The sequence below is a fragment of a genome, unplaced genomic scaffold, assembly GCF_019419815.1.
Source record: "Pyrus x bretschneideri cultivar Hongxiangsu unplaced genomic scaffold, Pyrus_bretschneideri_v1 Contig135, whole genome shotgun sequence".
Lineage (NCBI taxonomy): Eukaryota > Viridiplantae > Streptophyta > Magnoliopsida > Rosales > Rosaceae > Pyrus > Pyrus x bretschneideri.
Genome location: NW_025999430.1, coordinates 166,996 through 239,084, shown reverse-complemented (window position 1 = coordinate 239,084; position 72,089 = coordinate 166,996). Strand labels below are relative to the sequence as shown.

The window sequence follows — 72,089 nt, the reverse complement described above, 5'->3', positions numbered from 1 at the left end:
AAACATAAAAAGCCGTAAAGTAAAAAAACACAGATGTTAGTAAGAACAATCTAAATGCAAAACACCCGTTGTGCAATACACATATGGGCGCAAACAAACATTTAAAAGCATGGTATTAGCAACTAGGATCACCTATTAAAAAAACAACACATATCAATTTTAAATGGAAGTTTTATCGAAAAGCCCGTGGTATTGTTCACTTTAACGAAAAATCACATTTTTACATTAAAAAGTCAATCATGGTAGTTTTAACAAAAAGCCAGTGGTACTGTTCACTTTAACGAAAAACCATATTTTTACACTAAAAAGTCAATTCATTTTATCCTTTATTTTGTTTAGTTTTCCTATTTTAAATTTCCTAGCAGCAAGAGTAATGAAGAACGAACACACACATCCCAAGCACGTATCAGCCCAACATGGAAATCGTAAGAAATTACAACACATCAGAGCATCCAACAAATACTGCATCGCAGAACGCCACATAATTCCGCAAGAAAGAAATCAATTGCCTATATCACATACTTATGCAACTTGATATGAGTTGGCATTATAACAACTGGGTCTTGTTGCAAAGTGTATCATATCACAGAGATCCGAAATAAATTGCCATTTTTACTAATCACCCATCCTAATACCATTCAAACACGAGATTGAACCTATTTCAAATTTGAAATTTTGAATCGATCAAACCACAACGCTCTTTTCAATCTGATTTATAATTTCCAAATACCCAGCTAGCTAATAATTTCAAGAAACAAAACATAAAAAATAAAATTTGAATTTCAAAATCAAAATCAAAATCGACGATCTACAATTCTCCGAAAATAAATCAAATTAAAAACGCAAACAACATTTACAACAAGATTCAATGCAAAGATTAGATCCTAAATCAGAAAACACCAGACCCAGATCTGACATAGATGAAGGAATCAAAACATGTAAATAATACGCATAATATAACTGTAAATAATGGGTAGAAAAGAGAGAGAGATCTGAGTCTAACCATCTCCATCCTTGTCGAATAGACTGAAGGCTTCCTTGAACTCAGAGATCTGATCGTCGGTCAGTTGATCCGCCATTGATCCTTGATTTGTTTTTTCTTTGTTTTTCTTGTTCTCTTCGAAATTAGTGAGCAAGGAGAGAGAGAGAGTGTTTCAGACAAACAAGGAAAAGTTGTGGGTTTACGCGTTAGGCTGATATTTTTATATAGGCTTCCAGCGCATCTCGGTTCCAATGCATCCCCTCCCACCCAATCATTTCCTTTGCCATCCCTATTTTACCATTTTACCCTTAGTGCCCTTTATTATCTTACAAGTTGTGCATCTCCAATTACCATATTGTCCATATCATATGACTAGCACAAAAATATATATCTTTCTATACCGTCACATCTCCTTATTAAGTGAGTTTAATAATCTAAACTATTTATCAATAAAACTATGATTGTCAATCAAAATTCTATGAAATTGCTATTTTAATTCCTCATCAAAACTGAGCAAAAATAAAAAAAAAAAATGTTCAATTTACTAATTACATAAACATAAATTTTTACTGTTTTTTACACCAGCCTCACAATCAGGTTAGCATATCATACTCTATTTATAAATAAAAAATACAAAATAAAAAACTGCTCATCATTTTCCCAATTTTCATAACTGATTTTGTTTTTAAAAATTTCACAAACTAATCATACTTAATAATAGAAAAACAAAATGAGATGAGATTGCTCACATGGTGTGTGTGGGCATCTGCTAGTAATTCTAATAAATAAGGGTGAATTGTAATTTCGCACTTGCTTCCAACATCCTATTTTTACTCTTTTTGGTAACTTCAACTACAATAACTTCCCTCACAACCGAGCACTTGCATGGCATGTGCGGAAGTCAAGAGTAATAAAAGAAGAAGAAAAAAAACGCTTACCAAATATGTTATTATTAGTTTGTGTGTCACTACAGATTCACTCGTTTACACCACTTCTGTTAAACCACCCATTAATAATTATTTTTCTTGGAACCAACTAATTAAATTCCTACCATTTAGTTCTGTATATGAGATGTCTTAGGTTTGATTCTCGCCAAAGGGAATTTGAACCACATTATTGCTAGCCCATTGTGAGGTTAAACCTTTTTCTCAATGTAAGTAATATCGTTTGTTCAAAAAAAAATTAATTTTTGTGTTCAAGTGAAAGTGAAGGGATTGAGACAAAGGTTTTAAGAAATGAATTACAAAATCTTATGGGTCACTTCTAATTTATTTAATACATGTTCAGTTCAAGAGCTATCATCTAGGATATTTAAGGTCATCTTCAACCGACGTGGCCAAAGAGTCGTAAGGCTAAAAATAACTCAAAATGACATGAAAACAGTTTCCAACCAAAGGTTAGGCCAAATGGCTTATGGACCCCACCGGCCAAAATCCCCAAATCAGGCTAGTGGGCTGGCTATTTCTAGCCAACCCTCCAATGGCAGAATGTCAAGATTGACTTTGTGGTAGGTGCAAGAATACTGGCCAGCCCTCCAACGCCAGAATGTCAAAATTGACTTTGTGGCAAGTGCTAGAATACCACTCTTTCTTCGTTATTGTGGCAAGTGGCATTCAAAATATGTCTAAAAACCTTATTAATTCAATTAAAATAATAAATTATTGAGGTGATTATGTTTAGCCTATGGCCATTTGGCCCCCTTGGTTGGAGATGAGTTTTTTGTCAAAGGGCGATGCTTGGCCTATGGCCCTTTGGCCCTCTCAATTGGAGATGGTATAAAATATGGCCTGACACTGTTCATTAAAATATAATTTCCTGTTGGGCTATAGGGCTAAACATGGCCTTTGGCTCTCCTTCAATTAAAGATGGCCTAAGTTGGCAAGGTATAAATCAATTTAAAATATGTTGTTTCTTTATTATTATCCTGAAAATTTAAATTTGACACCCTCTTTCAACATGAAAAGTAGTATATTATTTGAGCAAGAGCTAAATCATACTTCAAATAATTTTTTTGTCAATTATGTCAAAAAACTATTAAGGGCGTCTCCAATGGGAGATGCAAAATGCCTTGAAATTGACATTCTACATATTTTCTTTGCCAAAAATTCTCGAATGGTGAAATGTAAGTTATCCATTTTCATCAAAAGATGTAAATAAAAACCTAAATTTTACATTTTTATTTTATATATATATATATATATATATATATATCTTTTGGTGGTGTGTCCCACTAATCAAAAAGAGAAAATTAAATAGAATCTCAAATTTACATCCCACTCATTAGAATAAAACTTTTATCCATATTTGCTAAAAATGTATTTTGCATCTCAAATTTGCATTTTTTCCATTATAAGTGCCCTTAAAAAAAATAAATGTATTTGAAGTTTTAAAATTTGGAGTTATTTCAGTTAAAGTTCATGTCTTATATACCATAAACTTCTCAAGTAGATAGCTATTAAAATCAATTTTGATTTATGAAATCCGACTTTTAACGATATAACATTGAGTTAGTATATTTTTCTTTTTTTTTTTTTTTTTTTTTTTTTTTTTGGGTCAAGGAAGATTTAATCAAAGATACAAATTACATACAAAAGGCCCACAAATAGAGAAACATAAACAAGCAAAAAAAATGGCCAACTTGATAATCCAACAAGAGCGCAGCCAAACAGCTAAGGCCCAATGACAAAAAACACAAAACCGAGAAATTCACTGTAGCCACCTTCACCAAAACAATACATCTTGATCTGCTCAAATCTATTGCCCATCACCGAGCATCACCTCACCAAACTCATCATCCAAACTTGAATAGCTTCTCCAAGCGTAACCACAAAGTAGAGATAACCAACTAAAAGAAATCAAGTGGCTATCAAGAGAAAGAAGCCCATGGAAAATCATGAGCAACATTGCCAAAAGCGGTAAGACAACAGAGATAAGGTGGTGATGTTGGGTATACTCGAGTCGGTTGAAGAATCGGAACTCCACACATATCTCGAGAAAAGTATGGCTAAAAAACGAATCTCAAAAGAAGGAGATCGAAGCCAGGATGAACAAGAGAAAGGGATGTCAGAAAGATAAGAAGAGGAGGACATATCGAAATGCATAGGAGGCGGAAACACGGCAGAATAGGTGAACATAAAAGACAAAAAAAGAAAGGGGATTAAACTTTTGTAATAATCCTTATTTGTAAATATAGATGATTTAATATAAAATAACTTTTGTAACAAAGGAAAATATTAAACTCTTTTAATCTACAGGGAGGCAATAATTGAACTCAGGTGCAAAAAAATGGGCATACTACTATCTAGGAAAAATTACATATAACGTAAATTTTTAATACTTAATTTTATATTAAGACAACATTTTAAGGAGATATAAAAGTTAATTTAAATGGAAGATGATGTCATTGTTTTTTTTCTTTTTTTTTTCTCTTAGTGTAAATTAGAAATTTTATCGAAATCTATTCTCAAGGATTCTAAACAGATAGTAAAACGTAGAACGACGAGATTGGTTAAAAATCTTATCGAAAATCTATCCACAAAATTCTTACAGGAGCATGACACGTGGTGTTACAGAATTGGTTACAAATTCACTCAAAAATCTATCCACAAAAATTGTCCTTTTGAATAATGATACATGGCGTAACGAGATTGGTTAAAAATCCTACTCAAATTAAAAGTCCTATGTGGTTGAGGGCAGGTAGTACTTATGCCATGTATGCAGTTTTACTAAAAATATACAAACTGATTCTACTCAATTTATACAAACTGATTCTACTAAAAAGTATACAAAAGAGATTCCACATACATTTGAAACTGATTTTACAAAAATGGTTGAGGAGGGGGTTAGACTAATTCTAGAAATAAAGGATACAAACTAATTCTACGTATAGTTTTACAAAGTGATCTTGCAAAAATGATCGATGAGAGGTTGAGTTGATGGCACAAATTATTTTTTTTCAAGTTGTGTGAATTGGGTTGTATTAACAAACATAATTTTTAAGGGTAGGCAGGTATTTTAAAAAATTGTTTCCATGTTTTTTGAGCTGGGCTTTAGGTATTTTTGTGTTTTTCTCTCCTTGAAATAAAAAGTAGTGAAATTCCTTGAAATATTGTATATATTTTTGTCTCTATATGCAATGCTCCCTACTGACATACCCCGACCGGAGTCGAGGGATGTTGGCTGTCACTCGAAGGTGACGTAATCAAAAGTATAAGTGATGTAAAAATGTGAATAAATTAAAACCGAAAATAGAACTTATTTAAACTACTAAAGTGAGTGCGCATTAGTGGATAGAACCCATAAAATGCAAATATTCAGAGCATAGATGACAAAGAGCGTGCAATCAAAACTAGTTAAGTACTTAGTACACAACGAGATAAGTTCCTACACTTAAATAGGGATATGTCAAAATTGCTGGCTAATCCTCGTACGCCACGGAGTAATTCTGCTATCTAGGACTTGGAGGGGTGAAAAACAGAAGGGTGAGTGGGAACAAAAACAAAGGTATATAAAACACATTTATTTTTCAGAACATGCTAACCCCTTGCTATAAAACATGTATAGTTTCCTGAAAAATCATACTACGTATAAGTTTGAAAACAACAGTAAATAATAATAATGCCAGAATACACCAAACTACAATATCTTAATAATAATAATGCTAGAAATACGCCAAACTACGATATCACAACAATAGCATAATGAAAACAGGTTGCTCATCAATCTACGCTAGCAATGAGTTCATGTAGATAGTTTCTGACATGAACATGACTGGGGTGTAATGCATAAGTATGCTCTAGTGCTACAATCACGTGAAGACTAGTGATAATCACGGTCACCTACGAGTCGGAGTTGCTTAATGCAACATGTACGACATGACTGACACTTACTTGGATCCAAGGCGAGCGTGCGGTGTAGAGGTGAACATACACGTGAAAGACTAGCCCTCGCCCCGAGTGAGCACTAACACCAGGGTGCAGCAATGATGAGCAGATTACATAAACATAACCATGCCATAACAATTCAATAACTCCTAATCAACATTGTAAGCTTACCTAAGCATCTTGTAGGATTATTTTAGCGTTTCACGGCATTATAACATTTCTTATAACGTATTAAATCATGGCACTATTGTTTTTAGATTGATATTACGTCTATTATGCCATGATTAAACATGTTATAAGAAATTTTATATTGCTATCAAATGCTAAAATATTCCTATGGGATGCACAGGTACATTTGTTAACTAGAATTATTGAATGGTTATGGCATGTTCATATTTATGCATGTAGTCTGCTCATCATTACTGTACCACGATGTTAGTGTTTGCCCAGGGCCAGGGCTAGTCTTTCACGTGTATGTTCACCTCTGCACTGCACAGTGTCAGTCTTGTCATACAGGTTGCATTAGGTAACTCTGACTCGTAGGTGATCGCGATTATTGCTAGTCTTCACGTGATTGTAGCACTAAAGCGTACTTATACATTACACCTTATTCCTGTTCATGTCAGAAACTATCTACGTGAACTCGTGTCTTATCGTAGATTGATGAGTAACCTGTTTTCATTATGTTATTGTTGTGATATCGTAGTTTGGCGTATTTGTAGCATTATTATTATTGAGGTATATAGTTTGGCGCATTTTGGTTGTATTGTTATTTACTGTTGTTTTCATACTTATACGTATTATGATTTTTCTGGAAACTATACATGTTTTACAGCGAAGGGTTAGTATATTCGAAATATAAATGTGTTTTATAAACCTTTGTTTTTGTGCCTATTCACCCTTCTGTTTTTCGACCCTTCAGGTCTTAGATAGCTAAATTCTCTGTGGCATGCAAGGAACTCCGGCAGATTCTAAAATATCTAAATAAATGTAGGGTCTTTTCCCTGTTGTGTATTAAGCACTTTAATTAGTTTAGACTGCACACTATTTTGTCATATGTGCTTTGAATATTTGTACTCTATGGGTTCTACCCACTACTGCGCACTCATTTTATTAGTTTAAATAATTTCTAGTTTTGATTTTAATTTATTCACATTTTTACATCATTTACACTTTTGGTTATGTCACCTTCAGGTGATGGCCAACATGCTTTGACTCCGACTAGAGTGTGTCAGTTTTGTATTAAAGCATAAGATTTTTGGTAGTCATGCATTCCTTGTTTGTGCTCCAGGTCCTAATAATTTTTTATCTCTTATGTCAGAATCATGCCACCTCGTAGAGAACTACATGTCCATTCTGAGACTAATTTTCCCAATTTTAGGCAACTGGGTGCGGCGATTGCCAGCGGCACTCAGTCCACACCTCGTCCTCCCTAAAGGATCACCTTAGAGACTATGTCCCACCTACAGATAAATAATTTCTTCAGTAATAAGGGGCTCGAGAAATCCGAGATTTGGATCGACCATGTTGAGAAGACTTTCCGAGTTATGCAGCGACAAGGGAGTTTTCCAGATGAGAGATAGGTCGAGACAACGACTTGGTTTTTCTGTCTGGGAGTTGGATTGTGGTGGGCTCAGGTGTTATGCCCATTGTCCACTCAAGATGCCACGAATTGGAATGTGTTCAAACTCCTATTTGAGGTGAGATTCACACCTCTGGAGTATAAGGACTAGAAGAGGGAAGAATTCACAGAGTTGAAACAAGTTAAGAAGCCAGCCACATAGTACCATCGAAAGTTCACTGACTTATCCCATTATTGCCCCGAGATTGCTGAGAAATCCTAGGGAGATGCTCCGTTATTTTAAAAAGGGAACTCGTAAGCGGTTGCATTCTTTGGCTACTTCTATTATGTGCTCTACCTACGAAGAATTCTTTGAGGTTCTGCTTCGTGTTGAGGATTCTAAGAATGCTCCTAATGATGACGATGATGATGAGGATAACAATAATGCATAGGGTCATGTCAATAGCAGGCACATGGTCGTGTCAATCACATTACCTTGCAGGATGCTCAGGGTAACCCTGACTTGATTATGGGTATGTTGAATGTTCTTGGCCATTTTGCTAGAATATTAATTGACTCAGGTGCTACTTATTCTGTTATTTCCCATACATTTGCTCAAAAGACTCAACCTCACCACACTCTCCTTGGTTACGAGTTAAAGTTCATAATGCCTAGGGATGAAGTTTGTTATGTTAGTTGGGAGTATCGAGGATGTCGTAATGCCAGCCAATCTTGTTCATTTGGATATTGTTGACTTTGACGTTATCTTGGGCATGGATTGGTTAGATTATAACTGTGCCATGCTAAATTGTCATCAGAAGATTGTTATTGTTAAGGCTACTTAGCTCATGTAGTAATGATTAAGGACACTCCTGCTTGCGTGGAAGACGTTCAAGCAGTCTGACATTTTCCTGATGTTTTTGCCGATGACATACCTGGTCTACCACCGGATCGTGAAGTGGAGTTCACTATCGACCTAATTTGAGGTACCAATCCTATTTCTCTAACTCCTTATCGTACGACTCCTGTAGAGTTAAGGGAATTAAAAACTCAGTTGCAAGAACTTTTTGAAAAGGGTTTATTTAGCCAAGCACTTCCCCTTGGGGAGCTTCAGTCTTGTTTGTAAGCAAGAAAGACGAAACTTTGAGGCTATGTATCGATCACAAGCAGTTGAATCGGGTAATGATTAAAAACTGTTATCCGTTGCCTCGTATCGATGATCTTTTTTATTAGCTTCGTCGTGCTTGTGTGTTCTCGAAAACCGATCTAAGGTCTGGCTATTATCAATTGAAGATCAGAAGTGATGATGTTCTGAAACAGCATTCCGAACTCAATATGGTTTCTTATAATGCCATTCGAGCAAACTAATGCTCCAGCAGCTTTTATGACCTGATTTATCGGATATTCCGTCTGTACCTTGATAGGTTCATAATTATCTTCATCTTCATTCATGACATTCTGGTGTATTCTAAGAGCGAGGCTGACCATGCTAGGAATCTACGTCTAGTTTTAAAGAAGCTAAGGGAGAATCAATTGTACACTAAGTTTAGTAAGTGCCAGTTCACTAAGTTTAGTAAGTGCCAGTTCTGGCTGGATCAGGTGTCATTCTTAGGGCACGTGATATCAGCTCAGGGTGTTCTCGTAGATCCCCAAAAAGTAGTAACAGTGGAAAACTATAAGCAACCTTAGACTATCACTGAAGTTCGCAATTTTCTTGGTCTTGCAGGCTTCTATTGATGCTTTATGAAAGATTTCTCAGCTATAGCCCTGCCTTTGACAAAGTTGACCAGGAAATGAGTTAATGTTGAATGGAGTGATAATGGTGAGCGGAGTTTTCAATAGTTGAAGTATTGTCTCACTCATGCACCTGTTTTGGCATTTCCCGATGACAGTGGGAATTTCTAGATCTATAGTGATGCCACTTTAAATGGTTTGGTTTGCATGCTGACGTAGTATGGAAAGGTGATTGCGTATGCTTCACGCCAATTAAAACCCCATGAGATGAATTATCATACTCATGATCTCAAGTTGGCAACTATTGTTTTCTCTTTGAAAATTTGGCGACACTATCTTTATGGGGAAACATGTTGAATCTTCACATAAGAGCCTTAAGTATATCTTCACTCAGAAAGAACTTAATCTCCGGTAGTGTAGATGGATGGAGTTGATCAACTATTATAACTGCATTATTGAATACCATCCTGGTCGTGTGAATACTATAGCAGATGCTTTTAGTAGGAAATCTCACGGTCGACTTAATGCTCTTTATGCATGTTGTGTTCCTTTTCTGACCGACCTAAGATCCACTAGAGTAGTTTTGGGAACGGATTAACAGGGAGCCTTACTTGCCAACTTTCAAGTTAGACCTATTTTATTGGATCGTGTTCTCGAGGCTCAGATGAATGACTCTGAATCCCAGGAGTTAAAGCAAGCGGTGTTAAGAGATAATAGGGGATGTATGTGCCCAAGGATTTGAATGCCTAATTGTATGCTCATGCAAGGTGATCGGATGTATGTACCTAAGGTGGAAGAACTGAAGAAAGAAATACTCGATGAGGAGCATATTTCAGCTTAAGCAATGCATCCTGGAGGTACTAAGATGTATCATACTGTCCGACATTTCTACTACTAACCAGGAATGAAGAGAGCGTGCTAAATACGTGAGTCGTTGTTCGGTCTGTCAGCAGGTCAAGGTAGAAAGAAAAAAATCGTTTGGGTTGCTACAGCCACTTCTCATACCCCAGTGAAAATGGGAAGATATCACAATGGATTTCGTGTACAAGTTGCCTCGTACACGTAATGGTTATAATGGTATTTGGGTGATACTAGATCGACTTACCAAGTCAAAGCACTTCATACCTGTTCGTGAGAACTATTCGCTAAGTCAGTTGGCCAAACTCTTCGTCTCTGAAATCGTCAAGTATAATGGTGTTCCAGTTAGTATCATCTCTACTCGGGACCCCAAATTTACTTTGAAATTTTGGGTAGCATTTCAAGAAGCTCTCGATTCGAAATTACTCTACAGCACCGACTATCATCCTCAAATCGATGGGCAATCAGAGAGAACTATTCAGACGTTGGGAGACATGCTAAGATCTTTAGTCCTACAGTTCGAAGATGTATGTCACAAACGCTTGCCTTTGATAGAATTTGCCTACAACAATAGCTTTCACTCTAGCTGAGGCGCTTTATGGGAAACCATGTTGTAAACCATTGTGTTGGTTTGAGGTAGGCGAAAGAGTTTTAGTGGGCCCTGAGATTGTGGATGAGACGACGCAGAATATTCAGGTGATAAAGGCTAACTTGAAAGCAGTGCAGGATCGACAAAAAAGTATAGCTGACAGACATTCGACAGACAAAGTATATAAGGTTAGAGATTGGGTATTCTTAAAGTTGTCGCCATGGAAAGGCATTGTACGTTTTGGGAAGAAAGGAAAGTTAAGTCCTCATTACATCAGATCATTAAGCAAGTGTGTGAAATTGCTTACCGACTTGATCTACCTCCAGAGTTGTTAAAGGTGCATAATGTGTTCCACGTGTCAATGCAACAAAGATATGTCTCTGATCTGTCACATGTAATTCCTCCTCATCCGTTAGAGATTAATCCATATTTGATTGATGATGAGGTTCTAGTGACGATTCTTGACAGGAAAGACAAAGTTCTTAGGAACAAGACCGTTCTATGGTGAAAGTCTTATGGAGAAACCACTCTGTTGAGGAAGCCACTTGGGAGACAGAGGAGCGTATGCGAGATCTTTATTCACGCTTGTTCTTTGATTATGATATGTAGTAATGTTGAAATTTCAAGGACGAAATTTTCTTAAGGGGGTAGATTGTGATGACCCGTCCCTAATTTCTATGTAATTTTATCCCCAATTGTGTAAAGTGACGTTTATGTCCTTTTTGGCAAAAATGGAAACTGACGTGGACATACTTATTTGGCTTTTAAATTATTTAGTACTTGTCTTTACGAATGCATGAACGCCAGTTAGACCCGAATCGGATCTATAACGAAAAAGTTATGCTCCATCAAAGTACATTAACAACGGGTAAAAATGTACACACGTGCGCTAATGTATCAGTGTGGGAAACATTGTTTTTGATAAGGAGACGGATTTTTGTGTACGATATATTATACAAAATCTGAAAAACCTTATCATTTTCTTCTTTTAAAATTGTCTCGTGTGCCCTCAAAACCCTAACATTCACTCATTATCCCCTAAAACCCTCACACCCAATCAACACACTCCCTCAAATCCTTCACCCAATCAAAATCACTCCTCACACCTCTCCCTAATCGGAAACTGCTTCATCACTCTCTCTTTCTCTCTTTCTCTCTTTCTCTCTCTCTTCTCATTCTCTCTCACCGAAACTTTCCCTTTCCCTGCAAACTTCTAGAACAACATCAAAACTTCACAAATCGAGCTCACAAACTCCACCATTGTACTCCTCTCGAACCCACGAACTCAGCCATACTAGCCGATGGTGAAATGATCGAGTTTGGCCTCACCAACTCGAAAGGTCCAACTTGGTGAGTTTTCCTTCGACAAGTTTCAGGCCGAGTTACAAGGTTTTAGGAAGTGGGGAAGTTTCTACACAACTTCCTAGGGTCCTTAGACTAAGTTTGGAGTCAAGTTGACGTCAAAGCAAGCGAGTACGAGGAGTCGAGTTTTAGGCTGAGACTTTTGAGGCATTTTCAGGCCATTTCCCGTCCATTTTTGGACTTTCGAGGCATTTTCAGGCCATTTCCAACCCATTTCATGTGATTGTAGCACTACATCGTACTTATACATTACACCCCAGTCCTATTCATGTTAGAAACTATCAGCATGAACTCGTGTGCTAGCATAGATTGATGAGCAACCTGTTTTCATTATGCTACTGTTGTGATATTGTAGTTTGGCGTATTTCTAGCATTATTATTATTATTGAGATATTGTAGTTTGGCATATTCTGGCATTATTGTTATTTACTGTTGTTTTCATACTTATACGTAGTATGATTTTTCTGGAAACTATACATGTTTTACAGCAAGGAGTTACTATATTCGAAAAATAAATGTGTTTTATAAACCTTTGTTTTTGTGCCCATTCACCCTTCTGTTTTTTGCTCCTCTAGGTCTTAGATAGTTGAATTCTCTGTGGCATACGAGGAAACTCCGGCGGATTCTGACATATCTAAATAAATGTAGGGTCTTTTCTTGATTGTGTACTAAGCACTTTAATTACAAAATACTAAACACTTCATAAACCTCCTTAACTGTTGGTTCCATTTCAAAAGAAATATACTATTAATTGAAATTTTTAAAATTAATGTAGTTAATTTCCAAGAGACGTGTTAATAAAGGCTTATCTGGTTGATATTTGGGCTACGATGCCTTCTAGTTGGTGAAGTTTATCTTCACTCATCGTCAAAGTAATTCTGCAGCCCATTTAATACCTTAGCAAAAGATGTAAATGTTTCTATTCGAATTTAATTGATTAATATAATTCTAATCTTACGAAAATAAAATTAAAATAGTTAATTGTTACAACCATAATAAAGGGTCAAATCTGTTCAAATATCAAATATTGTTAAAAGACAAAATCCCTAGTTGTCAGCGGGTTTGGGGTTCTCTCTAGGTGAGAGATTTTTACTTGCATTTGGGATTCTGGAGCTTATTAGCTGGTTCCCTTGCAAATTTCTGGGGATAATAGCTTGATTACAACCACGCTTTCTCCAAACTTTCCTTTCACAAAGTACATGCTTTATTAATAATCTTTTGACGATCGTAAACACCGTTCCTTTCCCTTCGATTGGTGTTGGAGTTGGAATTGAACTTGTTAGCAATTTTAGGCCACAAGACCTTTTGATTTTGATTTTTAACAACGACACCATCTTTGCGAGTAGAAACCCATACCAAGCACAAAGCAACATCTTCATCATTGGATTAATTAGGTCCTCTAATATGATTTCTTGCCATCTTGAACATTTTGAAAATGGGAAGAATTAGTTTTGGAAGTCAGTAGAAAGAAAAAAAATAGAAGAATTCTAAAAGGAAAGTAAATTATGTGTGGATGTTTGAACAAATACATCGGTAGTTATTGAGTTTTTAGGTGAATTTTGATTTAAATAATTTTTTAATTATTTTTAGCCGGATTTAATTTAGGCCGTTATATCTTTTCTTTTACCATTATATTTGATCATATTCGATCACAGTCATTAGATTTAAGGTATTTATAAATTTTATATTGAAAAAATAAGTTTGAATCTGAACCATTGAATCAACCAAGTGTTCAATCACGTGGTTCGTTGGATCGAAAAATAGTCGTTGGGCTCCGAAATTGGTGGTTGACAAAGCTGTCGACGGTGGGTCCCACCCGCTACAACTTTGCTGCATGTCAAGCTTGAGGTGCGTCAGATCGCCCCATTGGGAGAAAAAGTTGGCACGTCTACGCGCATTGGTGTGACACCGCCAGTTTTTTTGGGCTAAATTTGGCCCAATTTTAAGTTGGGTAAACGTCCTTTTGATCATTTGAATTATTACTCAAGTTAAAATTGACCACCTAAACTATTTTTCCCATTTTCAATAAGCCAATTGACCCCTCACCATCATATTCGAATAAATTTCATTCACTTTATTATCAAATACTAGCACGTGATTACTCTTAAGGATAAAATCGTTCTGATCTGTCATCCCTTTTATCCCCTCCAAAACCTAACGATGAAAGATCGATGTTACATACGTCTTCTGATTTTTCCTAAGATCCACATCAAAGCTTGCGGCCAACCAGGAAGATGTTGCATACTTGGATGTGTGCTCTCTCCCACATATATGTTCTCCTCTGTGTGTCTAAATCCTAACGGTTGGGCCTCTAGCAACAAATGAAGCAAAAAGTTTTCAAGGACAGCCACGATTTGATGCACAATTTACTTGAATATTTACACACACAAGAGTTAATATTGCAATCCTAATTTCATTAAGAGTGAGAATGTTTAAATTCTAATAGATTATGTATAGGATTCTATAAGATCTGGAAGATTTTTCTTGTATAACTTGTACTACTTAAAGAGTAAGTTCTCCCGCTCTCGCTTTTATTAGTATAAATACATGACACAAGACATGAGAAATATAAACCGCATAATTCCTCAAGCCTTTCTCTCTGTTACCCTTGCCGCCAGATCTTTCCCTCTCTATTCGCACAGTAAAATTAGGCCTACAACAACTTGCTTTTTATTGTTACATTGAGGGGCATCTTGGGCAAGGTAATATTTGGTGAAAGGTCAAAACGGTAAGAAAAATGTGAACTACTCGAAAACTGAAATTAGAGACTTGAAATTGGGCTCCACGTAGCATCTAAAGAATACGTGCCAAAATAAAAGCAAATCAGAGAGTGGAGCTCAAGTAGTCCTCATTGTATCCAAGCAGTTCCTCTGGTCAATTTCCGTGCGTGAAGGGATTTTCAGCTTTTATTTTTTTTATTTTTCTTTTTGAATGGTCGAATGATGTGACTGCTCTCACTAGTACTTGTAATTTGACGCGGTTTCGACGCGTACGCGGGATGTGAGCTCATCCTCTCACACGTTGACCGGCCACGTAGCATTCTCCCGTCCCCATCTTGCACTATCTCAGGCAACCTTATCGATAGGCCTGGCAAATGAATCGTGTCTGTCGTGTTCGTATCGTTTCATGTAACATATGTTATCTTAACAGGTCGTGTCATATCACACCAATTATCTTAATGGGTGGGTAAAGTGACTCGACTCGTTATAACCCGCTATGACCCGTTAAGAAAAATATATTTTTTTCCTTAAATTTTCACATACCACACATTGCCACATAAATATTACTTAAAAACATTAAAACACATTTTTCGTTTAAGTATTACATCTACACTTGAAAATAAGAGCCTAATAAACAAACATTCATACAATACTAGTCTGTTACAAAATATTAAATGTGCAAGAATATACAAAATGAAAGAGTTTTTGTTTTCAAAGTTGTGAAGCCTTTCTCAAAAGTTTAAACTTTGCCAATAGAACTCAAAGCTGACATGTTATTCCTTTTACAAAATCCTCAATTTTCATCGATCATCATGACATAAGATTTTGTGGTATCCACTAGCGTAAATATTTTAAATTGAAGATCAAATTCATTCATTGTATTCATATACGGTCAAGAAGTGTAGCTGTAAAAAAATCATCAAAATCAAAGTTAAAATAATTGTTAAATCGTGATTTTTCGTTAATAACCGTTGAAAAGTTTTGTTCCGATACTTGATCTCTGAATGTTTGTTTTTTGCAATTTTTGGTGTATGCGATCTTGAAGCATATACAAACAAGTTTGACGGTTTGATCGTTGAAATTATTTTCGTAAAATGCATATCCCATCAAAACGATAGATTCACTAACACTTAGAGTTTATTTATAATTTCATTAAGTATAACATAAGATTTTGTGGTATCCACTAGGGTAAATATTTTAAATTGAAGATCGAATTCATTCATTGTATTCATTTAGAGTCAAGGAGTGTAACTGTAAAAAAATTATCAAAATTAGAGTTAAAATAATCGTTATATTGTGATTTTTCGTTGATAACCGTCGAAAAGTTTTGTCCAATTACTTGATCTCTGAATGTTTGTTTTTTGCAATTTTTGGCATATGCGATCTCAAAGTATATAAAAACATATTTGACGGTTAGATTGTTGAAACTAGTTTTGTAGAATGTATCCCATCAAAACAATATATCCACTAACACTTAAGTGTTTATTCATACTTTCATTAAGTATAACATAAGATTTTGTGGTATCCACTAGAGTAAATATTTTAAATTGAAGATCGAGTTCATTCATTGTATTCATACAGGGTCAATGAGTGTAACTGTAAAAAAATCATCAAAATCGGAAATAACCGTTAAATCGTGATTTTCCCTTGATAATCATCGAAAAGTTTTGTCCCTTTACTTAATCTCTGAATGTTTGTTTTTTGTGATTTTTAGCATTTGCAATCTCGAAGCATATACAAACAAGTTTGACGGTTGGATCATTGAAATTAATTTCGTGGAATGTGTATCCCATCAAAACAATAGATTCACCAACACTTCAGAGTTTATCTATACTTTCATTAAGTATAACATAAGATTTTGTAGTATCCACCAGTGTAAATATTTTAAATTGAAGATCGAGTTCATTTATTGTATTTACATAGGGTCAAAGAGCGTGGCTGTAAAAAATCATTAAAATCGGAGTTAAATAACCGTTAAATTGTGATTTTTCAATGATAACCGTCGAAAACTTTTATCCTGTTACTTAATCTCTGAATGTTGTTTTTTGTAATTTTTGGCATATGCAATCTCAAAGTATATACAAACATGTTTGATGATTGGATCGTTGAAACTAGTTTCGTAGAATACGTATCCCATCAAAACAATAGATTCACTAACACTTAAGAGTTTGTTTATACTTTCATTAAGTATAACATAAGATTTTGTGATATTCATTAATGTAAATATTTTAAATTGAAGATCGAATTCATTCATTGTATTCATATAGTGTGACATCTCACATCGTTCAGGGGAGTGATCCTTATATGTATATTCCCATCCCTACCTAGCACGAGGCCTTTTGGGAGCTCACTAGCTTCGGGTTTCATGGGAACTCCAAAGTTAAGCAAGTAGCGCACGAGAGCATTCCCAGGATGGGTGACCCATCGGGAAGTTCTCATGTGAGTTCCTAGAAACAAAACCGTGAGGGCGTGGTCGGGGCCCAAAGCGGACAATATCGTGCTACGGTGGTGGAGCGGGCCCGGGAAGTGATCCGCCCCAGGCCGGGATGTGACAATTTGGTATTTGTCACATCCCGGCTCGAACGGGACCACTTCCCGGGCCCGGCTCCACGGGAATGTGACATTTGGTATCAAAGCCTAACCCTGGTCGTGGTGTGCCGACGAGGACGTCAGACCCCTAAGGGGGGTGGATTGTGACATCCCACATCGCTCAGGGGAGTGATCCTTATATGTGTATTCCTATCCCTACCTAGCACGAGGCATTTTGGGAGCTCATTGGCTTCGGGTTCCATTAGAACTCCGAAGTAAAGCGAGTAGCGCGCAAGAGCACTCCCAGAATGGGTTACCCATTGGGAAGTTCTCGTGTGAGTTCCTAGAAACAAAACCGTGAGGGCGTGGTCGGGGCCCAAAGCGGACAATATCGTGCTACAGTGGTGAAGGGGCCCGAGAAATGATCCGCCCCTAGGCCGGGATGTGACATATAAGGTCAATGAGTGTAGCTGTAAAAAATTATCAAAATCGGAGTTAAAATAACCATTAAATCGTGATTTTTCGTTGATAATTGTCGAAAAGTTTTGTCCCATTACTTGATCTTTGAATGTTTGTTTTTTGTGATTTTTAGCCTATGCGATCTCGAAGCATATACAAACAAGTTTGACGTTTGGATCGTTGAAATTAGTTTCGTAGGATGCGTATCCCATCAAAACGATAAATTCACTAACACTTAAGAGTTTATTCATACTTTCATTAAGTATAACATAATATTTTGTGATATCCACTGGTGTAAATATTTTAAATTGAAGATTGAGTTCATTCATTGTATTCATATAAGGTCAAGGAATGTAGCTATAAAAAAATCATCAAAATTGGAGTTAAAATAACTGTTAAATCGTGATTTTTTGTTGATAACCGTCGAAAAGTTTTGCACGTTACTTGATATTTGAATGTTTGTTTTTTTCAATTTTTAGCATATGTGATCTTGAAGTATATACAAACAAGTTTGATGGTTGAATCGTTGAAACTAGTTTCGTAGAATGCGTATCCCATCAAAATAATAGATTCACTAACACTTAAGAGTTTATTCATACTTTCATTAAGTATAACAGAAGATTTTGTGGTATCTACTAGTGTAAATATTTTAAATTGAAGATCGAGTTCATTCATTGTATTCGTATAGGGTCAAGGAGTGTAGCTGTAAAAAAATCATCAAAATCAGCGTTAAAATAATCGTTAAATCATGATTTTTCGTTGATAACCGTCGAAAAGTTTTGTCTCATTACTTGATTGTTGAATGTTTGGTTTTTGCGATTTTTTGCTGATGCAATCTCGAAGCATACACAAACAAGTTTGACGATTGAATTATTCAAATTAGTTTCGTAGAATTTGTATCCCATCAAGTTCAATGGTATGTGTATATATATTTATTAAGTAGATTTAAATTTATTTATTTTATACTATAACACTGAAGAAATGGAATGATATGTATATTTAAGCCGATCTAGTGGTCACCAATTTTTAATATTTAATTTAATATATATATATATATATAATTATAGTTTTTAGGGGTATAAAATTGTTAAATTAATATATATAATTATTATAATATTTTTTTTAGGGTTATAAAATTATAAAATTAATATTTTGCTTATCTTTACCCACGTGTATACCCGAACCAACCCGTTATTTTAACAGGTGCTTATCGGGTTACCCGATAATGACCCGATTCGTTATCGTGTCGACCTGAACACCTGTTAATTTCGTGTCGTGTCGTGTCGGGTTATCGGGTCGTGTCAAGAATTGCTAGACCTACTTATTGCATCTATTTCCTTTTCTGTTACTCACATGCCCTTTCCCCATTTGACTGTTCAATTCTTTCCTTTGCTAAATATCTTTAGAATGACTTACGTATGAGAATAACATTTGGCTACTCGAACGATGAATAAGAGTTTTTATTTGAAATTGTTCGTTATTAATTTATAGAATTTTTTGTTTACATTCAAAATCATTTATATTAAAAATAGTGTTCTCTACAAAGATTTTTTTTTTGCAAAAAATTAATTAAAATTAAAGTCATTTAGTCATTGAACTATGTAAAAACAGATGCACGAAATTTATAAAAGCACTACAAACCATCTACAATAGATTGAATAAATGACATTATGACATTAGTTTTAATTGATATTTTTCAAAGATGATATATACACAGTGATTCATAATAGAAAAATTTTATTTGAACCTGTATAACTTTTTTCTACACCAAACTTAAACTTTAAATGTGAATTATCTTTCTTACCATATTGCATAATTACCACCAAATCCATGATAAAATTAACAATGAAACTAAAATTTATCAATAAATTCACAGCCCATATTAAACTCTACCTTCACGCAATGTCTATCCTAGTTATTCCGGCTAAAACCTAAAGAGCTTTTGTAGGAAACAAGCTTTTTTTTTATCAATGGATGGTGATTTTGAAGTTTTGAATCCTCCAACCAAAATATGAATCCTTTTATGCAACTTTTTTTTGTTTGATTTCAATTTTTTTTAGAGTTGAGAAGATTGGTTTTGGGTTTCAACTTACAACCATCAACGTTTGAAGTTGAAAAAAAAAATATATTAGTTCTTTAATTAAAAATTATTCAATTTTATTTTCTAAATGGTGTAAAGATAAGTGTACATGTTTAATTGAGTTTGTGAGGGTAGAATAGGTAGTATATTTGTGTTTAAAGAGATATTAGTTATTTAATTAAAAATAATACGAGTTTAGAGAGTAAGTTGGTGTAGAAAGAAGTTATAAGGGTTCGAATAAAATTTCTCCTCATAATAATGAATAGTTCCGATCATAAGCATAAAACTTTGTAATTATAACACGAAGAGTTTTGAGTAGGAATTCTTAATCATCCTTGAATAGTCAAGCATTATTCTACGTATAATGAATTCATGCTACGTGACATCCTTGTTCACTGATACCTTTTTTATAAAAAAAATTCTTTACATTGTAATACAACATTACCATGGGCAGAACAAAAGGACGAAAAATAGGTAGTGGTGTTTTTGTAAACAAGTTAAAGTTTTGGTGTATTGGTAGTTCATAAATAAGATAAAATTTGTGCCAATATCGTAAATAAGTTGAACTTGGGTGACACTGGTAACAATTTCTTTATTCCTTGAGATCAATTGTTGGAACCAAATTTGTTCATTGTCTTGGACAGAAGAGTCACACAAATCCGACTACTTGTAAGAAAGCAAACGATCGTGGTTAGCTTAGGGTACTGATGGAGAACTGACAAAACGTTCTCCAACAGTCAAGTTAGTAAACAATGTAAGACTCAAGCAGTGGGTAAAAGAATAAGCAAATAGTGTATTATCCGATAATCGTGCTACCAGAGATATGCCCTGGAAGAGGGACCTTTTAGACTATAGACTGAATATTAAATCGGGAGAATCTAAGAGGATATTTAAAGATAGATATTGTTTCCTCTTAGGAGTGTGATTGCTTGTGGCGCACATCAATCCCTAAATTGTAAGAATCTCTAAGAATATAAGAAACCTGTCTGATTCCCAAATCGAATCAGGTTTTCGTGTCTTGTAGAGCAAGAATGGTCAATCTCAACAAAGCTGGTGGACTTCGCCTACCTTTCGGAGTACAAGAAGATGCGGTGGCATCGCTGGTCTGTTTGAGTAGCTTAATCCGATAGGAACTGTTGAGTCCATGATCAGACTTATGAAGTACACGTATTTCGATCCGTCTTACTCTGGCCCTGAAAAATCATGGTCCTACGATCAACTGTTTCTTAATTTTAAATGTTTAGCCAACTATTTCTTAACCTTTAGAAAATTTTAAGATTATGAAACAGTTGTCGGTGCCAAAAAAAAAAAAAATTAACTTATTTACGATACTGTCACTGCACTCAAACTTTAACTTATTTACGAAAATGTAACCACACTCAAACTTCAACTTATTTATGAAAGTGCCACCTCCTATTTTTTTTTATTTTCTTATTATTAATAAAAGTCTATTGCCATTTTTTCATTAAACTTTTGTTATGTTAATCCCTTTTCATTAAACGCCCTTCACCATTGACTGTTAGGCCGAGATATCACCGTGACGATAAACTACCTATTTCACGTATGTTACTTTCAATTACTACAAGTAGGTATTCAACGATAAGACCACCTTTCCAAGGAGACATAGCATGCCAATGTGAAGATTCAGTAGCCCATGCAAAGTCATCCTTCCTAACGTTAGGCTCAATTTCTCCAAGTACAAACACTCAATGGATAATGTGATATGGAACTATGTGGCTAAAACTTTTGCTATAGTTATGAATTTTTCTAGTGTGTGTAAAACGACATCACTTGACTAGTACATAACATATTCTACTCACTGGGCGATAGAGGTTACTCATCCCTCACCTTTTCATTGTTTCAGATGAATTATTTAGTATGACAAAGCTAGACGAGTTGAGGTTGTGTTAGATGACGGAGATAGAGTTGTATTTATTTTTGTACACTTGTAGGGTTTCTAGATTATTTGTATAAGATGATTTATTTTTCAACTTTGTATTTTGTTTATTTCATTATTTTATTATTTCTATTCGTGCATTAGGCGCAGAGTTACCTTGGAGGGCGTGACATAATCTCATCTGCCTTTCAATCGCAGCAGACCTCCAGCCATGGCCATATGCACAAAGCAAGTCCAATAGCTCTCAGTCTACCTCATTGTCGCTTCCCTTAATAGCAATTTTGGAGAGATTAACTTCGCTAGTTTTTGTGAAATGTTTTGGGTTTCGTGCCTACCTTAGTACGTCAATCACTGTGCCTACGGGCCTTGCAGACAACATGCCAGCGCACTACCTAGACATGCCACAGAAGCAGACCTACCCACCTTGCTGACCAAGAAAGAAGAAGGCGGGTCTATGATCGAAATGGCTCACTGACCAGGCACATCCCATTGCACCAAACACTCATTAACCAACCTACTATTGAAAAGCTGAAGCCACAGGAGATCTAAAATGGATGAGATCTTCCTCTTCCTTGATTTATCGCATGATAAATCGCAGGAATAATCTTCGACCTACTTTACGCACAGGCCGCAACATTGCCGGCTAACCATTTCTCGAAAGCCTTCATCGTCTTCAACCTCGGCATACTTGGTGAAAATCTTCCTTCCTCGAGAAAGGAGCTCCCTGCTCATATAAAGGTACCTTGACACAAAATTCATGTTAAAGACAAATAAAGATGAATAGAAGGGCACACAAGACTATTCATACATTGATATTTTTTTACCTTAAAAACTACTTAGTCTACGTGGCGCGCAAGTCGAATAGCTAATAAGCTAACTACGTCATGCGGTTGAATGTGGGGTGTGCCAACTTAGTCAGGGGTGTAAAATGAATGTAGATGTGGCATTGGGTGCGCTACTGACTTCTACGTCTTGCGATGGTGGTCAAGGAAGGAACTTGTCTCGGCCTTTGGGTTCTAGAGCCTGAAGATAAGGCTACTTGTTCTTCAAAGTTCACAAATCGTCAAAGCTGGGTTCAACCTCAGTAATTATATTTGTGATAATATAAGTACGCTGAACTGGGACCTCAGACTATACGGACACAAATACTGAAAAGAGATAAGTGTTTTGATCGTAAATGTGGTTCGACCATCTGAATGCTGAATTCTAAAATGTACTTGCGAATATCCAATCATAAAATAAACTCAGCTTTCAATGCGCCGAGCCTGGTAACACCTCACTTTGCCGAGAGACTAATGAGATGACCTCTTCCAACAAGGACTCGGAAATTCTCGTTGACCGAGACTTTGATAGATAATTAGTCGGTCTCGAAGCAGTGCTGTTTATCCAAACTAAAGGTGCTCCTCGGCTGGTTGATTCTACGGCTCTAATGTTATTTATCCAAATTGTAGATGTTGTCGGTTGCCTTCATAGTACTATCTATCCAAACCGAAGATTTGTTGGCAGAAAAAAGAGAATAAAAATCTCAAGGTGTTTGAGAGATTGTTTGCACATGGCAATTGTGCGTTGAAATGGAAGGGGTTTGAATGATGCACCCCCTCTCTATTTATAGCAGTGATTTCCCCAATAACCGAACTAGAATTTTACTCGGACTAGAATTCTCCATCCCAATCTGATATGGCCTCGACCAATCCTAACTCCTATAGGATTCTAAACCAAGCGCTTTAATCATTCAAATTCAACCCTTGACTTTTGGCATCTTTTCTAATTTAGAAGCTTTTAGCCTCTAAATAATCCCTATTGTATTAGGATTCGACCATTTCACCTTTAATTTATCCAGGCAGAAAATCACATTTTAATAGGACTCGACCGAACTCTATTGAGCTTGGCCCATGGCAGAGAATATTCTTGATACTCATTGGACCGAAAGCAACTCCAGGCTCGGGCCAAAGTGTTATCTTGGGCCCAAACAATATTAGATTCATTTAGAACAAGAGAAAAAAAATTCAAGTAGCTGAACTAGTAGCCACTTAGTGAGAATTTGAATTGCATTATTGCTAGCTCATTATGAGGCCTAGTCCTCCCTCACCCTCTTAATGTAGATAAATAACGTTTGTTCAAAAAAAAAAAAAAAAAAAGAACTAGTTTCCCCTAGAACGGCCTAGTCGAGCCAGTACCCTTACGCTAATTTACGCACATCCATGCGCGCCATTTTCCACACCAATGCCGAGAGGAATAAGAAAGGGTATGACCATCCCAAACACGTAGTCATGCAGAGAAGAAGGAAGAGGGATGGAAAATTTCCATACTTGGAAACTTTTCTCACTATGAATTCTCCATGCAATCCTGAATAATTCAAAAGTAAAGGTTTGTGAAACTTTCTACAAGGGTTATCTTTTATCCATCTAAAAGCCTTGTGAGGAACAAAAAAGAGTTACTCTCCCACCGAGACTTGAAATCCTACCTTGTCTTGAAAGAAATTGTCCTAATAAAAAAGGAAATACATCTCATTTTATTTCCTACTTAAACACAAGCAAATGTAAGGGCATTTTGGAGAATAAATTAAACACATAGTGAGAGAATGAAACGTGGATGTTAGGTTGAGATTTTACATATATTTCATACCTCTTTTGCCTATTATTTATTCATGGTTTTATAGTAGTTTGTTGAGTTTAATGCGTTTTGTGCAAATTTTATAAAAAAATATGATTTGGGAGCAAAACATGGATTTGACAATTAAAATACCAAGAAACCTGAAGGGTTGAGGTGGGCTGCTGGGCATACTATATTTGTGCTATTCAAAATTGGGCTAGTGCACTACTTAATAATTTGGGCCATTGAAGTCGGCCTAATTAATGGGTTCCCCTAATTCAATTATTTATCAAATAACTGACCAGTATTTATGTGAAGAACTAAATTATGACCGACATGTTGAGTTTAGTAAGTAGCTTCTCATAATAGTTACCATGAATTGCATAGTCGAGTAGACATACTGGTTATGATTTGTGCAATTCTTATAATTGTCCATTAAGCGTCAAGGGTTTCGAATATCTAAATCTATAATTAGCCATAGCTTGGATTGATACGTACTATATTATGACAAGAAATGTTGGCGAATTAAGGGATAATTGCTAGCAACATGAGCATAATTTAATGTTAATATAAATAACAGGGTTAGATGAGATTGAGAAAGAAGAACCTAATGTCTTAGTGTTAGCAATATTAGTTGTTTAGTCCTTTGCATATCAAGTTCAGCCATAATAATTCTTGTGTTGTTTATTTTTAATTTACATTCAGCGCAATACTAAATTTAGGTTAATCTGATCCATGATGGAACATCACTTTACTTATCATTATATTACCTGAATGATATTGTATACTTGCAATTATGTGAGAACTTGTATTTAAATATATTATTATTATTATTTTGAACAAACAGTATTATTTACATTAAGAGCGAGGGAGTGGGCTTAGCCTCATAATGGGCTAGCAATAATGTGGTTCAAATTCACCTTTGGCGAGATTTGAACCTAAGACCTCTTCCTTACAAATGAAGAGGAATACCATTAGACCATAGTACTAAGTGGCTACCCCCACTTCAAGCGCATCTTTGTATCAACTAAATCACTCTAAGAGTCCAGTCGGTGGAACCGGTGAACCACGCGAGCTGGTTAGATGCATGGGGCAGAGGGCTCGTAGTAACCCTTTTTCTTGATCTAGCATTTTCTTCACTTCGATAGTGAATCACCTACTAAAAAAAGAGGAAGGCCTACGGCAATGGGTTTCTTTTATATGATTTATATATATATATATATCTGTGTGTGTGTGTGTGTGGGTGTGTGTCTATATGTGTTATGTAGATGTTATTAATCTGGATTTTCATATGTTGGTCTAAAGGTGATGGCCAAAAGAAAGAATGATCTTTTTGTAATATTTGAACAGATGAATGAGTTATCTGACTACTTTTAAAAGATTTAAGATCAGAGGAATTTTTTTCACCCCCATCTCATTTTTCTTACTCTTTATTTAAATTTCATCTTGCGCACTGGATTCGGGATTCTTCACCGACTCTAGGTCCGCAACATGACAAATTATCACAAGTATTTGACACCATTGCCTTAAGTCTAGTTTAATTTAATTTACTTTTGTGATTTTTTATTTTCTTCTTTTATTTTGTTTTTTTAATTTTGTTAATTTTTTTTTCGGTGCATTTTCACTGTTTTTCATTGTTTCTTGAAGTGTATGTTTGGTACGCATTTGTTGGGTTGTGTTGTACTTGAGTTTGAACCTGAAATTGAGAAGAAAAAAAACTGTGAAATACGTAAGGAACAAAGAGAAGTTAGTGAGAAAGAAAATTGGCAAGAGGAGAAGATGAGGTTTGAACAAAATGAGACGATGGGAGACCTTGATATTCCAACTATTCTAACGTCACCTTCAAGCATTGTTCTCCTTGCTGTTGCCCGAAATTACAAGTGATGTGATATAAACTAACACACTAATTAAACCCTCTTTTTGATAGTTGTAGTATGTGAAAGTAGGGTTCGTTCTAGGCCGGGGATTAGAAGGGATGCTAATCTACACTAATTAGATTCAAAAATATAAAACTAAGCTAAACTGACTCAAAACAAGCTAAACTGACTCAAATAACTCAAAACAAGCACTAAGGGGTGATTTGGACTAAAATCTAACTAAATTGACTCAAAACATGAAAAGGGGGGTTTATTTGGACGAAAATTGACTTAAAACTAAGTAACTTGCAAAAACCAAACTAATTGATACTAAATTAAGATGAATGAAGGGTGAAATGCTAGCTAGAGGGTCATTCTCTACACATGACACATACACATACAAATCGATTTCCAATTATTATTCCTATAAACCATGAATGACAATGCCCCAAATTAATTGTGAACTGCACAAATTAACTCTCAGATTTTCCTAATTTCATTGAATTGAACTCAGCGACGCAATCAAATTATTCTTATCAATTTCCCTACATGAACTGCATGATAGAGATACATATCAAAGATCATTAAGTTCTATAAAAATCATAAGTATTGACAAGGCATTCGTAACTATGAACTGCATGATACTCTGCCATGGATTTACTTAAAACAATCATGACTAGTGATTTTCATTACTTATAAATATAAGTTCATAACGATTAGGTGAAATTCCCTTATATTTTAGCATCAGATTCATGCATGCAAACTAATTGTGCACCATTAATCAACATACAAGAATAGTTATCAATCAAACAGATAAGTAAATCGCATTCATATTTTACGAAACAATAACTGGAGGAAATCAATTCACATCACATATATGTTCATGACTTCGAATTCACCTCTAGCTAAAAAGAAATTAGTTCCACATATCCATCATAATTGAAACCCAATTTAAAAACAAACATTGAACTAAAACTAAGGATAGAATACACCTAAAAACGCTCCAATGGCCTTGGATGGCAAGTCGCGGCACAAGTCCTTCTTCTCCTTCCTTCCTTGCAAAGCTACGACACTCTTTGTATTTTTCTCTTTGAAATTCTCTCTAAAGCTCTCTATATCTCCTCTGAAAATTGCGGCACAAAGTCTGTATTTATAGGGTTCACGACACCAATCCTTGGATGACAAGGATTGGGCACGGCACAATTCTAAGAGAAGGATTAGGTTATTTGCATGATTTCAAGACTTCTAGAATCAGATATGCATTGTAAAACATGACAAGGACTCCTAAATTCAGATGGAAAGGATTTAGAATAAGATAAGGACTCCTATTGCAGCTGGAGATGAGTTTAGATAATGTTGGATTAAATAAGATAATGTTTGAATAATATGGGATAAGATAAGATAAGATTGGATAAGATCTCCTTGTTTTCAGCTGATTCCTTATTTTCCAAGCCTTAATCTAATTCTTCCAGATTTGTAACACATTTTTAGCATCATTTAAACACCAAAAACGTCCATCCATTATGCTCCATTCACATGCTATCCAATCCAAGTCCAAAACTAGTCCAAATTGTTCATTTTGGCCATTTATTGTCATCTTCACCAATTGAACCTACAATAATACAAAATAAACTAAATCACTATAATAAATGGAAATTAACTAAGTAAATGCAACGAAATAAGATAATAAAATCGCATAAATATGCTTCTATCAACGAGTTGAAGAATATTCATTTTAATATGATGCCCTCCTTTATGTACATTGTGAAAGACAAAACAAAGACATGGTTGAATTCCTTGAGGCTTGGAACCCAGACGAGCTCGAACATATTTAGAATAAACTAGAATTTGTATCCGCACGTTGCTGCAGGATTGAAAACCATATGAATATTCATAAACATTTTATTTCCTTGCAACTAATACAACAATATATAAAACACACTACATTCAATTTGGAATGTGAAAACAATTCATGCTAAATTCTAATTCCTTTCTACCACATGAAAAATCCAATTACTCTGACTCAAAACAAAAGCATTATACTTAATCATATTTCATCCAAAAATTGTCCACAAAATAAATTTTTCACTGACTCATAAAGAACTCCGAAATATTATACGAAAAGAAGGTAATGCATCTCAAATTTCTAATGGTATTCAATGTCTTCTAGTTTCTAGTTTCTTGATAGACAATAAATTAAATGCCATTAAATGTGTTCTAGTATCTTGCTAGGTAATAATATATGCATGCATTCATAATATATGTTATCGTTTAGGAATTTCTATCTTTAATTGAAGAGGAAATAATATATGCATGCATTCATGTCAGCATATATATCCTCTATAAAACCATGAGCTCCAAATAATGTCAAATGGTTATAAGTAATGTAAGCAAGTGTTAGAATAAGGGACTAAAACCATTGTGCATAAATATGTAAAAACTATAAACCTAAAACACGTACAAAGTATTTACATAAAATATATAGTAGTTGTTCACTAACTCCATTATACATATAAAGAGTCGTTGATCCTATCTTACCGATGTACTTCAAAAATGTAGTGCTTTGACTACTGAATAGTGGTTGGCAGCTCAATCCTTCCAACCCATCTCATCAGGAAGAAATATGTGAACAATGTTACAATGCTGCATCATTTTGTTTGTGTAATCATAATCTGAGTTGATAAGCGCAAAATCCTTTCACCAACCTAATGTAAAAATAAGTCCAAGTAAATTCCCCAAATTCTAATTATTGAAAAAATGAGATCCATTAGGAGTTAAATAATAGCGACATGCTGTGCAAAGATAAGATGCTATACAACATACATCATTTGATCCAAAAGCAAAAGTGGCAATTCTGGATGAGGCGCCACAAATAGGTCAAGCTTAAACATTATCTCATTCTGTATATATGCCCAAATCATTTTGTGTCCATGAACCATTATCTAATTCTTATTCAATGCACAAATAATAAATATACAAATCTGTTAACCTTTAGTTGACTCTTGACATGTGCTCGGAAGAGGGCTCTTCCAACATCCTGAAATCATGTCAAGAGTTAAAAAGGAGCATGAAAAAACTAATGTAAGAGCTCTGTAAGTCAATTCAGAGCACATAAAAATTTAAATTCTTCAATAAAAAACCCAAAGAGAAAAGCTACCTCAAGCACAAACAGCTTGGAAGCCTACACACAATAGCCCCAAAAAATGAAGACCACCGTTTCTTGAAAATAAAAAGAGAACCAAATCATAAAACAATAAATTTCAATTCATTTACAAATCCCAAACTACAAAAGCCCCAGATTTAAACAAAAGAAAACCACCCATTTCACATCTCGAAGAACTCACCAATGAACCCTAGAAATTCCTTCAAATCAAATCCAAAAACTGAACATGAGTACCTGGATTGAATAAAAATTAAAATACAACCAATTAACTGTTAACCATTTTTTCCCCAATAAAAAAATAAAAAAGAAACTTCAAAACACCCCAAACCATCCCAAATTCTCAAATCCGTTCAAAGAAACTTACCATGAAATCACAGCAACTTCACAAATACTCTTCATATCTGCACCAAAAATAATGAAAAAGAAGTGCAATCAGCCCAAGAAACAAAAGATCAGTAGAAACAAACCAAGAAAATCAAATATCGGAGAAAAATTAACCATCTTCATTTCTCCTTTTTTTAATTTTCATGCAAAAAATTGAACCAAAAACGAAAGAGCACCCAAACATAACAATTCCTTTATTGCAAAAAGCTGATAACTCATACAACTATCAGACTAAGGCACGAAATTAGTATTAAAACTAACGATTGAATTACAAAGTCAAGAGAGGAGGTAAGTTCTCCTGAGTTGTAAGAATGAAGTAGCCATTATCCAGTACCAAAAATTCTCATGTCCACCTTTATTCACATCATAGAAAATAATTGATTGGCAACGGTTGATAGAGTAATGGCGTAACTAAATCAATAAAGACCTAAAATTTTGGAAATACCCGCCATAGAATCCCCCAGTATCAATCCTTTTGTCTCCACATTTCAAAGTCAACAACTTTTCTCTCCTTCCCATCTCGGTATATCCTATATAACAACAATTTCTTGTTTCATTTCAGAAAATTTTGAATTTTTCTCCGTGAACACACAACTATAAAGCTCAAACCAATACAAATATTCTCATTTTATTTGCGGTACCGCTTCGAAACCAATATCTAAACACAATTCAATCAAATGCCCCCCCCCCCCCACCCCCAATAAAAAGAAGCATAATTCAATGAACAAAACTCAAAGCTTAACAGATTAGAGCTCGAATTTCAAAATTTACCTAAAATTGCAACAAAGCTCGAGGACGCTCATCTTGTGCTGCAAATTGGACCTGGGCTGCTTGAGCCTGATGCAGAAGACGGCAGCGGAGTTGACTACGTCTTCCTCCATGGGATTATCGGGCCCGTCCACCGGCTCTTCCACTTCGTCTTCTTCTCCTCCAATGCTCTCAATACTCCCCGTTTCGGGCTTGTCACTCTCAAGGGAATGAGCCACAGGCTCGTCGTCAGAGCAAAACTGACCTGGAAATGCTGGATTAGATCGGTTCCAACCAAATCCCAATCGAATCCAAAATAGGTACAAATCTCTGAAATCCAATACCAAAGCACATCATATATCAACAAAAAAAAAAAAAAAAAAAAAAAAAAAAAAAGAAAGAAAAACTTAAAACCTCGTCGTCAGAAACATGCAAAACTTACTTGTAAAGGACTGACAGAATGAGCGAAAAAATATTTCGAACCCAACCCAAAAGAAGCATAAATTAACGATGATCGAAGAACAGCAAAGCAAAAGACTCAAGCTTTTGAACAACAAAACCAACGAAGAAAGATGACAGAAAACAGAACGGCAGACGTGGAACCCGAGGTATGTGAGAGAGGAAAGAGGAAAGGCAAAGAAATGTCTAGAACGATTCTGATCTCCGTTTGACAGCAAAGCAAAAGTGGTAAAGTTGAAATAACAACAAAAAAAGCGGGGCAAAAATTGAAGCACACTGTTAATGAACATTAACTTTTTGTGTTGAGTTTTAGCATATGTATAATTTTTTGAGAAATTCCTTTTGACCATAAGACTAATACACTTATAGCGCGTTTACTAATCCGTAATCGGAATGAGAATAAAGAATCCAATTCCGATTATGGATTATACCTGTATTTACTAAAATTGGGAGGAATCAAAAGTAGACCTGGCAATTTCTTACACGACCCGTTAACACGACACGTAAACGACACGAAAATAACGGGTTTCGGGTCAACACGATAACTAATCGGGTCATTATCGGGTCACACGATAATAACCCGTTAATAACGGATCCTTAACAGGTTTACACGAGAGTGACACGCGGGTAACCTGTTTCGACACGATAAGAAAAATGCTATTTTGATGATTTTAATTTTTTAAACTACTAAAAAAAACTTACTATAAAATGCAATAGATATAATGAATATGTATATATTGTTTATTAATTATTATTTTATATAAACTTTAAATTTTAAGTTTTATTTATTTATTTATTTTTATAGTATATTATAGGCAAAGATTGAGATTAAAAATCATAAAACACATTAAAAATAAAAATATCAAGTAATATAAAAATACCAAACACATAAAAAAAATTATAATAATTAATTTCCCGTCTAATATTTCAAGAGTTCCATCCATTTCCCGCCTAATGTTTGGGAAATTTTGCAACCTATATCCATTCATTTCCCGCCTAATATTTAACCTAAAGAAACTCTAAGTGTTAGTTAATGTATCGTTTTGATGGGATACGCATCCTATGAAACAAATTTCAATGATCCAACCGTCAAACTTGTTTATATATGCTTCGAGATCGCATACGCCAAAATTTGCAAGAAAAAAAATATTCAGAGATCAAGAACCGAGACAAAACTTTTCAACGGTTATAAACGAAAAATCACTATTTAACGGTTTTTAACTCTGATTTTAATGATTTTTTACAGCTATACTCCTTGACCCTATATGAATATACTGAATGAATTGGATCTTCAATTTAAAATATTTACATTGGTGGATATCACAAAATCTTATGTTATACTTGATAAAAGTATAAATAAACTCTCAAGTGTTAGTGAATTTATCATTTTGATGGGATACGCATCTTACAAAACTAATTTCAACGATCCAACCGTCAAACTTGTTTATATATGCTTCGATATCGCATACACCAAAAATTGCAAAAAACAAACATTCAGAGATCAAGTAACGAGACAAAAAATTTTGACGGTTATAAACGAAAAATCACGATTTAACGGTTATTTTAACTCTGATTTTGATGATTTTTTACAGCTACACTCCTTGACCCTGTATGAATATAATGAATGAATTCGATCTTCAATTTAAAATATTTATACTAGTGGACACCACAAAATCTTATGTTATACTTAATGAAAGTATAAATAAACTCTTAAGTGTTAGTGAATCTATCGTTTTGATGGGATACGCATCCTACGAAACTAATTTCAACGATCTAACCGTCAAACTTGTTTATATATGCTTCGAGATCGCATACGCCAAAAATTGCAAAAAACAAACATTTAGAGATCAAGTAACGAGACAAAACTTTTCAACGGTTATAAACGAAAAAATCATGATTTAACGGTTATTTTAACTCTAATTTTGATGATTTTTTACAACTACACTCCTTGACCCTATATGAATACAATGAATGAATTCGATCTTCAATTTAAAATATTTACACTAGTGGATACCACAAAATCTTATGTTATACTTGATGAAAATATAAATAAACTCTCAAGTGTTAGTGAATCTATCGTTTTTATGGGATACACTTCCTACGAAACTAATGTCAACGATCCAACCGTCAAACTTGTTTATATATGCTTCAAGATCGCATACACCAAAAATTGAAAAAAACAAACATTCAGAGATTAAGTAATGAGACAAAACTTTTCGACGGTTATAAATGAAAAATCACGACTTAACGGTTATTTTAACTCCGATTTTGATGATTTTTTATAGCTACACTCCTTGACCCTATATGAATACAATGAATGAATTCGATCTTCAATTTAAAATATTTACACTAGTGGATACCACAAAATCTTATGTTATAATTGATGAAAGTATAAATAAACTCTTAAGTATTAGTGAATCTATTGTTTTGATGGGATACGCGTCCTACGAAACTAATTTCAACGATCCAACCATCAAACTTGTTTATATATGCTTCGAGATCGCATACGTCAAAAATTGCAAAAAACAAACATTCAGAGATCAAGTAAAGAGACAAAACTTTTCAACGGTTATAAACGAAAAATCATGATTTAACGGTTATTTTAACTTCGATTTTGATGATTTTTTACAGCTACACTTCTTGACCCTATATGAATACAATGAATGAATTCGATCTTCAATTTGAAATATTTACACTAGTGGATACCACAAAATCTTATGTTATACTTGATGAAAGTATAAATAAACTCTTAAATGTTAGTGAATTTATCGTTTTGATGGGATACGCATCCTACAAAACTAATTTCAACGATCCAACCGTCAAACTTATTTATATATGCTTCGAGATCGCATACGCCAAAAATTGCAAAAAACAAACATTCAGAGATCAAGTAATGAGACAAAATGTTTCGACGGTTATAAACGAAAAATCACGATTTAACGGTTATTTTAACTCTGATTTTGATGATTTTTTACAACTACACTCCTTGATCCTATATGAATACAATGAACTAATTTGATTGTCAATTTAAAATATTTACAGAAGTGGATATATACCACAAAATCTTATGTCATGATGATCTATGAAAATTGAGGATTTTGTAAAAGGAATAACATGTAAGCTTTGAGTTCCATTGGCAAGGTTACATGGTCGTTTAGATTTTTAAAACCCTCCAAATCTCATGAACAATGTTATTTATTTTAGTGAAAAATTAATAAAATTAATAATAATTATTGTAGAAGTGTGAAAAATGTAATCACTCGTAATAAAAAGCTTTACAACTTTCATTAAGGGGTCAACTCCGAAATTTAGTATGCATATACTGATTTAGTATTATGTTTTAATTTTTTTTGGGTCAAATTATGTTTTTCATTTTCATTTTTATTGATTTAAAATATATTTTTCTTAACGGGTAACGGGTCGGGTCATATTACCTGAAAATATTAACGGGTTGATTTCGGGTCGGGTCATATTACCCGTTTACTTTAACGGGTATTACACGACACGACACGACCCGTTAAGCTATCGGGTATGACACGAAAACGACACGAACACGAGAAACACGACACGAATGCCAGGTCTAATCAAAAGTGTGACACACCCCAACCCAGAAAGTCCACTTGGACCCTGAATCGAGCTGTGCTGGCCGACACCTGGAAGGTGACGAAGCCATAAAATGTGATAGTGCATAAAAAGTGATTAAATTTGAAACTAAAAGTGTCTAAATACCAGAGTGCGCTACGAGTGGGAGCGAACCCATTTCACGCGCGATGTCAGAGCATAAGTAAGGTACAGTAATGTGAGTAAGAATCATACCCTCAAAAATATCCATCAATACTAAGATTCGCCACAGATTTTTGTCGATACAAACTCAGCAGCTAAAACCTGGAGGGCACCAAAGAGAAGGTGTGAGTAAGCAATAAAACCAAGCTTCCCAAAGTTACTACCTCTCTAAAAGTAATGCCCCTAAATGTACAACCCGTATCGTTTTCCGTAAGACAGTACAACATATATACATATATCCAAACCATACTCGGAAATGACCAAAACCACGGTTCGCCATCAACTCCACCATACATCAATAAGTAGGCCAAATGAACTAAATCAATACAAAATGATATATCAATCAGAGTCAGCTAAAATGACATGTACAACTTATCTGTATCTCATCAATCATGGCTAGTATATAAGTCGGAGTCGCCTATAGTGACCTGTACGACTTATCCACATCTCGTCAATCCTGGCTAGCATATAAGTCGGAGTCACCTATAGTGACCTGTACGACTTATCCACATCTCGTCAATCTTGGCTAGCATGTAAGTCGGAGTCACCTATAGTGACCTGTACGACTTATCCATATCTCATCAATCATGGCTAGCATATAAGTCGGAGTCACCTATAGTGACCTATACGACTTATCCATATCTCATCAATCCTGGCTAGCATATAAGTCGGAGTCACCTATAGTGACCTGTACGACTTATCCATATCTCGTCAATCATGGCTAGCATATAAGTCGGAGTCACCTATAGTGACCTATACGACTTATCCATATCTCATCAATCCTGGCTAGCATATAAGTCGGAGTCACCTATAGTGACCTATACGACTTATCCATATCTCATCAATCCTGGCTAGCATATAAGTCGGAGTCACCTATAGTGACCTGTACGACTTATCCATATCTCGTCAATCATGGCTAGCATATAAGTCGGAGTCACCTATAGTGACCTATACGACTTATCCATATCTCATCAATCCTGGCTAGCATATAAGTCGGAGTCACCTATAGTGACCTGTACGACTTATCCATATCTCATCAATCATGTGCAGCACATGGCAACCAGTACGACAGTATCGAAGTTGCCTAACTCATAACTGTAGTCATGCTATAACTCAATCGATTCAATTAATACCATAAACTCACCTGAACTTACCTGGGTGTCCTGAGTTCACCTTTGCACTTGAAAGCATTCCCAATAATTATAAGCAAGTAATATACATATGGATATATCATGATGCAATCTACTACTCAACCATGTCGTAGCATTTTCAATTATAAACAATATGGTGTGAAGTGTACAATCAATAACGCCATACTCCCAAACTACTTATTTTCAGGGATACTTATCCATAACAATCCAATTAACTCTAATTTAACTAACTAATTCACAAAACTAAAACTTGTCTTTACCAATTTCCTTCGCATTACACAATTTCCCAAGCAAGGCTTTTGTCTCAAATATTTTATGGCTGCATCTAACGTCTCGTTAGACTGCCTACGTACCCTAAACAGGGATCAAGCCATTCGTAGTTCACATTGTACGTCAAGCATTCACAATAATTATATATGAAAGTAATATGCCTAATCAATTTAAAGGTGTCGATAGAACTCTCAATAATATGCACAATAAAAAGGAAAAGATCCACTCACCTGGAGTCCACGCTATACTACTCTAGCACGCGCATCGAGGCGTCCTGAATGATCGGTCCCTGTGGCCAATTATCAAATCACATCTCAGAACTCTTATCTGAAGAATATGCAATTCACATAAAACACAACCTCGACGACTTTCTAAAATAGGTTGAGACCTATTGACCACAAGTCAACCGTCGATCAAAGATCGACGGTAGGGTTTACAACCCTGTATAACCTGACCCGGAAGATCCGCATATCAGATTTCCAATCTGCAACTTCCAATGATCCACAATATGTTTCTAGAATAACATCTTAAAATTTCATTACGATCCAACGGTCAGATCTTCGCCAATTGCCTAAAACAAGTGGCCGTGAACATTTATTTTACTAACTTACAAATCCAATTCAGGAAGATCCGTAAGTCGGATTCCCGATCCGTAAATTCCTATGATCTTTAAATATTACGTATTATAATGTATCCAATTTTGGTGACGATCCAACGGTCGGATCATCGATTCACATTTTTATCAAGTAGCGTTTTATAACGAATTTAGGTTCCAACGATCAACCTACGTCATTCAAATGACAAAACTGAATTCAAAACATTCGACATAGCCTAAAAATAGCATTGGCGGCTCACCGGCCACGCGCCGCCGCACGCGCCGCCGCGGGTGGCGGTCGGCCGCCCCGACTCGCCGGAAAATCCAACTAATTCCAAAAATTATCAAACTTCACAGAAATGAAGATCTCAGTGAGTGGAGCAACTTTCATACCTGCCACGAAGTCCAAAAGTGGACGGAAGATGGTCAATTTTGCCCACGAAGCCGGCGGGTGCCTAAAACTTCCCGACGTCGATTCGTCGTCTACGGTGGTCCAACGGGGTCAAGGTTGGTTGGGTTTTGCTCCTGGGATGATGGGCTACAAAGCCCAAGTGGTGGCATCGGCCATCGCTTTGCCGATTTGCCGGAAAATGGAGAAGGGTGGCCGGAGCACCATTGATTTTCGTCAACTTTTGTGGCCTCAAACCTCCACATCCCGTGGTCAATCAAGGTGGTTCTTGGGTGGGTTTTGTAGAGGGGAATGAGAGCTTCAAAATGGTGGTGGTGGCATCGAAAAACTCCACCGGAGTTGGCCGGAATCGGCCTTGGAATATGGCCTCGCGGTGGTGCGGGTATGGGTGCACGGGAAGCCTTTTTCCCTTTTTTTTTTTTTTTTTTTTTTTTTTTTTTTTTTTTTCTTTTCTTCTTTCTTTCTGATTGGGCTTCCATTAATTTAAATAAACACTCACCTTGAATAACCAATTTCGAACGTCCGTAACTATACCGTTATAATTCGGACTCGCAAACGGTTTTCGCCTATACGTTCGTACCAATGAGTACTACGAGGATATGCTAAAAGAATAAGTCCCACATCTCTCAAGTCAATGGTCAACAGAAGTCAAAGTCCGTGCCTCTAGGGCAATTTCGTAAACTCACGCTTTTAAAATAAATTAAAAATGTAAAATTTGGAACGGGTTGTCACAATCTACCCACCTTAAGAAAATTTCGTCCTCGAAATTTAAAATCATTAGTCCAATGTAGAATACTCAAAATTAAAGAGATATACCTGTAAATACATACACAAGGAAGACATCAAGTTATAGCGACTACATAAAAGAGGATGACATTCCGTCATTATCGGAGTGTTATGACTCTTCTTTCATGCCTCCAAACCTATTTTCCTTCTCTTTTACATAAACGTGTTCAAAGCGTAACGCACTTCGAAATTTAGCATGTAGTATTTTTTGGGTCAAGCCCAAGCAACCATTAACGAATCAAATAAGTAAATACAAATATTAACGTAAAATAATCTACTTGTTTACTTGCTTAACAACCCAACGAATAAGTTATTAATATTATGGTCTGTACACCACAAAACCGACAATTCACTGATGTCTTGATAAGCAAGTAACAATTCCCGAGGGTGCAATATTACCATCTTGCCCCTCAATGGGAAATATACATACCAACCTCGATCGTACTCATTCACTACCTTATGAGGCAACATCGTCAATAACATAAATTTTCTACATCACCATCTCAATTAAATATTCGTTCGCAATAATCTGCTGTAAATCACAAGCTGCACATACAATATTTGTATTATATTTCGAAGGATACCATACTCTTAAACAGGAATGTAACCGTAGTTACCCATAATTCTAACAAAAGTATGCGTGCATTAAATATGCGCTGTGCGTAAAATCTCCATACATCAACCCCAATGATACCATAGCTAACTCGAAATTGTAACCGTGTTTACAAGTAACTAGAATGGAGATAAGGATATACTGTAGCCATGTTACTGGTGGGACAAACAAGATGCAACTCGTCCACAAAGGTCTGAGTAACTCATTTCAAACTAATCAATCTAGGGTTAGAAATGTGATACTTAACAACTTCTAATACTCAAAACCTTCATAACGACTTCCAAAGGCTTGGAAGTGAAACATATAACACGATGAAATATAAATACACCAAGATGATAATCTTGTCAGGTTTCTGTTTGCTGAATTTGTATAGAAGTCTACAAGTAGTTTTCTCAAAAAGTCATCGTCCTCTGGATGCAATTAGAAAATTGTAGTTGCCCAAGGAAGTTTGAACTCTATATCCTCAACATCCTCACAACATTAATCAAAAGCAGGGTACATCTAGAGTGAGGATTCATTTAGAACACATCAACGGGAGCCTCGATTTTATCTCTTTCCTACTTCCACATTTGATCACGTCACAAAGATAATTTCTAGATCACATCCCCCGAAGAGGTTGACTACATCCCACTTCTATCTTAGTGGTCTTCACAAGTGTCTAGTTGTTGAAATTTCAACACCCATTTTTTTTTTTTTTTTTTTTTTTTTTTACGAAACAATTATTGCCAATACTTCAATTTTTAGAGCAAGAAAAATATTGTTTTCTACTTAAGTAAACCACCACCAATTGGAACATCATATAAGCGTATCATTGGTTTAGCATCACGATTAATGAATTTCACATTCTTCACATATACAACATCTCTCGAACTGAACATATAAAAAGATACTTTCTAACTCCATTCATACAAAATGATTAAAATCATTTGAACCATTTCTTGGTAGATTAAAGGTAAATCTATATCGATACTCATACTTCCCAATCAAATAGAAAAGGACATGCTGGAAGTGTGTGAGAGTAGGTACACCATAGTGCACTCATAGATGCCAATTTAATTCTACTATTGCTTCCGACAAAACTTAGCTTGTTCCAAAAAGTAAATGTAATAAAAAGTTCGAAGATCAATGAAGATTTGGACACACTTCTACATAAAAGTCCCAATCAATAATCCAATAAAATTAGAAATTGTTAATTCTAGGTCATAAGTATGATGGTTCATCTTTAGCGGTTCTACCACCGAGAAACATAAGCGTTAACCTACTAAGAAAGTCTGAATCCGAATTAACTTGTCACATCAATCGACAATCACTATGCATCATCAAAATCTCCACCGAGAAGTGTCATCTAGCCTTGAAATAAGGTGATGACTGTTGACTTTAGGTCAATAAATAAGATGGTTCGTTTCAAACGGTTCTAATCGTGAAAATAAAAGCAATACTCCGTCATGTTGCCATACCGACTTAACAATGTGGTGGTATCCGCGGTAAGATTTTTGAGATATGACGCCAAAAGTATACGTCCTTGAAATTTACAGTACTACTAACCAACTCTACGACACGAACAAAAAGGTCTTCACAGTTTCCTCGACACTCATAACAATCTAACAGTGAGCTACCATCCCGCATTTCGATTCTAATGTCTACCTATGGAAGTGATCGAGAGGTGGTTAGTCAAAGGGTTTTCGTTTACCTATATAAGTGATAGGGTAAAAACAACAATCATGAGTTTACCGTTCTATTACAAAGCTTATTTCTAAGCTTCCACGATCCTAAGGCTCAAGCGAAGTAGTTCATTGATCCTAGGAGGATTTAATGATTGCTTTTCGGATTTCTACAACTCCCAGGATATGACAACTTACATTCGCAAGCCTATTCTCACCCATTTAATAAGTATAACTACGAAAGCAAAAATTTGGAATAGCGTTGATTGAAAAATCTCAATGCTAGAAAAAGACCTTGCCTAAGATCTACTTTCAAAAAGACTTCATCGACAGTCGATCTTCCTCCTAAAGATCCAACATGAACCCAAGTATGCTTGAAGATATTAGTGCTAATAGGGACCGAACAATAATTATCCCTCAGATGATCTTCCGCGAAATGTTACTAAGAAATTAAGACTAACTAAGATTTCCATTCTTTAAAGAATCAATACTAACGGCGGTAGGAAAATGATAGAATTATTTGGTAATATCTCTGGCGATACATAATTATCAAAACATTTACTTAGGCCATCAACTTGCCTCACTTTTATACCTTTCCTCCACGAGGAAAATCTTCGTTTCAATTCTAAGGACAACCGCCAAAATGATTTTATAAAATGTCGTCAAGACCACAAAATTGTCCAAAACTGAAGAAAAGTTAACCTATTTTTCCATATTCGACGAGGCGATAAAGTTCGAACGTCAAACACAAAAACCAAGAGTGCTCACATCACGCGTGTGATGAACACAATACTGCCCAACATATGCTCTGATACCAAACTGACACACCCCAACCCAGAAAGTCCACTTGGACCCTGAATCGAGCTGTGCTGGCCGACACCTGGAAGGTGACGAAGCCATAAAATGTGATAGTGCATAAAAAGTGATTAAATTTGAAACTAAAAGTGTCTAAATACCAGAGTGCGCTACGAGTGGGAGCGAACCCATTTCACGCGCGATGTCAGAGCATAAGTAAGGTACAGTAATGTGAGTAAGAATCATACCCTCAAAAATATCCATCAATACTAAGATTCGCCACAGATTTTTGTCGATACAAACTCAGCAGCTAAAACCTGGAGGGCACCAAAGAGAAGGTGTGAGTAAGCAATAAAACCAAGCTTCCCAAAGTTACTACCTCTCTAAAAGTAATGCCCCTAAATGTACAACCCGTATCGTTTTCCGTAAGACAGTACAACATATATACATATATCCAAACCATACTCGGAAATGACCAAAACCACGGTTCGCCATCAACTCCACCATACATCAATAAGTAGGCCAAATGAACTAAATCAATACAAATGATATATCAATCAGAGTCAGCTAAAATGACATGTACAACTTATCTGTATCTCATCAATCATGGCTAGTATATAAGTCGGAGTCGCCTATAGTGACCTGTACGACTTATCCACATCTCGTCAATCCTGGCTAGCATATAAGTCGGAGTCACCTATAGTGACCTGTACGACTTATCCACATCTCGTCAATCTTGGCTAGCATGTAAGTCGGAGTCACCTATAGTGACCTGTACGACTTATCCATATCTCATCAATCATGGCTAGCATATAAGTCGGAGTCACCTATAGTGACCTATACGACTTATCCATATCTCATCAATCCTGGCTAGCATATAAGTCGGAGTCACCTATAGTGACCTGTACGACTTATCCATATCTCGTCAATCATGGCTAGCATATAAGTCGGAGTCACCTATAGTGACCTATACGACTTATCCATATCTCATCAATCCTGGCTAGCATATAAGTCGGAGTCACCTATAGTGACCTATACGACTTATCCATATCTCATCAATCCTGGCTAGCATATAAGTCGGAGTCACCTATAGTGACCTCTACGACTTATCCATATCTCATCAATCCTGGCTAGCATATAAGTCGGAGTCACCTATAGTGACCTGTACGACTTATCCATATCTCGTCAATCATGGCTAGCATATAAGTCGGAGTCACCTATAGTGACCTATACGACTTATCCATATCTCATCAATCCTGGCTAGCATATAAGTCGGAGTCACCTATAGTGACCTGTACGACTTATCCATATCTCATCAATCATGTGCAGCACATGGCAACCAGTACGACAGTATCGAAGTTGCCTAACTCATAACTGTAGTCATGCTATAACTCAATCGATTCAATTAATACCATAAACTCACCTGAACTTACCTGGGTGTCCTGAGTTCACCTTTGCACTTGAAAGCATTCCCAATAATTATAAGCAAGTAATATACATATGGATATATCATGATGCAATCTACTACTCAACCATGTCGTAGCATTTTCAATTATAAACAATATGGTGTGAAGTGTACAATCAATAACGCCATACTCCCAAACTACTTATTTTCAGGGATACTTATCCATAACAATCCAATTAACTCTAATTTAACTAACTAATTCACAAAACTAAAACTTGTCTTTACCAATTTCCTTCGCATTACACAATTTCCCAAGCAAGGCTTTTGTCTCAAATATTTTATGGCTGCATCTAACGTCTCGTTAGACTGCCTACGTACCCTAAACAGGGATCAAGCCATTCGTAGTTCACATTGTACGTCAAGCATTCACAATAATTATATATGAAAGTAATATGCCTAATCAATTTAAAGGTGTCGATAGAACTCTCAATAATATGCACAATAAAAAGGAAAAGATCCACTCACCTGGAGTCCACGCTATACTACTCTAGCACGCGCATCGAGGCGTCCTGAATGATCGGTCCCTGTGGCCAATTATCAAATCACATCTCAGAACTCTTATCTGAAGAATATGCAATTCACATAAAACACAACCTCGACGACTTTCTAAAATAGGTTGAGACCTATTGACCACAAGTCAACCGTCGATCAAAGATCGACGGTAGGGTTTACAACCCTGTATAACCTGACCCGGAAGATCCGCATATCAGATTTCCAATCTGCAACTTCCAATGATCCACAATATGTTTCTAGAATAACATCTTAAAATTTCATTACGATCCAACGGTCAGATCTTCGCCAATTGCCTAAAACAAGTGGCCGTGAACATTTATTTTACTAACTTACAAATCCAATTCAGGAAGATCCGTAAGTCGGATTCCCGATCCGTAAATTCCTATGATCTTTAAATATTACGTATTATAATGTATCCAATTTTGGTGACGATCCAACGGTCGGATCATCGATTCACATTTTTATCAAGTAGCGTTTTATAACGAATTTAGGTTCCAACGATCAACCTACGTCATTCAAATGACAAAACTGAATTCAAAACATTCGACATAGCCTAAAAATAGCATTGGCGGCTCACCGGCCACGCGCCGCCGCACGCGCCGCCGCGGGTGGCGGTCGGCCGCCCCGACTCGCCGGAAAATCCAACTAATTCCAAAAATTATCAAACTTCACAGAAATGAAGATCTCAGTGAGTGGAGCAACTTTCATACCTGCCACGAAGTCCAAAAGTGGACGGAAGATGGTCAATTTTGCCCACGAAGCCGGCGGGTGCCTAAAACTTCCCGACGTCGATTCGTCGTCTACGGTGGTCCAACGGGGTCAAGGTTGGTTGGGTTTTGCTCCTGGGATGATGGGCTACAAAGCCCAAGTGGTGGCATCGGCCATCGCTTTGCCGATTTGCCGGAAAATGGAGAAGGGTGGCCGGAGCACCATTGATTTTCGTCAACTTTCGTGGCCTCAAACCTCCACATCCCGTGGTCAATCAAGGTGGTTCTTGGGTGGGTTTTGTAGAGGGGAATGAGAGCTTCAAAATGGTGGTGGTGGCATCGAAAAACTCCACCGGAGTTGGCCGGAATCGGCCTTGGAATATGGCCTCGCGGTGGTGCGGGTATGGGTGCACGGGAAGCCTTTTTCCCTTTTTTTTTTTTTTTTTTTTTTTTTTTTTTTTTTTTTTTTTTTCTTTTCTTCTTTCTTTCTGATTGGGCTTCCATTAATTTAAATAAACACTCACCTTGAATAACCAATTTCGAACGTCCGTAACTATACCGTTATAATTCGGACTCGCAAACGGTTTTCGCCTATACGTTCGTACCAATGAGTACTACGAGGATATGCTAAAAGAATAAGTCCCACATCTCTCAAGTCAATGGTCAACAAAAGTCAAAGTCCGTGCCTCTAGGGCAATTTCGTAAACTCACGCTTTTAAAATAAATTAAAAATGTAAAATTTGGAACGGGTTGTCACATGTGGGGCCCAAAATGGAATCCAATTCCTGAAATTGAAGGATTTGGATTCCCAACATATACAAGGTATTTGGATTCCGGATTGCCTAAGCAATCGGAATGATAATTTTTTTCCCTTTATGCCCTCACTTACTTTCATTATTTCCAAGATTATCCTTTTAACCCTAGGCTTATTTTTCTGAAAAATGCTCCTAACAACTTCTTTCCATGTCCTTCTAGCTCATTAAGCATAATTCTATGCTCATTCACATTATGCACAACTCCATACATATGCCAAAGAGAAAAAAACTACAACTTGAGCGAGAAAATTTAGATATTAAATTCAATACCTAAATTTATAAAAAAAAATAAACAAAATCATTGTAGTATGTCTATGAAATAAAAAAGCAATTTAATTTTTTCTTACTATTATATACTATATCAAATTTTATTAAAAAAAGTCTATAAAATATTTGATTTGAGACTAGGACATTTTAGTAATCATACTAGTTTATATTCCGATTCTACTAAATTAGTAAACAGCTTTATGAAATTGTATTCCGATTCCGGACAGTTTTAGTAAACAACTTCAACAGGAATTTGATTCTGATTCCACCTCATTTCAATTCCTCCTCAATCCAATTCCTCCTCAATTCAATTCCTCTCAATTTGATTACAGATTAGTAAACACACCATTAAAGATAATACCATGTTGTTCAGTCAACAGACTGATGAATCTTTTTTGAGGTGTGTGAGGTTTTCAATAATTTGTTAATTCATTGTCCATGCTATAGTTTACCTACTCTAGTTCTCATGTGGATACTTTATAAGGCATTAACTATTTCAAGCAAACTGCGGTGAATAACTAACATGGTGAATGCTTATAGACATCCAGGTAATGATCCATACACCAATATTTATCAAGGATGGAGTAATCACCTTAGTCTCTCATGGAACAACAATTAGGGGATGAGCAAAAGCCACCCCCAGGTTTGCAACCTCAAGAGAAGAAGAATAATTTGGAAGATATCATTGCTCAACTTGCCAGTATTGTAAACACTTTTTCCATCAATACAAATTATTGAGCAAAACTGAGATAACTCTTAAAAAGCAAGCTGCTTCAATAAAAAATTTAGAGGTTCAAATAGGCTAGCTAGCTCATGCAGTGGCTGTTGAAGAAAAACGTTCTTTTCTAAGCCAAACTGAAGTTAATCTGGGAAATCAAAAGCAAGTAATGGCAATCACTCACTCTTTGGAAAGGAAAACAAGTGAATACTGTAACAGATTTGGACCCCAATACTGAGGAGGAAGAGGTCGAAAAAGCTGCACAAGAGCAGCATGATGTTTTATAGCCATTAGCCACCACAAGAACCATCGCAAAAGCTTCTCCAAAATTTCCCACTGCAGCCATGCCACACCCCAAGCCGCCTGCCCCTATTGTGAAGTTGTATGCGCCTCTTATTCAATTTTTGCAAAACGGCTCAACAAGAATAAGGATGACAAAAATATTCCAAGTGCTTAGCAATGCTTAAAAAATTGGAGATTAATATTTCTTTTGTTGATGCTCTGGAGCAAATGCCTAAATATGTGAAGCTCATGAAGGACATCATCTCGAAGAAAAGAAAATTTCGTGATCATGAGAAGATTTTGTTGATTGAAGAATGTAGTGCGGTAGTTCAAAGAGAGCTTCAACTCAAACAAAAAGAGGGAGTTTCAAAATTACAAGGCACTATTACAACTAATTTATTTGAAAAAGCATTGTGTGATTTCGATTCTAGTATTAATCTATGGGTAGAGATGTGCTGGCCATCACCAAAATGATGACGAACCATCATCAAAATGATGATGAAGCTATATGTAATAAATTAAAGATATGAAAGAATTTGAATTAAAAAAGCTCAATTTTATTTAACACTAAAATTATCTCACAAATCCTACAGCAACCTTCCAAAGTGGGGACACATTAGGGTTCAATCCTATTATTATCACGTCATGTTCAAGCATATCAGTAGTACATAATCTAAAGTTTGATCATGCATTATTACAACTAGATAGATAAGACTGAAGTAAATCACCCTACAGAGTAAGAAGATTGCACTACTGCCAAGCTTACTCGCCCTCAAACGCTGCCTTAGTCTCACTAGATCCTAAAGGATGAAAAACAAAGTGTGAGTGAATCATAATCCTTTATCTAGTCAAAACATTTCAAAAGTACTAACCCCATTTTGCAAAATTCAATATAGATTGAAAATTATAGACTAATATCTACTACAATATATAGTTAAAAAAAAATAGCACATGAATCACAATTCAAAATTCATACATGTAGAACAGCAATAAATACTAACATCTACTAGTGCGAGTACAAGCATATGGGTGTACACAGGTGTCTACCTATGTATTGATAGAATCTAGTAGCTAAATAATCTACCTCTTAGAGAATGGACTTACATCTTTCTCCACTAGAGACTACGGGAGCTTGCTGCGAATCCTCCTCGGCTGAAGAAGTGAGATCAACGGTCTCTGACGCTATATCTTGGCCACCTCCGGAGCCACTTGCTAACCTGATTTTCTTTTTAGATGTCTTGGCTGGAATCACTTTCGGAGTCACTTCTTCTTATTCCTTTAGCTTCTTCTTGTTCTCTGTCCTAAACGTGCCTATAGTACGTTTCGGCTTAATGTACTTTTTTCCTCTACAATTAGGAGCATTTTTTCGACTATTTTTTCCTACCTAACTAGGTTTTAATGAGACACCTATCATGGGTTGGTCATACCCTTATGAGTGTTTTGTTGCATCCTGAAGACATTTAGTTTTGACTTAATGTAACTTCTCACTTTTTTCCTCAGACTATGGGTTTTTGTCCCACCTTGGGTTTTACCATAGAGAATTTTGTAAGTTTTACTACCTATCCGTTTTTTCGTTTGTTTTAAGACTTTTTTTCGCTCCTTATGCGAACGAGATGAGATGACTTCATCAACTGCTTCTACATTTTCCATGAAGATATGATGCACGATCTGCTTAAGTATTTACACCATCAAGGGGGAGTATTGTGAATATAATTCTAGCGTATCTATGATTAAGTAAATCATTAGTGTATTGTATTTACAACACTAGAAGATCCTTTCTCTTTAGGATTGTATTACTTGCAAGGCAAAGAATCATCCTTGGTTTACTATAAAGACACATGGACTAGACAATAACACACAAAATTCCTTAAAACGATTCTCTAATTTTCTCTTTCTGTCTATGCTGCACCATCTCTTTCTTTTAGATAAAATAGATAATAATAATTTGTATATACATGATTATACAAAAATATGGCGGGACATAGCCTTTCAACCGCGTCAATTAACTTTACTTTTGTGTTGTTTTGTTTAACTGGTGACTGCTTAGGATTATATAAGTAAGAAAAAGTTAGGAATTGACACACCTCGACCTGGAATGTCCACTTGGACTCCGAATCAAGAATGTGTTGGCCGACACCTGAAAGGTGACGAAGCAATAAGGTGTAGTGATGTGGAAAATGTGAATAAATTTAAACCTAAAAGTGCCTAAATATAAGAGTGCTCTATGAGAGGGAATGAACCCATTTCACACGTGATGTCAAAGCATAAGTACAGTACAGTACATTACAGTAAGATAGGGTGAGAATTATACCATCGAAGGTAATCGTCTACACCAAAATTTGCTAAGAATCCTCGTTGATAAGAAGCCCAACTACTAAAACCTGGAAGGGCGAAAAACAAGGATGAGTGGGCCAAAAAATAAAGTTTTATAAAAACCTTTCTGAAAACATCGTAAATCCTAGCCATAAAACAAGTATAGTTTCCTAAATATAATTACTACGTATAGTATAAAAATACTAATCGTAGCTTGCAAAATCTCAAGAATTCATTACGGCACAATATCTCATAAATAAAAGCATGGCATCCATAATCACAAAATCTCAACAGTAATATAAGTAAAATCAGGTGCTCAATCAATTTATGCTAGCACACAAATTGGGGTCGCCTAATGTGACATGTACGACTGAACTGATGCTTATCAATCTATGGTAACACACGAGTTGGAGTTGCCTAATGCAACTTGTACGACAGGACTGGCACCTACTTGGATTCAAATCGAGTGTGCGGTGCGAAGGTGAACATACAACTGAAAGACTCGCCCTGGCCCTGGGTGAACACTAACACCGAGGTGCAGCAATGATGAGCATACTACATAAATATAAGCATGCCATAGTGATTTGATAGTTCTAATCAACATACTAACATTCATAGCCGTAGATATAATTATGGAATCAAAGATTATAAGCATACTTGTGTATCTTGTAGGATGTAGCAAATTTCATAATTTCTAGTCAATATAACATTCATCAAAGCCGTAAATTGGGTTGAGGCATCCCCTAAGATCTGGAATAATTTCATAAATTCCGTGATTTCGCTAATGCTTATAAATTTTAGTCTAATCCAGGCGTACGTGAGAAATTCTTTTTCAAATGAATAAATGGAAACTATCAATCATATATATAAATACATACACTATAAAAAGGAAAAGACCCACTCACTTGAAGTCCGCGCTACAACTCCCTAACACGAATATCGAGGCGTCACGAACGATCGTTGCCTAAAACAAATATCAAATCACGTCTCAGAATTCTTATCTATAGAACACGTAACTTACATAAAACACATTCCCAAGGATGTTCTAGAATGATTTGTAACCCATTGCCCAAAAGTCAACCGTCAGTCAAAGGTCGACGGTAGGGTCCACAACTCTACGTAATTCGATCCGGAAGATCCACACCTCAGCTTTCTGATTTGTAACTTTCCAATAGTTTTCATAAGCTTCTAGAACAACATTCTAAAGTTTCAGAACGATTCAATGATCGAATCTCCGCTAATCGCTAAAATTAAGTGGCGGTCGATGTTTAGATTTACAAACTCAGAAAACCCATCCGAGAGGATCCGTACATCAGATTCCCGATCTGTCAGTTTCTAATTTTCTTAAATATTATGTACTACTACATATTAAAGTTTGGTGATGATCCGATGGTCGGATCGTCGAATCATATAATAACCAAGTGGCGGCCTTTAACAAAATTATAACCAAACAAAGGAATTTCGTCAATCAGATGCCTAATATGGAATTAGGGCATCCAAATTAGCCTAGGAAGATCAGGTAGGGTCTTGGCCCACACGGCGGCCGACCGCCTGGCTCACCGGAAAATTCAACTATTTCCAAAAATTACCAAATTTCACATAAATAAAGATCTCAATGAGTAAAGCAAGTTTTATACCTGTGGCCAAGTCCACTTTGGCCGGGCAAGGCTCTAATTCGTCTCGAACCCGTCGAAAACCCTAAGTTGGGTAGCCTTCGATTCGACTTTTCCGTTGCTCCGCCGCTCCAACCAAGGCTTGGGACTTATTCCTGGGTTCAAGAAGAGTTGACCCATAGTGCTGGTCAACGGAGTTTGCTTCAAGAATGGCGGATCGCCGCCTTGAGACCTTCAGCGCCACTGTGCATGTTTTTCCCAATTTCCTGGCCAAATTAACTCAGGTTTGGTGTTCTAATCAACATACAAACATTCATAGCCGTATATATAATTATGGCATCAAAGATTATAAGCATACCTATGCATCCTGTAGGATGTCATATATTCCATAATTTCTAGTCAATATAACATTCATCAAAGCTATAACTTGGGTTAAGGCATCCCACAGGATCCGGAATAATTTCATAAATTCTGTCATTTTGCTAATGCTTAAAATTTTTAGTCTAATATAGGCGTACGTAAGAAATTCTTTTTCAAATGCATAAATGGAAACTATTAATCATATATATATATATATATATATATATATATATATATATATATATATAGACACACACACACTATAAAAAGGAAAAGACCCACTCACTTGAAGTCTGCGCTACAACTCCCTAGCACGAATATCGAGGCGTCACGAACGATCGTTGCCTAGAACAAATATCAAATTATGTCTCAGAATTCTTATCGATAGAATACATAACTTACATAAAACATATCCCCAAGGACGTTCTAGAATGATTTGTAACACATTGACAAGAAGTCAACCATTAGTCAATGGTCGATGGTAGAGTCCACAACCCTACGTAATTCAATCCGAAAGATCCACACCTCGGATTTTCGATTTGTAACTTCCCAAGAGTTTCAATAAGCTTCTAGAACAACATCCTAAAGTTTTGGTCTGGGAAGATCCGTATGTCAGATTCTAGATCCGTTAGTTCCTAATATCCTTAAATATTATGTACTACTACATATTAAAGTTTGGGGACAATCCAATGGTCGGATCGTCGAATCATATAATAGCCAAGTGGCGGCGCTTAACGGAATTATAACCAAACAATGGAATTTCATCAATCGAATGTCTAATATGGAATTGGGGCATCCAAATTAGCCTAGGAAGGTAAAGTGGGGTCTTGGCCCACACGTCGCCGTACACGACTGCCTGCCACCTCAACACACTGGAAAATTCAAACCAAAAATTACCAAATTTCACAAAAATGAAGATCTCAATAAGTAGAGCAAGTTTTATACATGTGGCCAAATCTAATTTATCCGAGAAAGGCTCCAATTCGTCTCAAACTCGTCGGAAACGTAAGTTAGGTTGCCTTCGATTCGACTTCTCCACTGCTCCGCTGCTCCAACCAAGGCTTGGGACTTGTTCCTAGGTGCAAGAGGAGTCGACCCATGGTGGTGGTCGACGGAGTTTGCTTAAGGAATGGCGGATCGGCGCCATGAGACCCTCGCTGCCACCATGCTTGTTCTTCCCAATTTCTTAGCCAAATTAACTTGGGTTTGGTGGAGAAATGAAGATGGAAGGTCTCTGAGTTGATTCATGGTGGTGGATGGCTGCAATTCGTTGGAAAAACTGACAAAAATCGCCAAAGAAGAAAGCGGAACCGGGTTGGGAAAAAAGAAACAGGCTGGTGGTCTCGTGCCTCACCTCTCCCTCATTTCCCCTCCTTTCCTGCTCTCCCTATGGGTCAGTTTCTCCTCTCCTCCTTCCCGATTGGTCTATCCTCCTTCTCCTTCTCCTTTCCTTTCCGTCTGTCCCTTTTCCTGATTGGGCAATCCCTTCCCCCCATCTCTCTGTTCTTCATTTCTCTCTGCTAATATTAAAAAATAATATAATAACTATGATAGATATACACACACACACACACACACACACATATATATAAACTAATAAATAGTAATCTTTACAAAAGTACTTTTCGAATTTGTAGTTCTATAAAACCCCTATCGTGAGTTCGATTTCAATTCAGATTACGCCTACGTGATCGTCCCGTCGAGAACTTCGAGAGTATGATAAAATAGTAACTTGCACGCGTCACTAAATAACGATCAACGAAAGTCAACAATCTCGCCAATAGAGGCAGTTTTGTCAATTTACGCTTTTAAAAATTAATAAAACCGTAAAAGTAGGGACGGTTGTCATTGGAATTATAGTAGTACCATATGGTTTTAATAGCATTTTCAATGAAAATATGTAAATTTGAGATGTCAAAGCTACACTTGTGTCCTATTTTCATTTTGGTGAGATGTAAACGTGTGTTCAACTATGATAGGATAAAATGTGAATTTACATTTTCCAGCCAAGATAATATTCATATCCCGTTCACTAGAGATTTTCGGCTACTACAAAATGAAATGCCAATTCCATGGCATTTTGCATCTCCTATTGATTATTTGTGCGACATCTTTGCATTAATTTTAACATCCGAACAATCTATCTTTCAAGTCTACATTCATAGAAGAATTTAAAAGTATTAACGAACTTAATTGTGGTGAGGAAAATTGATAAACACATTGCTTCTTGAAAACACTAATGAAGGGAATATGTTTGATCATTTCATAAGTAATTGTTATTCACCTGGCTTAGCTCGGCTTGATGCGACTCTAGTTTATGTTGATTAGACTATGACCATTGTTAAATAGTCCTATGGTTTTTTATTTGGGCCGTTTTTTTTTTTCCAGAAACGAGTTATGATAAGACACCTATAATATTAGACAGTTTGGATCATTAACTTGAGGTAGAGTTGGAATCAAACTGATTTCTACATAATTCTAACCCGACTAGTTAAAATAATAAAAGTTGGATTTGGATTAAGGCCTCGCTTAGTATTGCATTTTTTTTTTTACCTATAATTGCTTCACTTTAAAATTAAGTAATAAACAAAATGTTTGTTAAAAATAAAATATTATGCTTATTTTTAAATCAATGTCCTTCAAACAATAGCTTTTAAAATCAACATGTATGTTGCTTTTAAAAGTCTTAAAAGCCGAATTGGGCCTTTAATGGATAATTTTAATTTCTGTAATATTCTTGTTAATTTTTAAAAAGAAAATTATTTATTCATCTGCATACATTTTCTCTTTTGAAGAACAATGCGACTTGCCGTCATTTACTACTATAACCACTAACCTTACATCAACAATGCAGTTGCCATTACCATCACTATCGTTGTCGTCACTATCGCCAACCACCACCATCACAAGGCCATAACTACAACCACAACCAGAACCATAATCACCACCACTACAACCACAATCACCATTGTCATTGCTAGAAGATTGTAACATCTCCACCCCAACCACCACACGTCACTATTTGCACGACTACCATACCCTTACCATCCCCTACCGCCACCGCCATCACCATCGCCATCACCATGATTGTCGCCGCCACCACTTACAATTGTAACCATCATTCTTACACCATTGCCGCCATCACCACCATTATTGTTTCCACCGTGACTGCCAATAAAGCTGCAATCGCCACTACTGCAGCTGCCAGTGCTACCATAGGCAATCCAACGTCCTACAAAAACCCTCATGATTCATGCAGAGCGTCACCTGGTTTTTTTTTTTTTTTTTTTTTTAAACCTACTTTTAGATTCCGTCCTTTTTAAACGTTGCGCGGATTTATTTTGAATTTTAGTGATATTTAAGAATTTAATTTGAAACTTTAAAAGTAAGTTAGTAAAATTGGAATTATCTGTCGAAATAATAATATAATACATAGTTTCTCCTTCCTCAAAATCAACCCTTTCAATCATTCCAAGGACAAATCGCTCTCTCTTTAAGTCTCATCTGGGTCGGGTAAATTTCTTTCTTTGGTTTCGGTTTTTCTTCAATCTGTCTTTCTGGACGGCCATTTTGGTCAATTTGATGCTTCTTGGCTGGCTGGTGTTCTTTTTCTGAGTTCGATTATCGACTTGTGTGGTTCTGATTTTGTTTCTTGAGTAAATACTTACCGATCTGTAATTTGTATTCTGCCAAATGGGGAAAAATGGTAACTTTGGGCATCAGGGTTTTGGTACTTGACCTTTCTTGTTTGATCTGATTTGGGTTTTCTCGTTTGAGGTGCTTATGTTGCTTTCTGGGCAACTGGGTTGTTGTTTGTATGGATGTTTGCTTGAAAGCTAAAGCTCCCTCTCTCTCTCTCCCACTCCTTATACGAAAGATAAGCCATTTGGGTTTTTGTTGACTTTATCATATTTGTATGGATATTGATTTGAAGTTAGTGTGAGCTGGTTTTGGTAATGCCTTTAGGTGTTAGTGGATTCAGGATGTAGTTGTTCGTCGCTTGTCTTTTAAAGGTTTCAAAATTGGAATATGCTGGCTTTTGCACTTCTCTTTACTTTTTATATTCTTCCTTCGTTGAAAGCGCATTGTGTTTGTCTTAAGTTTTAGCTTAAGGTAATTATGCGTGTAATTGGAATTTGGATTATATTGACTCTAATGATCTTTGTTTTTGTGAGGATCATTTCTTTCAAACATATCTTGTATTCAGAACTTTATTGATTTATATTTTTGTAAATATAGCAATTGGAGAAAAACAGGCCGAATCTCTTTTGCAGCTTTCCAAATCATTGATCCCCTATCTCACGCTCAAACAAACCTTTTAGAGAGCCAAACTGTAGGAGAAACCTGTGTTTTTGATGCTCAAATCAACTCAACTAAGCCTTTATCTGGAAACTAAGCAATCTCCGCTAGTCTCGCAAAAGAAAGTGAGAAAATGAGAATGTGAAAAATGTAGGTTACAAGATGAAAGGATGAGAGGAGAGATTTAATTGTTGCATGTCTTAATTGAAGTCAAACTTGATTGAATTTCAGTGATGTGTGATAACTGTTTAGGTAGTATCAGTGGTAATTCTAAGGGGACAGATACAAGATTGGATTGATAGTCATGAGGATTTGGGAATGTATGTTTCACAATGGTTCTGGGAGGTAATGTTTAGTTCAGTATAATCATATTACTTTGTACCTTTCTATTTTCTGTTTCAAATATCTCTATCAGGGAATCAGAGAAATTCTAATAATACTTTGTACCTTTCTTTTTTCTGTCTGCATTACAGTTTTTATGTTATTGTTGGCAATCAAATACTAATAATACTCTGTTTAATGTTTGAGCAGCAAGGGTTTGTGTCTCATGCTTGTTCATTCTGTCTTTTATTTGTCATTATGAGACATCACTGATCTTACTTCTTCTGTCCTAATTTTTCATTTAAATGTTAATTTGTTATTGCAGGCATATCGGCTTACGGCTTTCCTTATTCTAGCACTCTAATCAGTGCAGTTGGGAATTTTGTGGCGCATAAAAAAGCTGAATTGCTGATTCTCTTCTTGGTAGCCAAAGTTTTCTTGAGGACTTCATTCCTTTTTTTTTCTTATGGTAATGTTGTGTCTCTGTACATAAAAATTAGTTCTTTTGCTTTTCACCATTGCCAAACTATAATAAAATAGAACATGATAGTTATATGGACTAGTACGTCTCCATACACTGGCGCTGGACTAAATCAAAGGCAGATAGATGTTTAATTGCATGCTTATTCATCCAAAACTAATTTGAGATTTTTTTCGTTCTACTTTGAGACTACATGGTGGTTTAACAATTTACAGCAATATGTATGTGCATGAAACTCCATTCCTGGTGTAAATAATTAATCCTTGTTATATTGAAACATCAACATGGGAATATAGTGGTTCAGAGTTTATATGCACACATTCATTGTTTGGTTTATTTGGAGTCTATCTTTCTTCTTTGCAACAAATGGATTGTCATGCTTCTTCTTATTTGCAGTTTGCAACTGATGATTTCTTCGTCCTTTTCCTTTCAAACTCTTCTTACAATTCTTTTGGTCATGTAACATTTCAGGCTACAAATGAAAATCTCCCACCAAATGTAATTAAGCAACTTGCGAAGGAATTGAAGAGTCTTGATGAATCCCCTCCTGAAGGCATTCAAGTTGGGCTTAACGATGATGATTTTTCAATCATATATGCTGATATTGAAGGGCCAGGCACGTTTATTTTTTGGCATAACTGTAATTTAGTCTTTCGCTCCTGCATCGTTTGAATAATTTTGAGATATTTACTGAGCTACGATCTTGGCCTTGCAGCTGGCACTCCTTATGAGAATGGTGTTTTCCGCATGAAGTTGTTATTGTCCAGGGACTTTCCGCACTCTCCTCCTAAAGGTTTGTTTGTTATGATCATAAATGACGTAATTGATAACACTATCATTTAAGTGTACATGTCATATTTCTGTTCTCTCGTTCTGTTTGGAATGCGTGACCATACACAACTGAAGATGTTTTTTTATGATGAAAGGCCTATATATGGTAGAACTCTTTTAGTCCCTATTTGGATTATAATTTCTGGAAAATAATTGTTGTAGGCTACTTCCTGACGAAGATTTTCCATCCAAACATTGCGACTAACGGTGAGATTTGTGTCAACACCTTGAAAAAGGATTGGAATCCAAGTCTAGGATTACGACATGTTCTGATTGTAAGTTCCCTTGATGGTTCAGTTATATTCTTTCATTTCTGCTTATTCATCTGAGAACTTTGTGTTCTCTTACAAACTCAAGGTGTCTTGGCTCCGTGCTTTGCGATAACAGGTAGTTAGATGTCTATTGATTGAACCATTTCCAGAATCAGCGTTGAATGAACAGGCAGGCAAGATGCTCCTTGAAAATTATGAGGAGTATGCAAGACATGCAAGGTGAGCTATAGTAATAATGTCATCTGCTTCGGGTTCAGATAAATGGAGCAGGGGAAGGAACTTATTCACGCCGGCTTTTATCTCAATTGTTATAGAAACCAAAAGATGCATATGCCAACTATAGATAATATTATTACACATGACTATGCAACTTAAGTAGACTTCATTTCTTGCATGTAGGCTTTATACTGGAATCCATGCTAAGCCAAAACACAAGTTTAAAACAGGAGCTATTTCAGAGTCGACAACTGCACTGAACGTTGATCAAACTAACACTTTGACGCTTAATGCTGATCAAAAGAACACAGCACCCGGTGCTGCTTTGCTGGTGATCTCTGCATCCCCATCACTACTGGCACCTAGTACAGTCACCACAAGAGGAAATGGTCAGGATCAGGCACCCGTTGTAGCTCCAATGGAGACGGGAGTAGGTGGGTCTGCTACTACGGTGAGGAAGGAAGGTGGATTGACAAAAGCACAGGCAGAAAAGAAGAAAATAGATGCGAGAAAGAAGAGTTTGAAGAGATTATGAAGTTAAGAGGGATGAATGATTGATTGGAACTTCTGTTATGCAGTTTGTGACTTATTTGTCCTTGATTGATGGAGGAGGAGGAGGAGGAGGAGGGGTTAAAAAAGCCAAAGAGCCGAAATGCATGTAAAGTACATGAATTTGAGAAAAGTGATGGATTAAATTTACCCGCTTGCCGCCCCTTTCGTTTTCGTTGGTCTCTTCTCTTGATATGTTTGTGGTATTTTCTGACAAGGTTACGGTGATCTGATTTAAATTGCTGAAACTTTGACTATGCTTATGTTTGCAAGTACTTATCGTGTTGAGTTGTAAGAGTGGCTCTACTTACCCTCAATCAATAGAATTGAGGGCAGGGCACCCCTAGCTGAAATGTTCAGTTCATTTATCAACTAAAATCACCATCCAAATTTACCGTAGTTACCGTTAAATAGATTACACCACGAAACACCCTTATCCCCTTTAAAGGGAGTGCACTGGAAAAGAATCGGAACTGGGTTGATCTATTTATGGGGAAGCATCCAAAGCATAATTGCACTCACACGATGCTCAATTGTTCGTGCCAGCTATTGAACTTGTATTAAGAGAAAGCAATTAGGTATTTTCGTGATTTTTCAATTTATATATGTGCATAGTTTTCGGTTTATTGCTATTTATTCTAATTGAACATTAGTGGTTTTGGACTTGTGAGACCATCTTCAATCGAAATGTCAAATTATTAGAATTAAATTGCAATTGATAGTTGATGTAACAATCTGAAGTTTTATGTCAAATATTATGCGTCTCCAACCAAGTTGTCAAATATTTTTATTTTTTTATTAATGTAAAGTTTTAAATGGGTTGTATTTATTAAAAAAAAATTGTTGAAACAAAATTTTGTTGGTTAAAGTGTTAGTGGAATAAGGGATATTAAACTAATTAAAAATAAATTTGACATTGACGTCTGGTCCTGGCAATTCCTGACATGACACGACACGAAATTAACAGGTATTCGGATCGACACGATAACGAATCAGGTCATTATCGGGTAACTCGATAAGCACCTGTTAAGATAACGGGTTGATTTGGGTATACACGTGGGTAACACGATACACAATAAGCAGAATATTATTTTTATAATTTTATAACCCTAAAAAAATACTGTAATAATCATATATATTAATTTAACAATTTTATACCCCTAAAAACTATAATAAATATATATATTAAATTAATTATAATAATTATATATGCTATAAAAATTATACCCCCAAAATATTAACTATCTATAATTGTGACATCCCACATCGCCCAGGGGTGATCCTTAAATGTATATTCCCATCCTACCTAGCACGAGGCCTTTTGGGAGCTCACTGGTTTCGGGTTCCATGGGAACTCCGAAGTTAAGCGAGTAGCGCACGAGAGCACTCCCAGGATGGGTGACCCATCGGGAAGTTCTCGTGTGAGTTCCCAGAAACAAAACCGTGAGGGCGTGGTCGGGGCCCAAAGCGGACAATATCGTGCTACGGTGGTGGAGCGGGCTCGGGAAGTGGTGCCACCCGGGCCGGGATGTGACAATTTGGTATCAGAGCCTATCCCTGGCCGGAAATGTGCCGACGAGGACGTCGGGCCCCTAAGGGGGGTGGATTGTGACATCCCACATCGCCTAGGGGTGATCCTTAAATGTATATTCCCATCCTACCTAGCACGAGGCCTTTTGGGAGCTCACTGGTTTCGGGTTCCATGGGAACTCCGAAGTTAAGCGAGTAGCGCACGAGAGCACTCCCAGGATGGGTGACCCATCGGGAAGTTCTCGTGTGAGTTCCCAGAAACAAAACCGTGAGGGCGTGGTCGGGGCCCAAAGCGGACAATATCGTGCTACGGTGGTGGAGCGGGCTCGGGAAGTGGTGCCACCCGGGGCGGGATGTGACAATAATTATATATATATATATATATTAAATTTTGAATTAAATTTTATAAAAACTATCTTAATAAATAAATATATATATATATATACACACACGCACACACCATTGAACTTGATGGGATACGAATTCTCCGAAACTAATTTCAACGATCCCAACCATCAACCTTGTTTGTATATACTTCAAGATCACATCAACAAAAAATCGCAAAACACAAACATTCAGAGATCAAGTAACGGGACAAAGCTTTTTGACTGTTATAGACAAAAAATCACGATTTAACGGTTATTTTAACTTCGATTTTGTTGATTTTTTACAGCTACACTCCTTGACCCTATATATGAATACAATGAATGAATTCGATCTCAATTTAAAATATTTACACAAGTGGATACCACAAAATCTTATGTTATAATTGATGAAAGTATAAATAAACTCCAAATGTTAGTCAATCTATTGTTTTTATGGGATACGAATTCTCCGAAACTAATTTCAATGATCCCAACCGTCAAACTTGTTTGTATATGCTTTGAGATCATATCAGCAAAAAAATCAAAAAAAAAAATATTTAGAAATCAAGTAACGGGACAATGGTTTTCGATGGTTATAAACGAAAAATCACGATTTAACGGTTATTTTAACTCTGAAATTGATGATTTTTTACAGCTACACTTCTTGACCCTATATGAATACATGAATGAATTCGATCTTCAATTTAAAATATTCACACAAGTGAATACCATAAAATCTTATGTGATACTTAATGAAAGTATAAATAAACTCTAAATGTTAGTCAATCTATTGTTTTGATGGGATACGAATTCTCCGAAACTAATTTCAATGATCTCAACCGTCAAACTTGTTTTTATATGCATCAAGATCACATCAGCAAAAAATCACAAAAAACAAACATTCAGAGATCAAGTAACGGGACAAAGCTTTTCGACGGTTATAAACTAAAAATCACGATTTAACGGTTATTTTAACTCTAATTTTGATGATTTTTTACAGCTACACTCCTTGACCCTATATGAGTACAATGAATAAATTCGATCCTCAATTTAAAATATTTACACAAGTGGATACCACAAAATCTTATGTTATACTTAATGAAAGTATAAATAAATTCTAAGTGTTAGTCAATCTATCGTTTTGATGGGATACGAATTCTCCGAAACTAATTTCAACGATCCTAACCGTCAAACTTATTTTTATATGCTTCGAGATCACATCAGCAAAAAATTGCAAAAAACAAACATTCAGAGATCAAGTAACGTGACAAAACTTTTCGACGGTTATAAACGAAAAATCACGATTTAACGGCTATTTTAACTCCGATTTTGATGATTTTTTACAGCTACACTCTTGACCCTATATGAATACAAAGAATGAATTCGATCTTCAATTTAAAATATTTACACTAGTGGATGTGGATATCACAAAATCTTATGTTATATACTTAATAAAAGTATGAATCAACTATAATAACTATATACATTAATTTAACAATTTTATACCCATTAAAACTATAATAATTATATATATTAAATTAAATTTAAAAAAATTTTGACCATTGGATCGGCTAAGATTTAATCTCAGTCGTCCATTTCATAATTATATATATATATATATATTTATTAAATTTAAAAAATTGATAACCATTGGATCGGCTAAGATTTAATCTCAACCGTCCATTGTAGGCTATTACTCTTCTCTCTCATTAACTCTTGAAGGCAATAAATCAAGCCAAAGTTCCAATACTATTTCATGATGATCGATGTAAATTGAAGATTTTTGTAAACGGAGGTTTAAAATTTTGAGAAAGACTTACAACCTTGAAAACAAAAACTCTTTCATTTTGCATATCCTTGCACATTTAATATTTGTAATAGATTAGTAGTGTATGTATTATTTTTTTATTAGGCTCTTATTTTCGAGTGTAGATATAGTACTTAAACGACAAATGTTTTAATGTTTTCAAGTAATATTTATGTGGCAATGTGTGGTATGTGGGTAAAGTGACCCGACCTGTTAAGGACCCGTTAAGATAACGGGTGTGACACCACACGACCCGTTAAGATAACTGATGTTACACGAAAATGACACGAACACGACAGACACGACCCGTTTGCTAGGCCTATTGACGTCAAATTTGACTTGTAAACACTACGGTTGAAAGAATTTTGATGTCAAATATACAGAATCATATTGCTACCTAAGATTTGACATCTCTTTTAAAAATGATAGTTACACAATTTATCGATTAGCTAGATGGTGTAACATTCATATTACCTAAGATTTATCAATTACCTAAGATTTGACTTCTAACATTCATATTAGAACGTCAAAAGACGTGTAACATTCATACTAAAGAGTTGAGGGTGGTTGTGGCTTCAAAGTATGTAGTAGGGGAGTGCACGTGGAACACCAACCAACCAAAAGAACGCGAGAGAGAGAGAGAGTAGTTGGGTCTTAAGTTGTGAGGTAGGTAGATGGAAACACGTTCCTCTCTTTCTCTCTCTCTCTTCTCTCTCTCTCTTTCTACTCTATATTATGCATTCATTCATTTGGCTCTTAGTGTGCATTGGATTGAAGTGAACATTGTGGTGGTGAGACGAAAGACAGAGTTCAATGGAAAGCCAGAAGAAGATGAAGATACTTTGCCTCCATGGATTTAGAACGAGCGGCGCCTTTCTCAAAAACCAAATTACCACCAAATGGCCTTCTTTCGCCTCTCAATTTGACATGGTATGCATATATGCACCTACGTACGTTTTTTTTTTTTTTTTTTTAACATTGAAGAGAGAAATATTACAGCAATTAGTTGGTCGTGTTGCCAACACAGACGGAGTCTCTCTAAATTTGAAAAAAAATTGGTTTTTTTTTTTTTTTTTTGGTGCGGTTGGATCGTGGAAAATCAAAACATATTTAAGAGATCATGAAATATAAAAAATATAAAATCATGGTGTATTATTTTGTGGTTACAGGATTTTCCCGATGGAATATTTCCTGCTGCTGGAAAATCTGACATTGAAGGCGTCTACCCACCACCTTATTACGAGTGGTTTCAATTTGACAAGGTAAATATACACACTTTCACTGATAGAGTGCATTTTTGCTAACCACTTCAAACCTCGAGCTTGAGGCTTGAGGATGATGGTGATGAGTGTCACCACCGCACCGCATCAACCATCATTACTGCTTCCCAAAGGATATCCACAGAAAATGAATTGAATTGTTGTGCTGTTGTTCATCAGGACTTCACAGAGTACACAAACTTGGAAGAATGCATCACTTATTTATGCGACTACATAACAACCAAGGGCCCTTTTGATGGTCTGCTTGGTTTTTCTCAGGTACACACACACACACACACACACACATGTTTGCTTCCACAGGGCTCAATTCGCATTCTCAAAATCTTTACGCAGGGTGCGACGCTATCAGGACTCCTATTGGGCTACCAAGCTCAGGTATATGTATCGTTTAGCCGTTCAACGGTCTGCATTTTCATTTCAACTTCATCTAACGAAACATGGTTAAGAAAGTTAAGGGCACGCTTAACATAGAAAGATCGTACATGTAGACATACAACTATATCATATTGAAGTTGAAGTACAAATTTGGGGGATGCAGGGTAAGGTGTTGAAGGACCATCCACCTTTCAAGTTTTGTATATCAACATCAGGAGCAATGTTCAGAGATCCCAGCATATGTGACATTGCCTACAAAGACCCTATCAAGGCCAAATCTGTTCACTTCATAGGAGCCAAAGACTGGTTAAGACGACCTTCGGAGGATTTTGCCGCTGCATTTGATAACCCACTCATCATAAGGCACCCATACGGCCATACTTTCCCAAGGCTAGGTTTGTCTCAACTAGTTTTCGGTGCATATATATGCACAATGCAATTTCACATGCACATGTATCTACAGATTCTATACCAACATGGCCTTAACTAGTTTTTGGTGTTTGTAAACAGATGAAGCAGCAACCGAGCAACTATGTGGTTGGACTAAAACAATCATTGAATGCAATAACACTGAGAATGGAGATGCCAAAGAAAAACATAACGGCACAGATCCAGTGATTGCAGAAAGTAAGATCCAAAACAAGAAAACAAGCACTGCAGTTGACATAAAAACAAATGAGAGACAAGTCGAGGTTGTGGAGGCAACCTACGCATGAAGATCTCAAATGTCACAATAAAGACCTGGTCACTTGAATGCACAATCTACATTGATCACAGTAGCGGTGTGTGGAGCCAAATAATATGTACTCTGTAGTCAGTACTGTATGTGTTCCCTTCTTGGGGTCATGCAGTTTTATCTTTATCCAATGTAAATCTATAATAGTATAATCTGGTTTGAATGTATATGAATTCGTTTCTCTAGCAAAACAATCCTGCATTTCATCTGGCTGGTCCTAACACTATAATAGACGATGTTACATTGGTACTTCCACTGGAGACGCTCTTATGAGGCTGATTTTATCAAGTTGGGGTCTCAACGTGGTCAGATCAAGGGTGGAGATGTGATTTACCCTTGTAAGTGCATTGATCAATCAGTGCTTGCAGTGCCTAGTCTCTTTTGCTCGTTCATGAATCATGAAGCTTATTACTTATTAGGTTATTAATTACTTATTAGGTTATTAAGGACAAAATAAAGGGTAAAGTGAATAGTACCATGATTGATTTTTTTGTGTAAAAATGTGATTTTTCGTTAAAATGAACAGTATCGGACGCTTTTCATTAAAATTCCCTTATTATTTTCCTTTTCTATTAGAACTTGGGTGGGAGTCGATGGTTACAGGAATACAGGAAGGAAAACTAAACTTGTTCGGCCACGAGAACAAGTCAGAGAAAAGAAAGAGGAAACAGGAAAGAGACAATCTACCGGCTAAACAGATAATGGAACTCCATTACCAGAGCTGTTTTACTTGTAACTAAACATGTATAACATACTATCAACATACAAGTAGCAATTCGGCCTTACGGAAACAACATGAGCCATTCGGTAAAGAGTTTTACTAATTCTACTAGATTACTGAAGCTGCTTTACTTGCAACTAAACATATACAACAACAACAACATACACAAGTAGCATAAGCATTTGGTTCAAGTAAGCCTTACAGAAACAGCATCAGCAATTTCCATCATCCGCGAGCAAGTCAAAATGATCACAGCTATCAGCAAACTCTTCACCATGTGCAGCCTTACAATGCAGGTACAATGCCGTCTTTGCCGCAGCGATGTGGAGGATAAGTAGATTAGGAAAACAGTAGTCACTCCTAATAGCACTGCAAGTCCTCAATTCTTCCACCTAGTAGCCTCATTCATCCCCATTTCCAAAACCCAGCTACACACCCCTAAAACCCCAGAAAGACATCCAAAAACCTGCATCAAAGATACCGCAATCGTCCCCGCTCCCTTGACCAGCCTCGCGCTTCGAATCAAAAAATTGAAACACCAAGTGGATTCCAGCACAACCACCACAGAAGCCAGAGTCCAGAGCACTTGAAGATAAAGCAAAATCATCAACAAAGCAACCACAACCACAGCCACAAAACCGGTAAAGAATGGTGACGACTAGTCCACTGGAGACCCCAGCAGGTCAGCCCTCCAACCGCCATGAACAAGAACAGTGCAAAAGTTTTCAAAACCAACAGAACGACCAACAGGGAAGCTAAAGGGGTACCCAACAGAGGCTACAAGGAAGAGATACCAGATCAGACGGCGGAGAGGAAGTTCAGCGGGCGGCAATGGAAGCCATGGAAGGCGCTGTGGGTGATTGATCCGACGGCGCAGAGAGAAGTGAGAAGGACGAAAAGGGCAAACTTCAGAAAGGAAAAAAGGGTTTTGGCGGTGATTGTGGGGGTTGGTTTTGTTGAGCTTCAGAGGTGGAAATTTGGAAGTTGGGGAATCGGTCGGCGAGGGTGAGGAGGAGGAGGTCGAGAAGGGATGGGAAGAGAATGGATGAAAGGAAGAAAGAGAGGGGGAGGTGGAAGACGACGGAGAGGTCTAAGAAGTGGCCGTGGGCGGCGGGGGAATTGCTGAGGCGGAATGATTTCAGCAGGATCGCTGCTGCAGATTGGGTTTCCATGGCGGATTGGAATTGAATGGGGCCGCGGAGTAGCGAAACAAATTTGAGGGTTTCAGAATTCAGATTGATTAGATTTCGGGTGAGGTGAATTTTTGGGGAAGGAAAGGAGAGAGTATGAGTGTATGTGTCATGTTTTCCGTAAAAACCAGAGACAACGTAAGTACTCGAGTGAGCTAACTGTCGTCGTATGCTTGTTCACCGTTTCACATCCGATGAAAATCGAATCTACCACCTGTTATCATTTGCTTGTTTACTATTTCACATTTGACGGGAATCGTATTTAATACTTTTAATTTATAAATGAAAAGAAATACTATTAGATTGTAGTAATAAGTGATATTTTGTTTTCAATCTCTTGATGCGTTGCTGATGTGATGTAGACATAATATATCTTGGCGTTAACTTCGTTTATGTATCGTGTCTTGGTCGAGTTGATACATACGACATAGTCTTCATGGGCTGAGGCTCCAACTTGCAACAATTGCATGTGAAGAAAAGAGAAGGCCAACCCCAGCGCGTCCGCAACATCAGGGCAAAGAGATCCCATGTGGGCGAGCACACGAAAAGTACCCCTACTACGACCAAGACTATAGCGTTGTTGGCATCCGATGGCTGTCACATCTCTTGGGTTTGGATCCAATGTAGCTTACCCAACTACATTCATTTTAAATTCAGCGGCTAAAATCTAATTTAATCAATTTTAACGACAATAAAAAAATCCAACAACTAAATTTAAATACAGCAGTCAAATTAATATTATCAATGCATTCAAATCAAATCTGACACACTCCAAATCGAGCTGTGCTGGCTGACATCATCAATATCATAATATTTCTATGTCATAATCTCGATCATTTAAACACATGTTCGCAATACTCTTTTGTAAATCACATATTGCACATAATTATTTATATCATATCTCAAACGATGCCATGCTCATAACCAGGGGTGTAACCATAGTTACACTTAACTTTAACAAGAGTAAGTGTCTACCAATCACGTACCGGGCATAAAATCTCTATATGTCGGCCCCAATGGTACCATAGCTAAACCAAAATTGTAACCGTAGTTACAAGCAACTAAAATAAAGATAGTGTTATGTTGCAACCAAACTAATGGTGGGACAAACAAAACGCAACACGTCCACTAAGGTCCGAGTAGCTCGTTCAGATTAATCGTTAATCTAAGGGTGGAAATGTGATACTGAACAAAATCTAGTACTCATAACCTCCAAAAAGACTTCCAAAGACTTGGAAGTAAAATACGTAGCACGATGAGATATAAATACGTCAAGGTGATAATCTGGTCAGGTTTTTGTTTGCCTGAACTTGTATAGAAGTCTAGAAGCAACTCTCTCATAATGCCATCGCTCTCTGGAAGCAAACGGAGAAGAAACTGTGGTTGTCCAAGAAGTTTGAACTGTATATCCTCAAACACCCTTTCTACCCTAACCAAAGACAGGGCGCTCCTAGACTAAGAATTCTCTTCAAACACATGAAGTGGAGCCTTAATTTTTAATTCCTTTCCTATCTCTACATTTGATCATATCATGGATGAGGACTTTTAGATCACATCATGCAGAGAAGTTAACAACATCCCACTTTTATCTTAGTTGACTTCACAAGTGTCTTGTTGTTGAAATCCTTGCTCCCATTTTAAGGAAAGAAATCATCACCAATACCAACTTTAAGCTTTAGGACTAGAAGAATATGGCTTTCCACTTGAGTAAAGCTACCACCAATTGAAACACCACGTGAGCGTAGTATTGGTTCAGCATCATGATTATTGATTTTCATATTCTCTACATGTACAAAACAGCTCATATAGGGAGCTTATAGTGATGATTCCCCGTCTCCGGTCGAATACAAGAAATGATTATAATCATTCGAACAATTCTCGATAATTCAAAAATAATGTCAATTCAATGCTTATGAACTTCAACTGAAATGGCATAGGAATGGAAGAAAATGTTCAAGGGTAATTATATCTTTTGTGATGGTAAACAATAACCAAGTTTGCACAAAAGGGATAATGTACAATAGTGTAAGAGTAGACGTTTTCCAGATTCTTCCACCATCCCAGTCAAATCTGATTCTTTTCAAATGAATATGTACTTAAGAAATCTAAAGTTGATAAAGATTTTGAACACGTTCTCCATAGAGAAATGTCATTCTATTTTTAAGCAAAGATGATAAATGTTGACTCTAAGTCATGGATAAGATGGCTCATTCCAAACAGTGCTGCACATTGGAAATATAAATGATAATCCTTCATGCTACCTCTACACAGGCGAAACATCCAAGGGATACATCATCACGGATTTCCAAAATGATCAATGTCATCAAAGAGTGTAATGCGATGGTGAGGTGAGACAACAATTCAGTTGTCAGAACTTTATTCATAACTAACATTACAACTAAACTAACTTTCCTCGGTGGTGAGTGAGAAAAAAACACTATAGCCAAAAATCTCTAACCAATTGTCGATAAAATCGACAAAACCAAAGATATCTCGAAATTCACAATACTTTGTGAGAATTTCAACTTTCTTCCGCTACAACCTTTTTGGGAAAAGAAAAGAATCTCGTCCACTGAGATCACGCCTCGCAAGAAGAGTATCAATTTAATCAAAGTTTACAGTCGAGAAATCTGGTATAGAGCTGACTAACAAAGCTTAAAGAATTTGGTCTCGCTGTCAAGGTAGATAAGTAGATCACCGATAAGACCACTATGAATTCGTCAGACCATGGAGGCAACTCAGGATACAAAGGTTGGTCGACTAAACCATCAGTTCGAACACTCGATCAAGTTGCTAAAGTCTAGGTACAAATCTAGGGTTCAATCTTTCGTCTTCATGAATAGGTTTGAAGTTCCCGAGATAAAGTGTTTGATTTGGTAATTCCCTAATCGGTAAGCCGTAGTGACTAAGTTCTCTCAGTAAGGTAGGACTCGTTCGAAAAGTCACAAGGAAAACTGATATATGAGTGGTTCGATAAGAAATAGGGAGAATAAATGTGGTGTTAACAAGGTGAATCACTCGTGTATTCTACTCCTCGCATGTGGTAGAATCCTAAGTAGAAATTTGAGAAAAGACACCAAAGGTATACATCCTTGAAACGTACTAAACTACTAACCAACTCCACAACACGAACTAAAAGGTCTTTACCGTTTTCTTGACACTCAAAACATTCTAACAATGATATGTCATTTCATATTTCAATCCCACTGTCCGCCTGTGGAAGTGAACGAGAGGTGGCTAGTCGAAGAAGTTTTGATTGCCTAAATAGGTAATATGGTAAACATAACCGTGAGTTTACTGTCTTAAAACAAGGTATGCTCCTAAGTTTCTATGATTTAGTTTCTTCGGCTCAAATAGTCATTGTTAATCAGTCTACCAGTCGTGCCACCATAGGCTAATTACAGGCTAGAGCCTGCTCAGATAGTTGGTTTTGTACGATTGGTAAGGAATTGGTCCTGTGAGGTGGTTCATTAATTCTAGGGAAAAATACTTTCTACTTCGGGGATTTCTACTAACTGTAGGTGTAACAACTTGTACACCTATACTTATACTCATCGAAATGACGAGTACAACACCAAAAGAAACTTGGAAACTAGCATTGGCTGGAATGTCCTAAGGCCAGAGAAAGAATTTTCTAACAATTTACTTTAGGACGAACTTAAACGGAAGTTGATCTTCCTCTTGAAGATCCGGAATGATCACTAATGCTTTTGGGAAGATTAGTGTTATCAGGGACCACATGTGATTGTCCCAAGATGTTCTTCCATTGAGTGCTAGCCTTGTAGCACCACATTGTCACTTAAGACATTTCTAGAGTTTTGATGAGAGTAGACCTCGTAGGAATTCTAAAAGATGGTATTCTAACTGACACTGCCAAGGAACCAAATCTATTTCTAATTTCCAATCTCAAAAGGTTTAATAATGATGGCTAAAGAATAGTATGGAATTGATTTATAGATCCTTGGTGATACACCGTTATCGATACATGTGCTTTAGGGCCATCAACTAGTCTCAAATCTACATCTTTCCTTCGCAGATAAGTTCTTTGCTTTAAGTCTAAAAGCATTCACCAATATAATCTTCTAAAATGTCAACAAGCCGGCAAAACTGCCCAAAACTTAGGAAAAACTAATGCACTTTTCATATTTGACAAGGTGGCAAGATTCGATATTTATGTTCAAGAACCTAAAATACTTTCATCACGCGTGTGATAGATGCAATACTGCCCAACTTATACTCTGATACCAAATTGACACATCCCGACCCAGAATGTCTACTAGGATTCTGAATCGAGTTGTGCTGGCCGACACTTGGAAGGTGACGAAGCCATAAAGTGTAGTGATGTGGAAAGTGTGAATAATTTAAACCTAAGAGTGCCTAAATACCAGAGTGCGCTGGTGAGCGGGAATGAACCCATTCACACGTGACGTTAAAGCATAAGTAAAGTACAGTAAAGTAGGTAAGGATTATACCTTCAAATGTAGCCACTTATACTGAGACTCGCCAAGAATCCTCGATGATACAAACTTTCAGCAACTAAAACCTGGAGGGGCGAAAAACAGAAAACGTGAGTTGGCCAAAAAAAAAACAAAGCTTTTTAAAACCATTTCTCTTTTGAAAAAATAATAACCCCTTACCGTAAAACCGGTATAATTTCCCAAAAAATAGTAATACATACCTATGTAGAAATCATGCTCAAGAGTAGTGAAAACCAAGTATATGCCATGTCAATTATCTCAGCAATAAAATAAGTAAGCCAGGTGAAATAAATCAATATAACTGACATGTCAGCTAGAGTCACCTAACGTGACCTGTACGGCTGAGCCTATAGCTCATCTACTAATTTTTGCACACGAGTTGGAACCACCTAATGTGATATGTACGACAGGCTGGGTGTAAATAAGTATGCTCAAGTGCTACGATCACGTGAAGGCTATGCAACGAATCGCAAGTCACCTACGAGTCAAAACCACCTAAAGTGGTATGTACAATAGGTTGACACTTGACTTGGATCCAAGTTGAGCGTGCGGTGCGGGAGGTGAACGATCACGTAAAGGCTTAAGCCCTGGTGGTTTGTTTTATGGGAGAAAGGGAGAGCTAAGAGAGAGTTAGAGAGTTAGAGAAAAGAGCTACAGAAGAAGAAGAAAAAGAAAGATAGAGTTCTAGAAAAGTGGGGGTGGCCCCACGTGGCACTCATCCAATTGTCAGACAAAATACCACCTGCGTTTCAAATGGCAAATTAACAAAATGCCCTTGACATTTAAAGGTTCGTAAAATCTTTGTTTTAACTCTAAATTACATTCCGCTTGTGCCCACGCGTCCGTAGCGACGAGTACTACAAGGATACGCCAAGAAAACGAGTATTATGTGACACGACACAACAGTCAACAAATGTCAACATATTTACCTCGAAGGGCATTTTTGTAAATTCACTTATTAAAATTATAAAAAAAAACCGTAAAATTGGGAACAAGTCATTACAAAATCCAATACCAAAACTCCTCCAACACTATAAATACTAATTCATTTGTTCACTAACACATAAAAAATTCAATTTCTCAGATTTCACTACCAAATTTTTTCGTTTTTGAATTTTTTTTTACATCAAAATGTTTGTAAAAATAGAACAAGATAAATTATACAAAAACTAAATCCAAAATTGTTAGCTAATTTTTCTTTTAAGAAATACTAAAGTTTGAAAAATTATAAAGTCGGGGTGGGATTTATAGGTCTCTTGCTATTAAAGGAAAATTTTGACTAACCTCGTATGTATAGATGTTTTTCACAAAAGAAATACTAATGTTTTTTTGTTTTTTTATTATTTTTATTTTTTAGTTAAAAAAAGACTTGAAAGTTACTTTAAGAGCTCTAAAAAAAAATTCTACTTCAATCATACTCTCTAGTTCAGAAAGTCATAATGATTAAGGACAAAATAAAAATAAAGTTTTTATTTGAAATATTATTAAAATAGTAGTAATTAATGCTATGAGCTCCCTTCTTAGTTCTTAAATTTAAGAGCTCCTAGGAGAATATGTTGAAATAAATCCCACATTAGAGAATTAAGAAAATAAAATACAATTTATAACTGTATGGTTCCATCTTAATAACACTGAGACTCTTTTGTGATAAAATTATAACACCTAACAATAGGTGATTAAGTTGGGTCATTATCATTGTGATTAGGAGTGGGTCAGTGTCCAATCTCTCTTAATATCTGACAGAATTCCTATCTTAGAAGGTGGATAGGGAGTTTGATTGGAGATGATATCTTCAAATCTCTCTAAATTTTAGCTAGGAGCTCATATAGGGAGGTCATGGCCACTTCCTAATTAATCCATTAATCGTCTTAAAATTGAATGGTTTATTAAGTAGAAAAGTGACTTAGAAATTTAGTTTTTCTTAGGGTTTCCTTCTCTTTCGCGACATCTTTTCCTCAATTTTCTTAATTAGTACTCGTTTATTTATTTATTTATTTTTTATATAGCAAAAGAAAAAATTACAATGAAAAACCCCTAGGACATTCAACTAGGCTTGGCAAATGAGTCATGTTTGATGTGTTCGTGTCGTTTTTATGTAATACATGTTATCTTAATGGGTCGTGTCATGTCACATCCCGACCTAAAATGTCCACCTGAACATCCCAATCGCAATGTCATGGCCATCACCCAAAGGGTGACGAAGCCAAAAGGTAAAAATGAAAAATAAAAACTTCTCGTATACAAGTAACTATTACAAAATCCTTACAAAGTACAAAAATAAGAAAACTCTTAAATCCCTTGTCAAATAACTCATCTGTAAAATAAAAATGTGAGGGGTGCGCAACAACCGTTGTTGCTCAGTGAGTAGAATATGTAATATGTCAGTCAAGGGATGCTATTTTAGTTACTATGGAAAACATAATAATAATATCTAATCAATATGCATGTAGTGCCATATCACATCATCCATTTACGTGTTCATTATATCCTTCATAAATAGTAACTCATCACGTGAATTATATTGGACATTCTGCCCTAATGTCTCCGTGTGACAGCCCATTCCGGATTTTCGAACTGTAGGGGTGAAATGAAGATTTTGCCCCTATCATGGTTGTTTCGTTGTGTGGTTGTTTTTGGGTGTTGCTTGGCTGGTTTTGGACCACACAT

The 72,089-nt window shown here is 36.3% G+C and overlaps 4 protein-coding genes across 23 annotated transcripts in view; 2 read left to right on the top strand and 2 right to left on the bottom strand.

The window, feature by feature from the left end:
• Positions 1 to 1,172, bottom strand: part of LOC103937176 (calmodulin-7) — a 2,000-nt gene extending 828 nt beyond the window's left edge. Inside the window, exon 1 of the mRNA XM_048579451.1 lies at positions 1,004 to 1,172. Coding sequence (XP_048435408.1) covers positions 1,004 to 1,079 — 76 coding nt within the window. The 5' untranslated portion in view covers positions 1,080 to 1,172. The remainder of the gene's footprint in view (positions 1 to 1,003) is intronic.
• Positions 1,173 to 27,441: 26,269 nt separating this feature from the next.
• Positions 27,442 to 31,055, bottom strand: LOC103937175. 17 transcript variants are annotated; one of them, XR_007256411.1, is made up of 8 exons: positions 30,839 to 31,041; positions 30,421 to 30,726; positions 29,630 to 29,666; positions 29,447 to 29,499; positions 29,260 to 29,321; positions 29,092 to 29,139; positions 28,641 to 28,807; positions 27,442 to 27,714 (listed from the first exon to the last, which is right to left on the bottom strand). XR_007256411.1 is itself a non-coding variant. In XM_009347091.3 (4 exons), the coding sequence occupies exons 1-3, from the start codon at positions 30,895 to 30,897 to the stop codon at positions 29,648 to 29,650; spliced, it is 384 nt and encodes a 127-aa protein (XP_009345366.1). In that variant the 5' UTR covers positions 30,898 to 31,035; the 3' UTR covers positions 29,349 to 29,499; positions 29,630 to 29,647. The 17 variants fall into 17 exon arrangements, 1 of the variants encoding a protein (XP_009345366.1); XR_007256416.1 differs by having other exon boundaries at positions 29,260 to 29,283; XR_007256420.1 differs by having other exon boundaries at positions 28,641 to 28,745; positions 29,447 to 29,666; positions 30,839 to 31,050.
• A 21,882-nt stretch (positions 31,056 to 52,937) lies between these two features.
• Positions 52,938 to 57,196, top strand: LOC103937172 (ubiquitin-conjugating enzyme E2 22). Of its 4 annotated transcripts, none has more exons than XM_048579450.1 (8): positions 52,938 to 53,484; positions 54,523 to 54,615; positions 54,917 to 55,060; positions 55,544 to 55,688; positions 55,788 to 55,865; positions 56,066 to 56,178; positions 56,291 to 56,394; positions 56,575 to 57,196. In XM_048579450.1, the coding sequence occupies exons 3-8, from the start codon at positions 55,058 to 55,060 to the stop codon at positions 56,924 to 56,926; spliced, it is 795 nt and encodes a 264-aa protein (XP_048435407.1). In that variant the 5' UTR covers positions 52,938 to 53,484; positions 54,523 to 54,615; positions 54,917 to 55,057; the 3' UTR covers positions 56,927 to 57,196. The 4 variants fall into 4 exon arrangements, with proteins under 4 accessions (XP_048435407.1, XP_048435406.1, XP_009345363.1 ...); XM_048579449.1 differs by having other exon boundaries at positions 52,938 to 54,420; XM_009347088.3 differs by lacking the exon at positions 54,523 to 54,615.
• Positions 57,197 to 61,373: 4,177 nt separating this feature from the next.
• LOC103937173 (dihydrofolate reductase) lies at positions 61,374 to 63,200 on the top strand. The gene is made up of 6 exons (XM_009347090.2): positions 61,374 to 61,572; positions 61,812 to 61,904; positions 62,082 to 62,180; positions 62,256 to 62,297; positions 62,461 to 62,692; positions 62,808 to 63,200. The coding sequence occupies exons 1-6, from the start codon at positions 61,456 to 61,458 to the stop codon at positions 63,011 to 63,013; spliced, it is 789 nt and encodes a 262-aa protein (XP_009345365.1). The 5' UTR covers positions 61,374 to 61,455; the 3' UTR covers positions 63,014 to 63,200.
• The last annotated feature ends 8,889 nt before the right edge of the window (positions 63,201 to 72,089 follow it).

Coding starts and splice junctions, on each gene's coding strand:
- LOC103937175 (XM_009347091.3), bottom strand. CDS start 30,897: ATGCTTCTTTTGGGTTGGGTTCGAAATATTTTTTCGCTCATTCTGTCA. Junction 30,727..30,838: donor ATTCTGTCAGTCCTTTACAA/GTAAGTTTTGCA, acceptor ATTGGATTTCAG/AGATTTGTACCTATTTTGGA.
- LOC103937172 (XM_009347088.3), top strand. Junction 55,866..56,065: donor TCCGCACTCTCCTCCTAAAG/GTTTGTTTGTTA, acceptor TAATTGTTGTAG/GCTACTTCCTGACGAAGATT. Junction 56,395..56,574: donor GAGTATGCAAGACATGCAAG/GTGAGCTATAGT, acceptor TCTTGCATGTAG/GCTTTATACTGGAATCCATG.
- LOC103937173 (XM_009347090.2), top strand. CDS start 61,456: ATGGAAAGCCAGAAGAAGATGAAGATACTTTGCCTCCATGGATTTAGA. Junction 61,573..61,811: donor TCGCCTCTCAATTTGACATG/GTATGCATATAT, acceptor TTGTGGTTACAG/GATTTTCCCGATGGAATATT. Junction 62,298..62,460: donor TATTGGGCTACCAAGCTCAG/GTATATGTATCG, acceptor TGGGGGATGCAG/GGTAAGGTGTTGAAGGACCA.